This window comes from Marmota monax, unplaced genomic scaffold (genome assembly GCF_021218885.2).
Source record: "Marmota monax isolate L192 unplaced genomic scaffold, Marmota_monax_Labrador192_F-V1.1 WCK01_AAM20220418_F8-fsc00052, whole genome shotgun sequence".
Classification (NCBI taxonomy): domain Eukaryota; kingdom Metazoa; phylum Chordata; class Mammalia; order Rodentia; family Sciuridae; genus Marmota; species Marmota monax.
The window spans coordinates 10,386,418-10,458,506 of NW_026693473.1; the positions used below are offsets into that span (position 1 = coordinate 10,386,418).

The following is a 72,089-nucleotide window of genomic DNA, read 5'->3' on the forward strand; positions in this document are numbered from 1 at the left end:
GAATCTCCAAGATTGACATCTTGGTTCTTTGATTTTCCTGGAATAATTGAGAGGATGAGGTCATTTATTTCACCAACCCAAAGTGAGTTTGAAAAATTCTACCAGTTTCTACCAGAGTCAGAGCCACTGAGGATATAAGTGGCTTGGAAAGGATAAAGATTGGGCAGGTCTCTGTGTGTGGGTGAGCACATGCATGCACTGGGAGGAGAGAGGAGAGGGTGTGTTCATGGAATGTAATCTGAACTGCATCTAAACTTTGAGACCTAGTCAACACAGCACTTGCTGGTGGTTAGATGAACCCGGGGTCAAGTACATTTACAGCTCTGTGACCTTAGGCAAGTGATTTCACTGCTTCTCAGTCCCTGTAGGTATAAACCAGGAGCACTAATATTACCCACCTCACTGGGCTGCTGTGAGAATTGAAGGCAGTGTGCATAAGACCCTTTCTCCCCTGGGGTCTAGGCAGCTCCTCTGCCAGGTTCTTGGTGGAGCGCTTGCTCTGTGGGATTTAAAGTGAGTGAGGACTCCCGTTTTCAGTGTGGTCTCTACACAGTTGTAGATGCAGTAACAGTTCGATTGTGCTAATTTACACAGAAGCCCAAGGGAAGCTGAATATGGGAGTGCTCAAGCATCCCACAGGAGCAATCTCCTCGCCCAAATCACAGGGACCATTTGTGTGTGTGTGTGTGTGTGTGTGTGTGTAGCTTTCCAGTTATGTGCTTTCGTATCTGTCACATTGTCGCCAGAATCAGCTGCGGTCAAGATTTCTACATCCCATCAACTCACAGAGGTTTGTGGAACGGGGATGGGACAGAGGTTGGCCACTTTCAGAAGTGAGTGCTTCCTTTGGGCGATGGGAAGGAGGCAATGACGAGTGCCACCCACCCACTTCACATCTCTTTGGCAGTTCGGTCTTAATCTAGAAGCAATAGTGGCGCCACCTCTCTCAAGTCGCTTCTCTCTGTGTCAAGTTTTCGGTGTTGTATTGGAGGGAGTGCCAGCACCACCACCTCCCCCCCCCCCCCCGCTCCCTGCACCCCGTTTCCCACACACTGTTCGGTGTTCTCTCAAGAAAGCACTGAGAACGGGAGTCCGGAGCTTGCAAATGGCAAGAACCTGCACAGGTCAATTGTCGCGTAGGTACGTAGTGTGTGCTTTTCGGGCTTCCTTTGGCGTGCATGCACTTTCCCCCTCGTTCATTTAGTATTAATGCATTTATCTGTTGGTTCATCCATTTATTAAGCACTCAGGCGAGCCACGCAGGCGTTGGAGACCTGCTCCGCCGCGGGTCTGGATCGCGAGGGTTAAAGCAGGCTACGCTCGGCGTCCCTCCTCCGCCCCCGCCGGGCGTGGAAGGCGGGAAGCGGCCGCGGCTGCGGCCAAAGTGGAACCTGCTCGGCGGCCGCTGCCGGCGCTGCCTTGACTCGCGGCCAGGCCTGGCGCGGCCGCCGGCTGTGGAATGTGTGAGCGCCATGTGTCACCGCCCCAGACTGTGGGAAAACGCTGCTCCGCTCACCTCCCAGCAGCTGCCTCGCGCCCGCCCGGGCGGGAGCCGGGAAACAGGAGCCGCCTGCTGCGGAGGACGCCCGGGGGCACTTCCGAGCGCTCGCCGCCGCCCGCCGCACGGCTCCCGCCCACACGCCCGGGCGGGCCGGACCCCGCGACCCGGGGGGGCTGGCCGCGGTCGGCGCCACCCGCGGAGACAGGGCCGGGAAGGGGCAGCCCAGCACGCCCTGTTTTTGCCCTCGTATCCTTCGTTGCTTTGGAAGGATGCAAGTGATCCAGAAAGGCCCTGTGCTGAGCGCTTCTGAGCGCTGACCTTAAGAGAAGAGCCAGGGATGAAGGGCTGGGCGCAGCGACTGTGGGTGGACAGACAAGGCCCTTCCCACTGGGGCTGTCTGATTACAGCACCTGCATCAGGCCCACGGATCAGTCAGCCCCGGGCGGGAGGCTCCCCACTGCCTGCTACTCCCAGATCAGAAACAGCTTCCCTAGGGCAGCAGCAAGAGACCAGCCGCCCCAGTGCAGGGTCACGCCTCCACTGCAGCCCAGAGACTGGGGTGCTGGGAATCACATGTGATATAAAGTCACCTGAGGCCAAGGGCTTCTAAGTCCAGCCACTCAGAGAGATGTACTCAAGGTCATCTTGCTGGGTGGCAACTGAGCCCTGTTGGACTCCAAGCTCAGAGTGCCTTCTGTCTGACCCCAACTCAACTCTCCTCTCCTGTCCTCCCCTCCCCTCCCTTCCCCTCCTCTTCCCTCCCCTCCTCTCCCCTCCCTTCCTAGGAGGTGCCTTCTCCACAGTCTAGTGCCCCAGATGAGTCCCCTGCCTAATGGAGTAGATGGGGATGAGGGCAAACCATGTGTCTTGGAACTCCAAGAGCTTCACCAAAAGTCATGCTGCCCAAGGCCCTAACCCTGTTACGTCAGCCTGTAGGAACTTTGAATCCTGGTTAGTGAAATCTCCAGTGCACTCCAGCCCCCTACCAACACTCTTCCATTTCCACATCTTGCTCCTGTTCTTCACTGGGTCACCTCCTCTTCTAGAGCCTTCCCAGTTGGGCTCAATCTGCATGTAGCTTCAGCCTCTCCTGGAGTCTGAAGTACTTGATTCCATCTCCTGTTTAGGTATTCATAGTTACCTATACTTCACCATCTCTATCTGTGCCCCCTTCCTTCTGCAATTTTGATAGGCAGAGACTGTTACTCTCTGTTCGAACTTTCACCAACAATATATGGGGGCTCTGTTTACATATGCTGCTCTATTTGTTGGCTGAAGGTACCAACAAATGAATATTGTCACTGTGATTTATCATGGACTGGGGATCTTATTACCAGATGTGTGGCCTTGGGCAAGTAATTTAATCTCTCAAACCCTCATTTTTCTGAGATAAACAGAGATAAATATTGGATCTAAAGTGATTTGTATCATGGTTGTCACATAGCAGGATTTTGCATGTTTGTCCATGTGTGTGTCTATATATGTATGTACACATATGTGTATCTATGTATATACATGTGTGTATACATACATATACATGCAGTCATGAGCAGTGTGATATTTTATATGATATTTTAGCAAATATATGTGTATGTGTGCGTGTGTACACACACACACACACACATATATATATTTACTAAAATATTATATACTGGTGGCTTAAACAGACTTTCATTGCCTCATAGTTCTGGAGGTCAGGAAGCCCAAGATCCTGCAACCCACTGGCCATAGTCCAGCCCATGGAGGCAATGGAAGGGGTGGTCATTGTGGAACCAGATGAGTGCCATATCTGATTCTGGTGGCCCAATAACCTACTGTGTGACTTGGCCCCAGCCTCCGTATCCTCATCTGGAAACCAAAATCAGGCAACTTGTTCCGTGGTGAGTACTTTTTCTCCTAGGTGGCCACTTTCTCTTTGCTCTCTTTCTCTAGCTCTCTCATGTCTCCTCTTATAAGGACACCAGCCCCACCTTTATGGCCTCCTTTAACCTTAATTATTTCTGCAAAGGCTCCATCTCCAGATACAGCCAACTTGGCGGTTAGCGGGTGAATCTTGGGGGACACAGTTCACTCCATGGCAGTGGGGAAAGAGTATGACTCAGTCTAGGAAGTCTCTGAGGATTGAGTGCTTAGGTTGGAGTGTGGTGGGCCTGCCTTGAGAGGAGAGCAGGATGGGCACAGATGCAGAGGCAGAGCAAGCCAGCAATGAGGAGCCAGGCATGGGCTCTTCACTCAAGAGCATGTGCTGCGTGGGAAGTAAGTTTGAGAAGCTTGGGGTGCACCAGATTACAGAGAACTTTTAATGCTGTGCTTGCGATTGATGTGTCTGAAAATAGCTGAAGAAGACTGGGGAGTGGAGAAGAACATGTTTTTAAATGGCAATGATAAGCCTTTGAAAAATGCTTCCCATGGCACCAGATGTAGGAAACCTGATTCTGGTTTCCAGTTGAGGATACTGAGGCTGGGCCAAGTCACACAGTAGGTTAGTGGGCCACCAGAATCAGATATGGCACTCCTCTGGCTGCACAATGACCACCCCTTCCATTGCCCCATGGGCTGGACTGTGGCCAGTGAGTTGCAGGAAATGAGAGCTGAAGCCAAAGTCACCTGGAGCCTCCAGAAGTGATCCAGATGAGACCCCTGACCTGGCTGAGCACATGAAGCTGACAGGGAGCAGTGGGGAGTGGGTTGGAATTGGGTCTCAAGGAATGGAGAGGATTCTAAGTATATGGGCAGGAAGAAAGAGGGACATTTCTTATCTTTTTGGGTATTTTGGCTGCTGTTCTGAAGGCAGTTGAAGATGAAACCCCAAACTATGCTGTTAGGTTCATGCTTTCCATAGTGATGCTTCAGATTTGACTGAAATGCTGGGGGCACTCCAAACAAAGGAACACTATAGACAGACTGTGAGTAGTTTTTCTGATGTGTCAGAATCTATGGGGCCAAATTGTAGGAAAACTAGCCATTTTCCTGATGCAGAAACCAAGGGTCAGAAAGAATAAAAACTGTGTGGCACTGTCACACAGATAGTAAGTGGCAGAACTGGTTGACTCAAAATCCATTTGGCTTCAAAATGGGTGCTCTTACCACCCCAGGATTCTGACACTAGCCCACCTTGACATTTGACGTTGGGTACCCACGTGGTAACTATATTTTCCAAACCTCAAATAGGGACACATGGTCTCACAAGTGTAAAGGCACTTAAGAGGACAGGAGACTAGAATGTTTTAAATTGGGACCATCCCAGCAAATCCAGGACATCTGGTCATCATAACTATCTGGGGGCTTCCCACACCCCTGGCACAAGGCAGGCTTTGCCATTTAATAGGCCTTCCCATATCCTGAATGCCCAGGGTCTATTTTTTGGTTGAAGCACATGCTACAGACAAGTGAGAGACACTTAAAAAGATCAAGCAGCTGGAGAGAGATTGCAGTGGGCATTCTTTTTAGAGAGGCCTTGGCAGGCGAGAAGGCAGGGCAGTGGTGAAAGGTCAGAAGAATTATCCATGAATTCTGGGGCCCAGGAGGTGTCAGAGCTGTGAGCTAGGGGACTTTCCACCAGCATCAGGCATGTAGCTCCCCCCTGGTCCTCTCCCCGCCTCTTCCCCCAGCTCTTCTCTCATTGGAAGCTCTCCCTCCTGCCTCCACTGGGAGCAGAAGGCTCTGCAGCTGGCTCATGGCACCTCATGGAGGGGCAGCTGGCTTCTGGGGAGGGAGACAATTTGCTGCCTCATTGTGTGGCTGCATTGAACCTGCTGGTGTAGAATGGGCCCAGCGATCATAGGTTGTGGTAGAATTATGGGAGCCTGGATATAAAACTTCCGTACACTGTAAAGAATTGGACACGTGGGTGCTGAGTTTCGCATTCAGAGTTAATTTCACATTGAAATTGTTAGAATAAAATGCCAGTCTGAGGAGAGGCCTAACAGCAGCAATTTGAAGTTTATGTGTTTGTCTCACAATGGTACAGTTGCCTGCTGATTCACAAATATAGGGAGAAGAAAGGAGAAGTAAGGTGTAAGGTAGTGTGAGTATGTGTGCATGTGCGTGTGTGTGTGTGTGGTTACATGTGTATGTTTCTCTGTGAGTGTACGTATTAAGAAATAGGAACGTATGGTCTGATATTTGTTAGAAAATTCATAATGAGAATTAAGGCTGAGCCTTATAGGATATGTGATCCATTCTTTTCACTTTACAGGTGGAAGCACTAAAGCCCAGACAGAAGTTAAGTTTCCAAGGCCAATAGATGGACAGTGGCCATATTGAGCATAGTTGCCAGGTCTTCCTGTCTGAGCCTAAGGCATCTGCTGCCAGACCATACTCAGTCGGATTGTACAAACTACCCCATGCAAGGAGCAACAGGGGACTCAGAGGGAGAGGAGATATAATGTCTAGGGTCAGCATCTCCAGGCTAACTGGGACAGCCATGCCTGCAACAGTGACCCAGCCAGAGAGGAGACCCAGACAGTACTGGCTGGGTGGTGAGATCCAGGGAGATAGCCCAGGGGACTGTGAGAAGTGGGACATGGGAACAGTCCTGCAGATGAGGGTGGCTGGGGAAGACTTGACAGAATAGCTGAAGGAGTGAACATGGTGAACATGGACCCTGGAATGATAAAAAGCAAGCGATAAAGTAGCACAGGCTTCAGGGATGCTCAGTGGTCCAGCTACTGCCTAGTGGTTAGTCAGGCTTTTAACAGCATCTCTACTTTGGATTTTTTTTTTTTTTTTTGATACTGGAGATTAAACCCAGGGTTGCTTAACTACTGAGCCACATCCCCAGTCCCTTGACCTTTATTTTAATATTTTATTTTGAGACAGAGTCTTGCTAAGTTGCTTGGGGCCTTGCTAAATTGCTGAGGATGGATTTGAACTCATGATCCTTTGGTGTCAGCCTTCAGAGTCTCTGGGATTACAGATGTGTGCCACCATGCCTAGAGGATTTTTTTTTTTTTAAGATGGGGGTTTCACTATGTTACTAATGGTGGTGTCAGATGGTCTTTCCACCTTAGTCTCTTGAGAAGTTGGGACCACAAACATGAGCCACAGTGCTCTATCTCATCTCTATCTTGAGTTCAAATGAACCAGTACTTTGCTTTTCCTGAAAAGTCTAAGTTAAAACCGATACTTCTAAAACCTCTCTGCAATGGGTTAAATGTCTGTGTCAATGACAGAGAGCATCATCAGTTAATATCTACTTCTGAATGAGCCCCAGGTGTGAGGGAGGCCACTCACTACGTGGTTGACAAAGCTATTTGTCAATCTGTGTTTGGGCCTACTGCATATTATTCTTCCGAAGCATTTCAAAAATTTCTTTCTGTAGTTTCTCTTGGAAAAACCTATTAACAAGCAGTTTTCACTTGTGCTATGCAATAAGGACCCTTAAAGTTACTCATATCATTTTCTTTTTATCTGGAACCCTCTGGAGATCCAGGGACACTGTTTGATTGATTTCGACCCCTGCCATAGCACCTCCTTTGAGTTCTTTGCCCAGAGTATGTTCTGAGGGATCTCATGTAGATTTGAACTGATGATCATATCAGGTTGATTCCTAACATCAGCCAGAAGAACTTCACATAATTCAAAGATGTGGCATGTCCAAGTTATCTCCAACTCTCTGGCCCCTCCATTTAAGCCTCTAGCTGTGAGCCATTGGATCTATCAGCACAAAACTGTGGTTGTATGAAACCTCAGCTAGACTCCTGTAAGCAATGCCACCTGAGGGGGGTTTCCCGAGAAAGGTGACTGAGTCTTACTTAGCTTGTACCTTTATGCTTATTCAGTGCCTGCTTGGTACATAGTAAGTGCTCAATAAATGCTTATTGGATTAGACTGAAATGAAACACAGTTTCATTAGGTTATTTCTGGCCTAACTTGAAGATAAGAAAAAGAGAAAAAAATATATAATTTCCTGCTCTGGAAACTGTACTATTAACTTTTTTTCTTCCAAGGTCAGTGTTTCTGATTCCTATTTCTGATCTCTGTATGTCACACAGGAGTGACAACTTCCCTGTTACTTCAAAGTCTGTTTCTCTTATCTAGACTGATTTATTTTAATTTTTAAAAGCACAGATTCATCTTTGATCTATGTACGGTAACGTATTTGGATCGATAAGATGTTTGCTCTCAGTTTCTTCATTTAAACAAGCTTTAATTGGTGTGTTCCCAACTTGTTCATTTCATTCACCCAGAAAAAAAATGTTTGACCCAGAGTTTATCATGGAAACTTGCATTAGAGACAATGTCTACATCCTGCTGGGTATTTCATCTTTACTTTATTAGGGTCAGTTCCTCCCCCATTATTTGGATGATAATTTATCTAAGAATATGATCTTGGGCTGCATTTTCATTCATATGAATATTAACTAATCCAGATGAACCACACTGGAATGTAAATACTGTGGCTGGAAGGCAGGATCAAAACCATTCCCTGAACAGAAATGTTAATCCTTTTATTGCCAAGGGGAAAGAACAGTTTAGCATGTAGGGCAACTGCAAGCATTTTTACATTAAGCAGAATCTTGTATCTGTTTTGTGTGATTGAGACTGTCTACAAGTAACAGGTAAAGGCCAAAGGTCTATAGAATTTCTAGAGATCCCTGTTTAAATATCAGTCCTATCAAAGAGGTTTGCAGAAATCACTGTTCTGATGATGGTCACAACTAAAATCAAATGTAGTGTTTCATCCACATTAACTATGTCAGGGGTTAAGTACTTGTTTCTCTATTTGTCTCTCTCTATATATATGCAGATTGTATAGGTTAGTGTCTCATTACTGCAATGAAATACCTGAGGCAAACTAACTTTATTATAAAAAAAAAAAAGAGGCTTATTTCGCTCACCATGTTGAAGTGTAAGGGCACGGTGCTGGGTCAGTTCAGTTCTGGTGATGACTGTCTTGTTGCCAGAGTTTCCAGTTTGATGATGGCACCACATAGCAAGAGACAGGGTGTCTGGGTATCTGGTCTTTCTCCCTCTTCTTATAAGACCACCAGGATTAATCATGGGCTTCACCCTAGTGAGCTTATCTAAACCTAATTGCTTTCCAAATGCCCTAACTCTAAACACAATAGTCCAAGTTTCGACCCTCTTAATACTATGAACACATGGCTTCTGGAGTTAAATCCTTGCACAAGATGAGGGCCGGGGGAAAGCCATATTCATGCCATAACACATCTGTAAGACTTCAGGGATGTGTGTATGGTGGGGAGTGCTGCTCGTGCCTGTGTGTACAATGTGGTGGTGGGTGATGGGTCTTGAGGGGTTGCACAAAATAGCAAGAGAGAAACTTAGTTTAACTAATAGTCTAAAAATATTATAAAGGTTTACCTGGGTCCAAACTCTAGATTTCTTCTAAATATCAAGAAATTGGCCTTTCCTCCCTTAAAGAAAAAGTCCATCTTTTTGATTTGTAAGAGTGTTTGGACTTTCCCAGGATACTTATGCCATTGGATATCATTTAGATGGGCTGCCTTGGAAAGCTTGCCTCCTTCCTACAGATGCCAAAATGAGGGACTACAGGACATAAAACAGCCTGGGGCCCTTGGGGATTTAAAGGGCTCTGGGCTGACCTCTTAGCTACCTTTTTACCTCCTCCAGCTTAGGCCAGTCTGGTAGGCCTGGTCTAACACAGGCTACTTCCGAAGTACAGGGTTCCTTGGGTTAAATCAATATTTTGAGTGATTTTTTTTCCATCTGACTAATCAGTTATTGGATTAGATTGATCTAGAACCTTCTGGCTATTATAGTACTTATCTGTCTCTGCCCCTGAGGAAAGAATCATCTTCATCATCATCTTCATCATCATCATCATCATCAACACACACACACACTCTCTCTTTCTCACAGCATCTTGAAGTTTTAGTGAGACACCTTAACTTATTTTAGCAAAACATGCAATTAAATAAAATTAAAGCTTCCAACTGTTTTGAGATGAATTCTGGTAGCATTAATGGTACTGGATTTTATAAAAAGAAATTTCAGTTATGGCAACCACATGTACAAAAGCACAACTGGGGTGGATGAAATTGGAGTCTTTGCTGGGTTAGATCAATATTCCACCCTAGCTACACATTCACCAAGGAACTTTAGAAAAGTACTGATGACTGGGTCACACTGGAGACCAAGTAAATAGACTCTCAGGGGATAAGACCCGAGTATTTGTAGTTTTCAAGGTTCTTTCAGGAGATTCTGATGTGATGAGCCAGTGATGAGAACCAGAGAGTCGGATAAATGGAACTAGGGAATCAGGAAAGTGAGGACATGCCTCGCAATAACAGGCTGACGCGTCTAAGTTTATAATTTAGGAGATATCTTTAGGTGTCAGCTAGATTGGACCTTGATTATGTCTCCTTTTATAGAAGGGAAACTGAGACTCAGAGCCCATTTAGGGGCTATAGGGCAAGAGAAAGGAAGCACGTGTTCTAGAAATTAGTATCTTTTGCTTGTGCCTCTCTGCAAAGCTACCTTGAAAATTAAGAGAAAAGACCATAGCATATGTGAATACCTGGGTTCAGTCTCCATCACGCCTGTGCATGCGCGTGCGCACACACACACACAGAAAAGTGGGGGATAGGCATGCTGTGTTTCTAACTATCCAATTATTTAGATCACTGGGAATGGTTAGAACGCTGGAAATGGCTCCTGGTGGTGAAAGAGCACAGCTCTGCAGCTCTCGGACCTGAGGAACACAAACAAAAAAGGTGCCACTTATTAATCTCTGCTGCTTCTCTCTGAGCCTGTCTTCCCATCTGTAAAATAGGAATTAATAATAAATTTGTCCTGATATTATTGCAGATAAGAGGGTAATAGGAAAAACATGTCACAGGTGCCATTGTGTATGCACAGAAAATTAAATGGTAATTATGGGGATTAACTGCATTTAGGAAAAACAATATTGAGTTTTACGTAAAAATAGCTGCAGAAGGGATTAAAAAGATGTCTTGGAGCCTAAAGGCACGAAGTATGGTAATCTTGCAAAAATTGTTTTTGGTTTCCACTGATCGGAAACGCAAATAAACCCCAACTGGAGCGCATCTTACTCAGGAATGAATAGATTTCCAATCTGTGTTTTCTTGCTTACCATGGAAAATATGCAACCCAAGGAAAGCACAGGTGGTTAAACTGTTCAGTGCCTCTATTTTTATCACGTGCAGAGGACGGTACGCATTCAAACCCAAATATTTTACTTAATAGAAAACGAAGACTAATTTCTCAAGGTTAAGAGGCTCCCGGTTTCCTGTGGCAAATTTAGGTTTTCGTCCATTGGAAAAGCTGTCCGGATCCAGGACAGACTGAATTCCAAAGCAAAAATAAAAAGCTCTCAACTAGCATTTTAAAAGAAGCATTTCTTTAAATTTAGGATTTCTCTATTTTATTTATTTTTTTCTTTCTCAGCTATCTCTTCTTTTCCCCCAAATCAGGTCACAGCAGGGAGGAACGTCACCTCCCCAGTTGAAGGTTGGATGTTTGTGAAATGAAGCCGAGACCCCGTGTGTCCCTAGGGAAGGTGACGCCCCCGCTCTCCCGGGCTTGTGCGGACGTGTCTCGGGCGTGACCTCTGAGCAGCTGCGCCACCCGCTCAGCCTCGAGGTGGAGAAACCCGAGCTCCAGGCAAAACCCCCATCTTTGGCAAGTCCTCCGCTGTTTCAAGACGCTGCCCGCGGCGGGGAAACGGGCCGCGTGCCCGGGGCTGGGCGGGGGGGGGGCTCTTGCCTGGCCTGACATTCCTAAAGGGCTGAGCGTCAGCTCACCTCGCAACCGACTTGTTACTGGGGCTGGGGATTGGGGTTGGGGTTGGACCAGAACAGAGGGATGTTCAGGGAAGCAAAGCAGAGAGCTTGGCTCACCTTCTGCCCTCGGGGGATCTCCAATTTTGAGATTTCTTTTTTCTTTATCCCCCCTCCCCACCCCACCCCACCCCACCTCCTACTTTTTTTCTTGCAGATTTTATGAGATTATTTATTTAGACCCTGACAAAACAAAATCTTCCTGTTATTCTACCCCTGGCCCCAACACTGATAAAAGTTTTTCCAGACTGTGCAGCCTCTACCAACCTGAAGCACTGGGCTACAAAGCTGAACTTGACTCTGAATAGTGGATTCCTGTGGAGGTGGTTAGTTCAGAGAGATCACATACTAGTCAATAATATTTATTTGAGGGCTTCTTCTGTGCTAGGCACAGTTCTCAGCACTTTCATGTAATAACTCATTTACTCTTCACAACAATCCTATGAAATAAGAAATTTTATTCTCCCCACTTTACAGGCACCAAAACTGGCATAGAGAGGGTTAGCAACCACATGGGGTGGCAGAGCTATAACTGGTAGGTTGGGCTGGGGTTTAGATTTCTGCAATTTAACTCCAGAGCCTGTGCCCATTCAATGAATGTTGTCCTGAAGACTTCCTCTCATCTCCACCAGGCAGAGGAAGGAGCCCTGGGAAGTTTGAATGTCATACATGGTAAGTCAGGTGCTCTGCTTTGGTTAGAAAGAGCTGGAAATTGTCTCTGTTTGGGACAGATCAGCAGTTTGTTAATTCTCCTCTTGCTGTTCTCAGAAAGGGCCATGGAGGAACTTGACCTACTGAAGGTGACAGGAGATAAAGACTCTAGTTAGCCACCCACTGGGAACTTATCTGAAAAGAGGAGAGAGGGGTGGGAGAGGGAGCTGCCACCTGACTGCCCAGCCATGCTTCACCTGCCAGTTCAGTCAGGGGCTGTGTCTAACTTTTGTGGCCCTGGGAAAATGTTGGGAACCTGGAGGGCCCCATGCTGACACTCTGAAGTCTGGCAGTGCACTTACTGATGGACAAAGTTGATCGAGATGACCAGGAGTTAGGAGTTGTGTTCCCTCAGTGGTATGGAGGTGTGCGGCATGGACTGAGTCAGTAGAGGGTGCTTTTGGGGAGAAGACAGTGGAGACCACGTTTCTGGGATGGTTTGTAGGCTAGATGGGCCTCCTTTCCCATATACACACCAAGGCAAGTTCCATCCCTCTGTCTGAATGTCTCTCTTGGTTAATTCTTACTTTTGGATTCTACTACCTACCTCTCTGCTTCACAGTTCCCAAGACACCATTCATTGCAGCTTTTATACCCAGCACACCTATATCAAGTCAGGCAGTAAGAGACTCTCCCCATCCCTCTTGCACACAGTGCACAGCTGAATGTGGAAAGTGAATCCCACTCTCCTTCAGAGAGCGGGGTCAGAGTACAGGGCAGTCCTGGGGCTATACCTGGGTCATCCTGACTGTTCCTGGGTGTACCCAGGTGAACCCTCAGAATACAGTATTTCTTCAGAATTTCTTCAGGTGGGTAAACTGATGTGATAGGACCCTTTGCAGGTTAATAAGTGTAAAATGTCTGGCTCCCGGTAAGTGCTCAATGTATATTGGCTTCTGCTTTTACTGCCATTATGATGCTACCCCTCTAGGCAGGTAACTCTGCCTTCCTGAATCTCATTGTCCTCATGTGCAAGGTTGAGGCAATACTATCTGTTTTATAGGATTGTTGTGAGGACTAAATAGTGTTAATTACTACTGTCAAGTTTGCAATAAATCACAGTGCTTCATGGGTTGCTTTAGCCTAGTTTATCTCCCAGGGGATGACTTTATTTCCAAACAGAAGACAGCTTCTTAGAAGAGCTTCAAAATATTGACCCTGGCTGGTGAGGGCATTTGGACACTTAACTCATCCAGCATCCCTTTCCCAGCTGTGAACTTGTATGATAATAACCACCTCTAGGAATCTCCAAGATGTTATGAGGAGAAAATATGTGATAATATACACAGCACTTTGAGCCCCTCTGAACAGAGACGCCCGTAAATAGAAGGTGGTATTATAAGGTGGAGTAATGGCTGGTGACTCCCCCTCCCTTTTTTATTTAATTAGGAGAAAACTAGTAATTAGGAAGCATGGCCTTGTGAAAGCTGTGGCCTGGGAAATAGTTCTCTTGGCACCTAATCAGAACTGTGACATGGCACAAGTTTCTGCCAAATGTGGCAGCAGGAGACCTCGCCCCGGGCTCAGAAACAGGTCTGGAGATCATGAGGAATTCACTGTCTGGAGTGCAAGGCCCCGAGGTGGCTGACGCAGAGCCAGCTGGGGAGCCTCCTTGGTCTCCTGCTCCAGAGGAGATCCCCACCCACAGGCCTCAGTGGCCTTCATCCCTGGGGACTCAGAGTCCATCTTATCTGCAGGTTACAGCTTGCTGCAACCCCAGAAACAAGCTGTCCCACCATGGGGCTCGTAAAAGATGTCTGATCTGGTTTGGTCTCTGATTCCCTTGCTGGGACAAAGAGTTCTCTTTAAGAAGGGCCAGTGTGGAGGAGGCCTTTGAGCCCTAGCTAGCCCGTGTGCCTCTACTCTGCAGCAGCCTCAGCTGGAGCGACTTTCCCTCCTCCCTGCAAATCCCCTAGGTGCTGCTGCAAGGTGGCCTTGGCCGGGAGGCCTCCCAGTCTTTCCAGTTCCATTGCACTCAGGCCTTCTCAGCTCTGTTTGGTACAGTGTGGACTTTTGCTTTTTGTCCTTCAACTCTCCCACCTCTGCCTCCATGATGCTGGATGGGGTGGTGATGGAAAGTAAGTTGGGGAAGCAAAGTGTTCCCAGCCCAAGCTCCAGCACAGTGATGTCACAGGGAACATCAGCAGCAGGATTGCTGGTGGGCTCTGACTTCCCCTCACCACAATGACGATACAGGCTAGAGGCTTTCTCATAAACCCCGAAGATAGCAGTTCCTTTTTTTCAGTTATGAATTATATTTTAAAGGTGCAGAAAATATAAGACACATATCACTCTGATTACCAGTTGTTGACATTTCTCATCTTTGCTGTGGATGTCTTCCTATGTATTTTTAAAAGTTTTCAATACAGCTAAGTTTTCCACCTCTCCAGACCCTCCCTGTGGGTCCCCACTGGCCTGTCATTTACCTGCACCTGTGGATGGTACTCAGGGGACTGGAAGGCTGTTGATTTTGTGCACATCTTCCTCACCCACACAAGTCCTCTCAGGAATGCCTCTCCACTCAGTCTCTTGTGGTGTCTGTGGCCGCCATTAACTTGCACTTGGACCATTTGCTCCTATGGACATTTTAAAGTCTTGGTCAGATCATATGGCCCTTTGCTCCAAGCCTACACATGGCTTCTGTTTCAACTCAGAGTAAAATTCAAGCCCTGAGGACCAATAGGACCCTATGTGATAGTAGCCTACTCTTTGCCTCTCTGACCCCATCTCCCAGGATATAGCCTTCTTCCCCCCCTCCCTCAGGGGCAGCCACACTGCTCTTCTCATTTTTCCTGGGACTTACTGTGGGCAAGGCTTCAGGCTGTTCCCCTGACTGTCACCCTCTTTCCCCAGATACCTACAGGGCAAAACTCCATATTCTTCCATTCATTGCTCACATTTCACTTCTCCCTGAACTCTAGGCATAAGGCACTTATAAATATATCCCTCATTCCCACCATTCTCTCCCTTGTCTGGTCTAATATTTATTTTTCCATAGCAGGTATTTTCTAGCAAATTGTATACTTTACTTATTTATTATTTGTTGCCTATTTCTGCCTACTACAATGTAAGTTCCCCTAGAGTAGGAATTTCTGTTGTTGAGGCACTAGTACTTCCTTCATTTCTACAGTAGTGCCAGGCACACGGGGGCTCTACAAAGATTTACTGACTGATTCAATAAGCCTATGGATAAATGCATCTGAGAATTTCTTTCTGGAGACGTTCCAGAATTCGTACAGATTTTCCAGGGTGTCTATGACACAAAAAAGGGTAGGAACCACTGACATGATCACCCATCAAAGTTTGCTGACCTCCTCTGCTTCTCGGGAGTCTGCCTGATGAAGATTATGAGCTTTTTATCTTTCTCCAGTTTGTGTCTCCCTGGAGAGCTAATCCTGGCAGCTACTGAGCCCTTCTCTCTGAGGACTGGTGGTAAGTCTCCCTGGATCTAGCCCTGGCTGGACTGGGTAGGGAGCTGGGAGGCTTTGGTAGAGAGTGTGGGCAGGAGCTCTGGCAGTGGGCCTGCCTCAGAGAAGCTGTAATTTTCCTATTCCTTCTGTGGAGACGTCTGGGAGCAGAGGCTGAATGTGGCCACGGCCTCTTGGGCATCCTTGGGGGAGGTAGGCAAGATGCCCAGAGCAACAGGAGCTGCTTCCTGCTTTGCAGGCTCCACACTAGGCAAGGAGCAAGACCAGGAAATCTTGCAGGAGCCCCAGCCCAGGAAGAACAGACGCTAGCTTGTGATGGGAGAGAGCGAACACAGATGAGTGGGGGGAACCTGGAAAGCAAAGAGACACAAAAGGCCATCTGGAGGTGATAGTGGGAGTGAATTGGAGGTGAGTCAGCCAGCTCACAGGGCAGTTAAAAGACAAGTGGGTAATTGTGGGTGCAGTCGGCGGGTCACACAGAAAATGAGGAACAAGTGGTTAATTGGGCCCACAAGCCCAGGATCCCGCCTATAATTAGCAAATTGCAGGGCTTTGATATTTGCTTTGGTAACAACTTGTGTAGTAAATTGCAGGGAGGAAAACTGCACCCCCAGCCTGGGAGGTGACCCTGTGTCTATGTTCCCTGAACCATTCTCTTACAAACACTGGCAAGCAGCACACACATGAATGTACCCCAGTGATGGGGCTAGGGCTTGCACTTTTCTGCAGGTTGACATCATCTTCTGATGCTTTCTGTGTTCCTCTGTACCCCATGCAGAAGTTTTGCCAATCAGGGCTAAAGCTGAAACCTAGTTTGCTGGGGATATGCTCTCACTATTCCTCTGCTTCCTTAAGCCATAGTCCCTGGGGTAAGAGACTTTCTGGACAGAGACATGCCATTGGAGTGGCCATGGGTAATTCCCATGTGAGTGCCATGTGAGGAGGAGAGACAGCATTGTTGAGTTGTATTCATGAGGTTGGTTAATGCCAATCCCTGATCAGGCACTGGCCTTCATGGGTTTCAGCTCTGCAGGTAGCTCTGCAGATATTCCAACTAAAGTGCAGACTAGAAGCATACAAAATTTACACTGGGATTATCCATGGCAAAACCCTACACATGGTTGAAATGCAGAGATGAATGAGCACAGATGATGCGAAAATGCCAGGAGCCCTGGGTTTGAAATTGGACTCATTCTTGATGGATCTTGTGCAGTTAAATATTTATACATCATCTTTGTCATTTATGGGTCTGTTTCTATTGACTGCTTTTTCTTTTAGTTATAGTTATTTATGTGTCTAGTAACTTTTTATTAGATGGTAGACATTGTGCTGTTATATTAAGTATTTGTACTGTGCTATCTTCTTTTAAAGAGCATTAGGCTTTGTTTTGGCAGGAAGTTAAGTCATACAGGGATGAGTTTGATCTCTTTGAATCCTATCTTTAAGTTCTGCTATGAAAGGCCTCGGTGAGTTTCCCTGCAGGAATAGTTCAGCTACTTTATTCACATGTGACGACTCTGGGTTCTCCATGGAGTGCCCAAGGGATCAACAAGGACTCTTCACCTTTTCTGGTTGTTGCATAATCATTTCCTCACCTTGTGAAAGCTCTGGATTATTCCGTTTACAACTCTTGTCATTGTTAATAGATTATTATTTTGTCCTGGTCTTGTAGAGTTTCACTGGGCCTCCAACTTCCCAAAGATTCAAAGGGATATTTTAGCAGATTTATGGCTTCCTTTTCTGTGTATCTCCTTCCATTCTGGAATTGTGAGCCTCCCCTCCTAGCCACTTTATCTTTCTCACTCTCTGTTCTCTGTCTCCTCAACTTAGTGAAGCTACAAAACTGTGCCCATAGCCTATAAATTGTCTCCAATCCTAAAGCCAGGATTGTTTGGGGCCTGGTCTTGTTGATGTCTTACCAATCAAAAGTTAGCATTGCCCATTTCCCAATGTCTGAAAACAGTAGTAATTCTGTCAAGACTGGAGGTTTAAATCTTATCAGGTTAAAATTCAGTCACCCCAAATATAGAAAGAGAATATACTACTAATTTTTACTTAAAATTCACTTATGATAAATAATGTACATAATGAATCTGAAAGCACCTACAAACATTTAAAAATTGTTTTTGGAACAGTGTGGTAAGTCTCTTCATCACCATCAGCATTTCCTTACCTGACTGGATCAACACTGGATTCGGCGGGAACACTCCTTGTGGACCAAGTGTGATGGTGTCAGTCATGAATGAGACTGGATGTGTATCCCTCCCTGGCTACACCCAGAATGGGTCTCTATACTGTCTTTATCATCATGGGAATAATTTCATTGACTGTCACATGTGGTTTGCTGGTGGCTTCTCACTGGTGAAGAGAAGTTACAAAATATGCCTAATGGATAGCACTCACTGGAAGTAGGTAGCCTGTGCTTACTAAGCTGTCTAGAAAGCTCTCTCTCTCAAAATAAATAGTATTATTAGTATTAATGAAGAATCAGTAATAAGGTCTCTTATAATCATCAGAGAGCAACACTTCTCCACAATGCCATCAGTTCTTCAAAACTCTTAACAAGTCCAGACATCTCCAACTGTAACTGCTTTGTATGAAATGCAAGTTTGATGAATCTTATTTTTGCATACATTGTGACATAAGTATTCTGGTTTGTGACTCAGAGTATTGTCTATCAAATCTAGAATAAAAATGCTCATTTTCCTTTGATACCAATAATAGCAATGGATTTAGCATTTTCATGAAATACAATTTAAAACTGTAAGGGATTTGTCTTAAAAAAAAAGATAAAGTTGGATTGGCTCAAATGCCTAATGTTACAGATAAGCAGACTGAGCCTTGGTGAGAAGAAGTGAATTTCCCAGTCCTTGATGACCTCTTAGTAAAAGAATGAGACCGAAACTCAGGCGACCAATTCCTAGTCTATAGGCATCCGTTCGTTCAGCTCATAATTATTGAGCATCTACTAAGTTCAGAGTACTGAGTTACTTGATATATGGACAATATATAACATGCTCATTCACAGAAACATTTAAAAATTGATTTTGGAACACTGTGGTAAGTTCCATAAATCAGCATATAATTTTGAGCTTTCTTGATTCTGACAAGCTTAATCAGAGTAGCCTCCATTGTCCAATGCAGAAATGCAAAAGGCTTTCAGCATTCAGGTCCTGTGGGATATTTTGAGACATATGAACATGTCAGGTAATTACTGTGGTTTTATGGCACTGTCAGACATGGTTATAGGAAAGCTAAGGATTTACTCTATATGCAGCCATTTCAGGGACCCAACGCAAAATGGATAATAAAACTTTAAGGAAATCGTTCATTGAGTTGCAAGATGTGAAGAGAGTGCTATATAAAATGGACAGAGTCCTGGGCTCCAGACCTGATTTCTCTGTGTCTAAGCATTTCTGTGAGGTGAGTACAACAGAGTAGATGACCTACAATGCCCGTTCCAGGTTGGAGAATCTGCATACCTGGTGCTCTATAGCAAGCCATCTTAGTGACATGCACAAAGAAGGCTGGGGATGGTGGATAGGACCTGAGTACCAAGAATGTGGGATGACATTCTAGGGTTTATTTATTTATTTTTGAGATAGGGTCTTGCTATGTTGCTAAGGTTGACCTCAAACTCAAGGTCTTCCTCCTAAGAAGCTGGAACTGGGGGCATGTGCCATCATACCTGGCTCAGAAGAACATTCTTAATCAGAGGGGAAACATTAGTAAAGGTGATGAAGCAGGGATATGGCTAAAATGGAATTTGTGACCTGACCCACATGGAAGGACTAGCCTCGCTCAGTTGGATGTCTAGAAGAATTTGAGGATGCATGAGCCAGAAGCCTTTCTTGCACCCAGTTTGAGAAGTTCTGCATTAAAAGTTAAAAACTGTGATTTGAACTGTTAATTTAACATCAGAGATTATAAATGCAAAGTATAAATAAGACAGATTAAAATAGGAAGGATTGAACAGAAGGTGGATGGTTTTTATAGATCTATATATTGGTATTTTTTTCTTTTAATTACCACTGAAACAAAGACAGAAAATTTCAAGATTATTCAATGGAACTGTTCTCCTCCCCCAAAACAACGCTCAGAGCTTTGCAGACTTCACTTTGCAAAATGGCGTTGAAAGGGGCTGATGGAAGATGCCAGGGGAGGTGGTGATTAGGAGGTCGTGGGAAGCCTGGGATACCAGGCTTGAGGATGGGTGGCAGTGAGCATTTCTGTGTTCTCAGTCACAGTATGGCGGCTGAACTGGAGATTGGAAAGCAGAACTGGCCCAGAGTCCAGGTGACAAGGATGAAGCATGGAAGGCTGAGGAGCCCGACATAGGGTGAGTGATGGTTCTAAGAAGCCCCAGATGCACGGATCCTGTTTGCTGATTGACATGGGGCTGAGGGAGGAGCTGTGTTGCTCCCTAGGCATCCCGCAATCACTTGGGGAGTGGTGATTGTAGACTCCCTGAGGCTGAGCAGCATTAGGCAAAGGGCTGGCGAGGTGGGCAAACTTGGGCCTTCATAAGCCCATTCTGTTTCTTCCATGGTAAAAAAATAAAATAAAATAGGTGACTGCACCTATCTCTTGAGTTTAATAACGACTGATGAATTAGTGTGTATGAAAGTTCTGAGGACATGTTGGTCACTTTGTAAGTTCTCAGTAAATATTTATTTCATTCATCTATTTACAAATTCAGTGCAACTTGGGAGGGAAGTAATTAGTTCATTTAGGACCATATCAAACCGATTCTGAATAAAGAGATTGTATCTGAGGGGCTTTTTGTAGGATGGGACCACTCCTAGTCACTAGGCAGTGCCATACTTAAGGCTACAAAGTTCCAGAAGTCCCTTTCTTGACCTTCCTTTCATTACCAACCCCTTACACTGTGGTGCGTTTCTAGGTCTGTAACGTAGTAAATGACAACAGCAAACAGAAACGAAGGACAGGAGCAACATGAGGAAGGCATGTGATTGAATTGATACATTTACTCCGTGAACCATTCCGAGGACATCTGCGGGATGTGGCCATCCTCCTCTTCTCTGTGGCTGGACAGGGCCGTCTGCCCTGAGGCCACAGAGTTGCCTGGTCTTGGGAGATGCTCTCTCAGCTGCGAGTCTCCTGTGCCAGGAGCACTACCAGGCACCGTTTCTCAGGTCTCCTGATCTCTGCTTGGTTTGCATGTTGCTCAAATCGGATCCACCCTTCCAGGCTGGCCTCTTGCCTTTTTCTTAGGTCCAAGGGACCAATGTCTGCATACAGGTGAGGCACTTCGCTGAGTTGCTTTCATCATGACTGCCAGTGCTGTGTGCAGGGCTGCGAGCAAGCCACCACGCCACGCCATGCAGCAGCACTGGCAAGAGAGTTGCAAGCACTATAGCAAGAGCTAGGGTGGTGACTGTGAGCTCCGTGGAAAAGGTATCTTCAGTTGGACCTGGTGTGGACTTGGTTTGGTTTCCAATGGCTCTAGTAATCCCTGAGCCTAGTCTTCCAGCCATATCAAGCAGTGCACCCGACATGTGAGCCAGGGCATCTCAGACCCTGTGGACCAGCCACATTCCAGCTGAGTACCTCTGACTAACCTCAGTTGGTACCAGAATCTCTCAGCAAGCCCAGTCTGAACCCTGACCCAGAGAACCATGAGCCCTAACAAAATGGTAGTGGTTTTAAACCACAAAACATGGGGGTAGTTTGTTATGCAGCAATAGATAACTAAAACACTAGACATAAACGGAAGAAACTTTGCTGTCGGCTTTTGATAAATTTAGGACGATTGTGTGTGATTTACCCCAACCATCTGTTTCTGTCCATGATAATTTCATTCTGCTCAAAATTTGGATCAAGTTACCTTTTAACGGAGCTAAACCTTCACTTGGGTTCACTGACAGCTTCCTGAGCCTCAGCAAAGCTTTCAGGCTTCCCAGCTGTGGCCAAGCTGGCAGTAGAGTCCCGCCTCCAGCTGCAGGCACACTCAAGCTTGCCCCAGCACCACAGCTGCATGCAGCTACCTTCCACTGTGATTTTGCAAAAATTGCCACAAGTTGCAACTGTGGCTGCAGAAGTTATTTTGCATGGGCCTGGATAAACAATGTACAGATGACATTTTCTCAGGAGCCCCACATACCACAAAGGGCATCTTCGTATTTGTTGTCTTGCCTTCCTCAGAGGCAGAGTGCATTATTTCTACATGGCTGTGTCCACCATCTACAGGGAGATCTGGAACTAAGTCATTTTAAAATGAATAGGAAGTCAATGAGAATTGAATAAGACCAAGCCATTGTACTGTTTTGTTTTAGCTCTGGCTTAGGCGAAGTCCCCAGTTCCTGAATAGTATAGGAAGGAGAGTAGGAGTGGGTAGTGCCCTCAGGATCAAGTAAGTACCAGAAACGTGAGTGTCATTCTTTCAGTATGCCAACATGACTGGCATGGCTTCATAGTCAGAGGGATGTGGGTTCAGACCTGAGCTTACTATGTACATATAAGATATGTATTCTGAGCTTTAGTTTCTCATTAGTCAAATGGGTAAACCTTCCCTCAGTCAACCTCACAGGCAATATGAGGATGTCTTATTTGGGGCTTGATAGAAGCAGACGCTGAGACAAGGCTAAGTGCAGGTGGTTTATCAGGAAGAGGAGGGATCAAAGGTGGCAGAGTGGGCACTGACAAGGAAAGGATGACAACCAGCAAGAAGTTCATTATCAAGCCAGTTACCACGGTGGAAATTGCAGCTTCATCCCAAGGAAGAATCTCCGCAAAGGTGTAGACTTGATGATTACTATTCCCATTTTACAGATGAGGAAATGGAAGTACAGTGAGATATTAGACATCTTTTTCCAAGGTCGCAGTGCTATCAAGTGGCAGAATCAGAATTTAATCCAGGTTGCTGCCATAATAATGAAAACACACACACATGTATTTCTCTAAATTCACTGTAGAGCATGGTGTCCATGTCATAAATTATTTTTTTCCCTTTCTGTACCAGCATTCAACAAAGCAAATATTTGTATATGGCCATTTGGAAATTGGTATTGATAAATATACTATTATCAGCTTTAAAAACTTTAATTATATAATCCATTTATATCAAATTTTTAGCACATCCAAGAGATTGATAGTATACTGGTAGCTCTGGAGGGTAATTGGGGAATGGGTTTCACTGCTAAGGGCTACAGAGCTTCCTTTTTGCAGTGAGAAAAAATATTCTAAAATATGGATGGTGATGTTGCAGGACTTTGAAAATACAAAAAAAATGTTGAATTATACATTTGAAAAGTATGTGATGCTTTTTTTGATATGTGAATTTTATCTCAATAAATCTGTTTTTAGGAAGAGAAAATTATAAGTATTAAACTTTGTTCTAAGCATTTCTTAATATAGTTCTTTCTAAAGGCAAAATTCTGAATGGAAAAAAATAAAATAAAACCAGTATCCACCCTTCCAGGAATGTAAGATACTGCTTCATTCCAAATGCCTGTGTTAGTCAGTTCTCTGTCAGTATTAAAAAACAAAACAAAACTAAACTAAGATAATCAACTTATGAAGAGAAAAAGCTTATTTTGGCTCATAATTTTGGAGGGTTGAGGTCACCAGAGATTTACCCCATCACTTCTGGGCCGGTAATGAGGGAGTACACCATGGGAAGAGCACATGGCAGAGAAAAAACAGCTATATCAAGGCCAGAAAGCAAAAGAGAGAAAGAAGAAGGGGAAGGGCCCTCTGAGGACACACCTCCAATGACCTAAAGACCTCCCATTAGGCCCGTCCTCTAAAAAGTTCCACCACCTCCCAATAGCACCACGGGGGTGGGGGGGACTCAGCCTTTAACACCTGGGCATTTGGGGACAGTCAACATCCAAACCATAACACAGTCTAATTTTAAGGGGGAATAGTGACAGAGTGGAGTGTTTCCAGGGGAAGTAAAGAAGATGGCAACAGAACTCATCATCCCATGAAGAACAATTAAAAGACAAAGTTGTGGTTTGAAGAACAAATGCTTAGTAAGGACACAGGAATGCTCCTTAAGTATCTGAAAATGACTGACCCACTATTGATTCCCAACATTCAGAATTTGGAACAATGGATTGAAACTACCTTTGTGCAACATGAGGAGCAGCCTGCCTTGAGAAGTACCGAAGCTCTTGTCACTCACCAGGTGACAACTGATCATTGGTCAGGGATGTTGTCAAAGTAAGCTGTCCGTGGAAAGACCATAGAATGAATCGGACATGACTTTTCTGTGTTCATATATGAATACACGACCAGTGAAACTCCACATCATGTGCAAACACAAGAATGGAAGTTATACCCTATGTATGTGTGATATGTCAAAATGCCCTCTATTGCCATGTATGTATGAAAGAGCAAATTCGAAAAATAAGCTCTCCTTGTTGAGGACATTAACTAAGATGGCCTAAAAGACTGTTTCCAATTCCGGAATTTGGTGCTTCCAAGTTCAATTCCTAATATTTATTTTCATTATAAATTACATGGCATCATTGGGAAAAAATGACTGGTCTTTAGAATGGTGGCTTTCTGTAAACGTCCTCCCCCATGGCTAGTATATCCACTGTGACCAGAAGGGATAAGCTTAGCTGGGTGGAGACTGACTTCCCAGTGAAACAGTGTCTCTGAAGGGTCTGAATTCCTCAGAAGGTAGAGGAGGGAGGTGAGCAAGTCAGAGTCTGGATGGGCAGTCAGGAGGTGTGGATTCCTCTGCAGCTGGAGACTCACAGCCTAACTGACCACAGAGTAAGCTGACTTGGGACACAGGGTTTCTGGTAAGCAGGACTTTTAATGCAAAAACCTGGGGAAATGCAGGCTTGTCACTATAATGCTTATCTCAAAATATTAAATGAGAACTCTGTTTTTAACTAGAAAACAAGAAGCTGTACAGATTTCCTAATGCCTAAAAAACAAAAAAACAAAACAAACAAAAAACCTTCTGAGATGTATCTCAGAAGCCAAGGTGTTGAGACTTAAGCAGGTTGCAATGGAAGAAACTTTGAACCAGCAGATCTGGGGTTCCATTCATCCACTTTATACCTGTGTGACTTAGGAAATGTTCCCAACCTCTCTGAGCCTCAGTTTGCTCACCTGAGAAAGGAAGATGATGGCCGATTGTTGGTCAGGGTCTTACTCATATCCTTTATTTCAACCACCATCAATCTACATGATGAAATTAGAAAGTTTACTCCTTTGCAGATGCTCGCCATGTTCCTAGAGGATGACTAAGGGCCATGCTGAACAATCACCATGGAAGGTGACAAGGTTCAGGTGACTTGCTGACTAGGGGAGGTCAGCCGACTGGAGAAGAACAACATCTCTACAACATAATACCACGGGAAGTCCTGGGGTCCTGTCAGCTGACCCCGGGTCTGTTGACACCTGAGAAGTGTCAGTCCCTTCAGATGGCTCTAGGATTTGAAAAATGTTCCCACAAACTCAGAGGAAACTATATATTGATTAAGAGAAATATCCAAGTCACTGGGGGAACACTTCTGTTCCCAGAATCTGTAATGACCTGTTCCTGGGCCCCTTCTGCTTCTCTCTGATGTTGCTCCTGTGAGCAGCCTGGAACTCTGGACTCCGATGTCACCTGAAGTCCACCTCCCTCCCTCAGGACCCAGACTCCCTATGTTTTACTCTAATATCCTGCACCAGCTGTGCTTCTTTGTGCTGACTCCTGCTGTGGTCTAGACTCAGGTGTAAAGGGGCTGGACAGCCATCTGCTCTTTCTGGAATCAGAGCAATGACGTGGGCTTTGGAGGCTGGGATCTCAGGACTTGAGCTCCAATAAATTTCTGTGAACTGGAGTCTCTTCTTTCTGGTATGGGGCCGGGGGAAAGGGTTTCAGGGGGAGGGTGGATTCCAAAATTGGCTGATAATGGACATCCAGAGAACAGGTTTCTGGGACACTTCTATAGCACATTGTGAGCCTTCCAGATTGGTGATTCTCAAACTGCAGAAGCGTCCTCTAAAGAGCTTGTTAAAATGCAATTTCCTGGGCCCAATCTCCCTGCCTTTCTAATTCAGTACATCCCAAGAATCTGGATTTTTAAAATAAGCTCTGGGTTGCTTCTGCTCTGTGTACATGTTCTGTGAGTTTTATCTCTTAGAACCATTGTTGAGAATTGAATTGCTTTAAAGAGCTCTTCAGGCCAAGTTAGAAATATGTATCAATAACTTTTAGGGAATGAGAATTTAATTTAGTCTTTGGTGCTTTGCCTCAGGGTGTTACATCGGCCACGGTAGGCACTGTTTAGAGCTGAAACAAGCTTTGGGGTATATTTCATTTTCTGAATGTTTGGGTGTTGTTGAAATGGAAAATTGACCCAGGATCTTAGATAGCTTTGCAGATACCGCCTCTGCTGTCTTCCCGACACTCAGGAGAGTGCAGCACAGAGGTTGTTGTACCAATTTTATGGATGGGGAACTTGAACAGGCTTCTGGGCTAAAGGAAGACCAACAATTGTGCTATTTCCCTGTGTGAAAGCATTTGCTCATGTAGTCCCTTAGCTGGCCCTCCCTGGAGTCTGTGGTGCAGGTAGCTCCATTGACTCTGTTCCAAGGTGAGGACATCCAGGTGCCACAGAAGTCCCGGGATCTGCTTAAGTTCACAGAGTGAGTCAGTGTGGACTGACTGAGTCAGATGGGACTGACAGCTCTGGAGCATGATGGCATACTGTCCTCAACACACATGACCACCGGTCTAGACATGATGGCCCACTGAGGCTGGAACCAGGAGACATTGACCTTTGGCCTGAGGCCACCCTGCTCCCAAAATTTCAGATCCATTGTAGAGGGTGCTGGATGTGCCCATCACATCAGTGGCCTATCTCTTTGTCCTGTAAAGGAGGGAAAAAAATGAAACGGGATCAGCTCCCAGGGCTTCCTTTACAACTTCCCAGGTACCACAAGGACAGGTGGTAGATTAATTTAAAAGAAATGGGGGAAAAGTGGGAATAAAAAAAGTGACAAATAGGCTGGAGTGTGCTCCTAAAATTGTGACCTCCTGGCTGGGTACCTGCATTCTGTTGCAGACTCTTCTGTGTCAGCCTCTGTCTCACACCTCCTGGGGCACACAGGAACCAGTGCCTCTCCTCTTTCCACCCCCCTGGTAGGCAGGGGAAGATGATGGATCTCCTCCTGGGTAAACATTTCCACAGGAAGCATTTATCAGATGTCAGCAGGGGCAGCGGAGCAGACTGGGGAGGGATGGGGCTCAGAGAAGCATCTCTCCTCCCAGACCAAGGTGCACATTCACGCCCTCTCTGTCTTGGGTCCCTTCTCCTTTCAGCCATCTGTCCTAAAACACTCCACATCCAGGCCACCCTTTGGTTCTGAATAACAGGCTTCTGACCAGCTGGGCATCTGTAATGTAGATTGTCCAAATCCTTCTAGAAAAAAAAAAAACAAACTCTGAAGAAAATGTCTGGAAGACCCCAGCAAATAAAACTCCATCATCAATGCCTCTGTGCTGCACTCTACCAGGCTTGGATACTGTAGCCATCCCCTACTCTGAGGGGGCTGGGACTCATACCCGACTTTCTGGCAGGGAAGGCTGACAATGCAGAATCATGGAGTGGGGTGGGGGTTCTGTTGTGGCCTTCACCCTCACTGCGTCTGCCACTCCCTCAGACCTCCTGCAGCCTGATAAACTTTCTCTGCCGAGAACCAGTATAGTTCAACTCCAGGGGGATTTGAATCTCCACTCTGCCCACTATTGATGGTGTGACCTTGGGCAAGTCACTTAACCTTCCTGTACTCAGTTTCCTCTCTATATTCTTTTTCAAGACTTACTGAGGATTATCTCCGTCCTATGCACTGTGCTAGGTGCTGGATAAAAATGTTACCTCCTGAAAAAAATTTATTGTGAGGCTTAATTGAGACAATTCAGTAAAACACTTCGCAAAATTGTTGTTCAACAGGACTCCATAACTGTTCGTGAATTCAGTTATTCTTCCTACTATTATTTCTATGTTTGTCTTTGGGAAAGAGTAGAATCTGGAAGGTTGTTAGAAGTCTTTCATGCCTCTGACCCTCCTAGGCAGTCACTAGATCTCCTCTTGTCCTCTGTCCTGGTGGAGAGGTACTGTCGGCCCAGGCATCTCTGTGGAACCACGGTCTGTTCACTCACTCGCTCTTTTAATCTTTTGATAAAAATGCATTGAGAGTGTCCTTTGTGCTGGCACATAGGTTAAGCACTCCGGAAGATGCAAACAGAATTAAGAAGGGCACCAGTCTTTGGCAACACCCAGAGCGGGTGGAGGTTGCAACTCAAGTTAAAAACAAAGCTAGAGAGCAGACCGAAAGTAGGTCTCCTTCTTCAGCTGGGGGTCTAGAATATCTGCCTGGCATTTGGACTGTGCTTTGAGGAAGAGGAAAGCTTTGGTGAATCCTGTAGAGGCGGGAAGAAGGGACATGCAGAGCTGTGAGGTGCTTGCCAAGGCAATGGCACTTGAGCCCAAGGAAGCAAAGCCCCTGGTGTCCAAGCTATCTCACTAGCTAACTGTGTAAATATTTTGAAGGTTACAACGTGTCATCAATAATCCTTGTGGGCCATTTTCCACATGCATTATATTATTTGAATTTCATAAAAATGGAGTCAAGCAGAGAAAGATTTATTATGTCTCTTGTCTAGATGAGGAAACTGTGAATTAGAGATGAAAGGATTTAGTTCACCAAGGTGGTCAGTGGGGATGTGGTCACCAAGCTCAGGACTGCTGGTTCCAAATCCAGGGTGCTGTTGATGGCATCGAGCTGACCTTTCCACCCTACCCCCAGGCTGGAAAGCTAGTCACTGGGGCCAGAGGAACTTCAGGCTGGTCCCTTCACCTTAGTGATACCCCAGGACTCTGCAGTAACATCTTTAGAAGTCCCCTGATTCCATCTGATGGCTGCCAATTGCCCTTTGATAATCACATCTGTACAGAGTCACCCTTCTAAATCCTGGATCTAATCACACCATGCTTTTTACTTAAAAAAGAGCTCTGCCTCTTCTGGGTCACTTATTACCTGAACAACTTGACCTGTTCTTCTAGGCCCTTTGGGATCCATCCTGCCCCTTTGACCTCCACAGCCTCCTTCCTTGAGGGCCTCCTTTGTGCTTCCTGTGTGTGAGATGCTGAATTTCTTGGAATTTCCAAAAAGCCCCAGGCTGTCCTCCCATAGCTTTATACCCATATGGGCTCTGGAGTCATACTACCTGGGTTGAGAACTCAATCATCACTTAAATAGTTCTGAGATTGAGAACAGCTCCTTGGCCTCACTGTGCCTCAGTTGCCTTATCTGCAAAATGGGACTGATGGTAGGATCCATTGTATGGGGCTATTGTGCAGACTCAATGATTTCATGTATTTCAGGATTAGACCAAGACCTGACAGAACTGGTGTTTGATAAATGTTGTGGCTATTTTCTCTGCAGGAACCCCTGTGCCATGAATGAATGCCTCATGAATGTAGGCAGGTCTCCTGGGCTCCTTACTATCCCTGCTGCATCAGGGACAGCTGCCCTAACAGTCGGGTCAAGTGCCTGCCTCCTTCTGTCCTGCCTTCTCAGGTGCCACACACGCCTCTTACCTGCCCAAGTGTCATCTTGCTAGAGTTGGTGGTCCTTGGAGGGCACAGATCTTGTCATTATCAGGCTAGGCAACATCTGAGTCACCATAGAGATTGCCACACTTATTCTCTTCCTGACACCCACAGTGGGCCCTGATGTAAACTGTGGGTGTAGGAATGGTGCAGAGCTGGCACTGAGGACCTTGCTTGAGCATGGCACTGACATGTTGGATGACCGACCACGGACACACACCCCTCCACTCTTTAGTTTCCCAGGAAAAAAAATGGATGTCTGTCTCCCCTTGTCTGACAGGGAGTCCCAAGGAAAGCAGTACCTGCTGGACCACACAAGGCACAAGGGGAAATGAGACAAGATTTAGAAATGAGATACTGAAGAAATAAATGTCTTATTATAAACTGCTAGTAGGTTGCCAGAGCAGGGTCAAGTCAGGGCCCCCCACTTGCCTGAGCTCCTTCAAGGCCCTGTACCTCACATTGTATGTGCTATTCTGCACTATTTTCCTAGAATCTGACTCTCCAAATTGTGGAAGCCTAGCTCCCCATCTCAAGATCTCCCTGGAGCCAGCTCTCCCCCATGGTGAGCTCCCTCTGCTTCTCTGTTTCACCTCTGGGCCTCCTGAGCACAGTCGGAAGACTAGGAAATGAGGCCCATTGCGCTCTGCCCTCTCCGGGCTTCTCCACTTAGAGGATGCCCTGAGAGCCACTCTGGGGAGTTGCCTGCTTGTCCAGCATTCATGCAGACACCTCCCACCACCACACCCCTGTGCCTCCCACAGGGTTTCTGGGGTCTTTAAAACTTCCCTCTTGGTTTTGGCTCAGAGCTGTGCCTCATCTCTCCCCACCCCCCACCCACCCCCTCTTCTCCCTTTCTGTCCAGCCTCCTGGAATGCAGTCCTGCCTGGACTTTGGGCACTCAAGCCTCCTGCGCCCGCCCTGCAGGTCCTGGCATCCAGGACCACACCCGACAGCTGGGGAAACAGCCCCTGCCCCGCTGCACAACAGGCCACGGGGTCAGAAAGGCCAGGCCTGTCCCTTGACCCTATCACTGTGTGGGAGGACGGGTGGGGTGGTGTGAAACACATTCAAACTACTTTCTTGGGGAGGAAATGTCATTTTCATAGTGTGCTATTTGAGGGCTAGGTATACACACCCTCAGCAAATCAGCCTGGGGTTGTACTTTGGAATCCCTTGGGGACCTTAGAAGCCTGGGTCCTACCCAGAGGTTCTGTTCTAATTGGCATGATGTAGCTTGGGACAAGCTCTTTTATTTTATTCATTAAATTTTATTGTATTAGTAGGGCTGGGATGGAACCCAGGGTCTCCCTGATGCTGATGAAGCACTCTACAATGCAGCTACATCCCCAGCCTGACAAGGCTCTGTGAAAGCTCCCCAGATGATTCCAGTGTGCAGCCAGGATCCAGAGCCCCTGCTTCAGGGAACGCTCTGGAAATGTGAAGGCACTGAAAGGCAAGGCTTCAGAGCAAGACGGTGACATGCCTTTGTCCCCCTGAGTGGATCAGAAGACCAGAGCTCTCTGTCCTACCCCTGCTCTGTCAAATGACTGGGACGTAGGCCCAAAGCACTGTATGTGGTAAAGATCCACGGGTAAAGCCTTATCCCCTCTGCAGTCCCCATCCCCACCAGGGAGTCTTAGGTCACACACAGTGACTTTTGGGGAGCAGGGCCAAGTATTCATTCTGGAATACTCTAGGCCTGATTCAGAGGTCAGGAATATGAGGTGAGGGCTATGGGGTTCTTTTCTAGTAGAAGCCCCTTACCTTAGCTTCCAGGCTGCTCCCCATGTCCCCACATCCACCTTCTCCTGTCACATCAAATCAGTGTTCCTCTCTTGCTAAAGCCTCTTTCATTGTTTAACATGGTTTCCAAGTAATCCAGGATTGGACTTTCTGGAATTTCCCTCTGCCTAACCCCACCCAGGGTTCGTAAAGTGTCTTCTGGAGACCAGAAGCATCATTGTCACTTGGGAACTTATTAGAATACAACTTTCTGAGTCCCATCCTAAATCCACTGAAAGGGGAGACCCTGAGCATGCCCAGTAGTCTGTTTGAACAAGCCTTGAGGGCAAGTGTGAGGGGCACAAGAGCTTGATAGTTCACGCCACCCTCCCTCCCGCTGTGGCATTGAAGCTTGTAAGGCTGCCCACTCTGCAGTCCCAATTTACCAGTTTTCTCCAGTTCCCAACAGTGACTTCCTGTTTTCCATACCTCTTCGTAGGCCCCTCTCCAGAAAAGCATTTTTGCAATGTCAGAGTATTGAAATCCTACTTTTCCTTCAAGATCCAGCTCAAGCACGACTTATTTTCACAGATCTCAAGATTCCACCTACAGAAGAAATTTTCCTTCCTTTGATCTCCCCAGTATTATTTTTCTCTGCTCTTCTTTTCTGTCTTTCTCTGAAGGGGCTTCTTTTCAATCATGGCTACACATCAGAATGACTCAAGAAAATTTTTAAAAATGCATAAGCCCAAGCTGTATTCTAGAACAATGAAAGCAGAATTTTAGGTCGAGGCCTGCCATATTTTGAAAGTTCTCTGGATCATTCTGATGGTGCATTGAAATTAAGACCCTCTCTCCAGAAAGAAAATCATAATGGGAAGAGAAATGAATTTTGGGGATGGGGGGCACTACTAGGGATTGAACTCAGGGGCACTCAACCACTGAGCCACAGCCCTGTTTTGTATTTTATTTAGAGACAGGGTCTCACTGAGTTGCTTAGTGCCTCGCTTCTGCTGAGGCTGGCTTTGAACTCTCCATCCTCTTGCCTCAGCCTTGGGAGAATTTTAAGTTAGGAGATTCGGGTTATTCTGGGAGCTCTGTCCCAAATGTCAAATTAACTCTGGACAAATCACTTCCTGTCTTGTGCTCAATTTCCGAAACTGCAAAATGGAGCTTGAAATTACTGTATGTCTGGAGAACTCTCCTGGAGTTCCCATTGAATCCACCTGCAGCGGCCCAGATTCTGATTCACAGGCCGGAGTGAAGCAGTGCCTTAGATCTCATCCCAGAGCTAAGAGCTGTGTCCAGCAGGAGCAAGGATGCCTGCCTCTTTAAACACTTGACTTCTCTGCCCACATGGCACCTATTGTCTTTCCTCCCCATAAGGGTGAGGCTTCACACCTGGTACTGTGAGGATGGGCACATGAAGTTTTCTTATCTGAGACTGTGAACCTATTTTGGGCAGCTGTGTGTGGGGGTTTGGCCAGGGTGGGAGGAGGCGGGTGGAGCAGCCCATGAAAATCCTTCGCAGAGGCTTGACAGAAGGTGACTGGAAGGACTCATTCTCCTGCAGCCTCAGGGCTCACCTTGAGCTTCTGAGCTCCCCCCAAACTTTGTTACACCAGCACAGGCTGCAGGACATAAGATTTTCCACTGCGGTTGGGTCAAGGTCTCAGGGACAGAACATAAAGGGCAGGTATAGGAAGAGTGCTCCTAAGCAGCAGATGGACGCAGGGGGAAATTGGGTTCTGAAACTAGGTAAGTGAGTTGGCAACCCCAGGTAGGCAAAGCAGGGTAGCGGGTGGCCAGGGGTGGGGCAGAGGAAACAGCCTTTTCTCTGAGGGTGGGAGAGGGAAGGGGGATGCTTAAGGCAGCACCTCTGAAGGTGTTACTGAACCAGAGACACCCAAGTGTTATCCACAATGGGCCTCTGTTTATCTGCTCTGCTACAAAAGGAAGCTCAGCTCACAGACCCTTGTCCTCCGGGCCAGGAGAGTAGAAAAGACATCCCCTAAGTCTTCACCTTCCCCCACCCCACCCCTAAAACATCACTGACTCTTTCCTTACTCTCTGTAAGGACTTCATCCTGCAAGATGGGCTAATTAGAAGTCCAACTGTCACCAGATGAGGGAGCGGGCTGTGTTCTTCAGTGACAGATCCCAGTTATTTTACAGATGGGAAAACAGTCCTGGGAGTGTGGTGTCTGGCTCAGGCCAGACTGGGGCGCCAGGACAGAGGTCAGGCTGTCTGTCTGGAGCATGGGGCACTAGACCATGCTTCCTGATGACTTACAGTCTAAGCCACCAAGGAAGAAAAAGTACACGGAAAAGGAGCTTTGTTTTGACTCTGGGACACTGGCAGGACTGGTTGGCTCTCCTGCTGGGATGCTGAGAATGTCACAGGGCGGGGTGTGAGCTGTTTTCACCCCATGCCCTCTCTCTGGGAGGTGTCTGTTGGAGGCTAAGAGGAGGTGGTTCCCGGAGGTTAAGACTCCCAGGTGTTCGGGTAAACTTTCCAGTTTTTAAGCTTGAACATTGACCAAATCAACTTTCTGGCCCCAAGGAGGGAGAAAAGTCTTAAAAACCACCCAGCTGGAGGCTCCGCATGGTGTTGGAGGCAACAGATTCCCTTGCAAGGGCATTTCGTTGTCTGAGTTCAGTGAAACAGCACACTCTGAATCCACCCTCTGCCACACAGGCTGGGCAGGGGCACAGGCTGGGCAGGGGCACAGGCTGCCACAGGGGCGTGTGAGGAGGAGTAGGTTGGAGGGGAAGGAAAACCTGATGGTTGGGTTTGTTGTGTCCCCAGGACTCCATGCCAAAGAGAAAGGATGTAGGGGGCATTTTCAAAGTCCTACATTGTAAAGTGGTTGGAGAATCTCAAAGTTGGAAAGGGTCTTTGATCCATTTAGTATCTATTCTGTTTCAGATAGCCCAACCTTCTAGATTTACAGATGAAGAGACTGAGGCCCTGGGATGTGTGGTGATGTGTTCATGGTCCCCCTGGGAGCCACCGCAGAGTGAGGCCCAGACACTTTTCCTTGGCTCCCTGGATGAGCTCAGCCTCACGACTCAATCTGGCTTGCTCTTAATATTCCTGCACTCTGGGAGGGCCATCCAGATTTGTGATGTTTGTCAAATTTCTTCTGGGAAGACAGGCTGAATGCAAGGCTCCTAGGAAAGCAGCAGAGGCACCCACGGGCCCTTCTCTGCCAAGTTCCCCACAGCTTGGATAGAACTGGCTGGGGAGGGTTTGAAATGGCCTAGCAGCAGCCCGATACAGGCTTGACCTGTGCACCAAACCCTCGAACCAGGAAGAACGGAAAGAAGAAACATCTTAAATGATGATTCTATGCAAGGAGGACATCCTTGGAACTTTGACTCACTAATCCATAGGATTTGTTTTCTGAAAAAAAAAAAAAAGAATAAACGACAGGAAAAAAGGGGTTGAAAGGGAGACAGAGACTGTCCCTGAAGAGAACAGACCCCAAACAACCATTTCCAACTTTATTTGAGTAAGGTTGCCTGCAGAAAGCCACTGAAGGACTCAGAGTTTTAAAATGTTATTATTTTTTTCCAGAAAAGCTTAAAACTGGAATATCCTAAGGACTGCTCTCCCTTCCCCTGCATTAAAAGGGGAAAATGCAGGCTTGGAGAGGGAAGGACATGGTCTGAAGTCAAGCAGCCGGAGGTAGCGGCAGGGTCAAGAGCAACTCCAGGTCTTTCCTGCCCGTGGAGGACTCAGCTGCATCCTGTGACTGTTTGCACAGGTGAAGGTCAAGCCTGCATTTCTGTATTGCTCAAGCAGCCAGACACCAGTCTGCCAGGTGAAAACAATGGCCAGAGCCCACACCAGTTATTAGGCCAAAAAGTGACGTCTGTGTTGGATGGGTCACCCTCCATTCTCAGCTCTAGTTGGGAGGGGAGGAAGAACCACAGATCTTGAGATGTGGGCATAATTGCAAGTCACTTCAAAAGCCACCCAAAGTGAAGTGACCAAGGGGGAGGGAGCCTTTGTATTGCTAGTTCTGTCACCTGAGTTTCCCTTTAGCATCCCAGAGACATCCTCCTTTTGGTGATGGAGCTCAGGCAGGCTCAGGCACAGAACCTGAGATAGAAGAGGTTCCAGCTGCAGAGGAGGAAATCTATGGTGCAAGAAGTGGGCAAGCAGGGAGTCCTCTGCCCCGCCCACCATGACCAAGGGTGTCAGGGCCACAAAGCTTAGGGGGTTACGAATACCAGCTTTGCAGACAAAAAGGCCCTTACTCAACCTCTTCCTATCTCTGTGGACTTGGGCAAGTTGCTTAACTCCTCTGAGCCTTAGGGCTCATGAGGATTAGAACACCAATCCTGAAGGTCACTGGGAGACTTCACTGTAACAACATACGTCCAACTTGGTATAAAAATTTTGCTTTTTTCTTTCAGGGATTATTTCTAGATTTCAGGAAGAAATCATTTCATTTTCTGGCTTATGGAATTGGAGTCTTTCTTTTGGCACCCAGGAGAGATACAAGAAGAGAAGGTGTTTTAGTCAGCTTTTCACTGCGATGACTAAAAGATCTGACATGAACAATTTTAGAGGAGGAAAAGTGTACTCGGGAATCATGGTTTCAGAGGCCTAAGTCCATAGATAGCTGACTCCATTCCTGCTGGTTTGAAGTGAAGCAGAACATCATGAAGGAAGAGTGTGGCAGAGAGAAGTGGACAGAGACTCCATTCACCAGATACAAAATATATTCCCCCAAAGCACACCCCCAATGACCCACCTCCTCCAGCCATGCTCTACCCACCTATGGTTACCACACAGTTAATCCCATCAGGGGATCAATCCACTGATTGGGTTAAGACTCTGATAACCCAATCATTTCTCCTCTAGACCTTCTTGCATTGTGGCACACATGAGCTTTTGGGGAACACCTAATATCTAAACCGTATCAGGAGGCAGAACCAGCTGTCTGTGGGACATTACCTGTCTGGATCCCCTTTTACCTCAGACACAGTATGTGGGGGCAATGAGGCAAGGAAGCCACATGGGCCACCTGCAGCTATATCAACACTTATTAATGCTTCCAAAGAAAAACGTCCTTCTTCTTAGGATGTAGGCCAAAGATGAGGCCTCTTCCCTGGGCTCATTCAGGCAATCGTCACCCCAAATCCCCTCTTGTGCTTCAGGTATCTTTCAGTCATCCTCACAGTGTGGGAAGGGAAGGGACTCAAATGGCTGAAGTTAGACCTGGCACAAGGCCTCACCTGGCCAGGTGTGACCTCCCCCTTGCCTTTGAGCTACTGAGGTCCCAGAACTCTCTGGCTGGAGGCGGGTGTCTCTCTCTGAGGGATTAAGCTTGCTGGGTGGTGTGGTTCCTCTAGGAGATTCCTGATCCCAGAGGTGCCTCTTCCCTCAACCTTCTGGTGGCATTGCACCCAAAAATCCTGAATCACAGGAAGATTAGGGATGTGCCACAGTCTGAGGCAGCCCTAAAAAAGGACTGGGGATCTTCATAAGATCTGGGGGCATCTCAGGAACCAGAGTGAGCATTTAGGCAGGACTTCCACAGGTCAAGCTATAGCTGTCTACCCCCCTTACGGTCAACAGATTTCAGTTTTACCTCAAAACAAACTTTTAACAAATATTTAAAGAAGAATTGAAGGGGAGGGAGCAAATTATTAATCTCCATGGGGCAGTCATAGGGCTTGGTATGAACTTGACTTCATCTGAGTCCTTAACACAAGCATAACATGGAAGAGATTCTAGCAGTCAATGCCGTCTTATTCTCTTCCTGAACACACAGTCAGACTACGTCTCCCATACTCCTTTTCGGCTGGGCATGGCCATGTGGCCAATGAAAGGTGAGCAGGAGTGATGGGCCAGGAAGCAAAAGATCTGCTCCTTCAAGAGCAGATCTTATGTTAGTCAGCTCTTTGTTGCTATGACAAAATATCTGAGAAGAACAATTTAGAAGAGGAAAAGTTGATTTTGGTTCATGGTTCTAAAGGTCCATCCCAGGCCAGGCTGACTCCATTGCTCTGGGCCCAAAGTGAGGCAGAACATCATGGTGGAGGGCATGGCGGAGTACCTCTGCTCCACTCATGGTGTCCAGAAAGCAGAGAAAGTGGGGAAGGGGCCTCAGGGAAGATGAACCCTTATGGATGAGAAGATTAACTTGTGTGACAGTGAATTCATGGCAGAAAACAGAAGGGAGGTGGCCCAGGCAGAAGGGACAAAACACAAAGGGCAGCCTCACCTGTAATAACCAACTCTCATGGTAGCTTGCCTAGTCTCTTGGGAGTAATTTCTCACTCCCAAGAGGTGGGTGTTAATTCCTTCATGGGGGCAGATCTTTTATTACCCAAATCCCTTTTAAAGGCTCAGGTACCTCTCAGCATGGTTACATTGGGGATCAAACCTCAGTGTGAGTTTTTTTGGGGGATGAACCATATTCAAATCATAGCCTGATCCACCTCTGTGTCTCCCAGGATCCTACTTCCTTCAGTTCAGTAAGCATTATATTAGGTGCTTTTCTCTCTCCCTTGTTGGATTGTATGCTCTATGAGGACAGAAAATTTATTTATTATTACAGCCCATTCAAAGTGCCTTAAATAATGAGGGTGTGTTTTTATTCTTGGAAATAAACATTTTGAAGGGTAACCTTTACATTGCTTTAATTCAATGGCTCAGGGATGTAACCAAGGACCCAGTTTCTTTTGCTCTCTCTGCTTGGCCTAGAGTAGGCTCCTGTTCTGGCTATTCTGTATCTGCTCAGAAGCCTCAGAGTATTTGCTTTTCTTTTTATGGGCAGAAAGAGAAAGGAAACAGTGGCTCCTCCAACTATCAAATATCTGATTGGATGATCTGAAGTCATACGAATTGTAGAAAGAGGAACAGGATCACCCTGATTGATTGAGGTCTTGTTGCTTGGGTGGCATCTACATAGGCAACTGGCATGGCTATTGTAAAATAGGGGAAGGAAGAATGGAATGAGTGTTAGACAGGCTAAACATAGTATCCAGTGGAGTAAGAGTGGCAGGAGGAAGGTCTGGTGACAGGAAAATCCCTGAGGAAGTAAGTTCTAGATGACATGGGGACCTTGACACGTTATTAGAGAAGGGCCTTAGACTCACATGGACCTTCTGACGGAGGTAGGAAGGCTTGTACCGAGACAGGCACTGCTTCTAGAATGAGGGCTGACCAGAATCAGACTTGGAACACAGTGATCAAGAGGCAGATAGCAGTGAGCTAAGAGGGCACAGCAGGGAGCAGCCAGATCATGCAGAGCTTTGCAGGCCATTTTAAGACTTCAAAGATATTCATATGAACCAGCTTCTCCAGAGAGGGAGATGAGGAAAGAGACCCAGACAAAAGGCCACAGAAGCCGCTTCAACTTTTGGACTGAGTAGTAGGAATGTCACTCCTCTGTCACAAATCTTTCTTGATGACAAGTGAAAATAAAAGCAGGGCAGCCACCCAAATGTTTCCACAGACTGATTGCCAGATCTTGGCTCCTTCAAGAGAAGAATTACTTAAAACCATTCCCCTCAAACTGGGGTAATGGTCTTTTTTTTTTTTAAGGATAGTGTGTTAGTTAGCTTTTCATGACTGTAATGAATACCTGAGATAATCAGATTATAAAGACAAAGGTTTATTTTAGTTCACGTTTTTAGAGGTTTTAGTTCATGACCCACGGGCTCCATTGCTCTGGGCCTGTGTGGCCCATACGGTGGCAGAGCAAACTGCTCTCCTCAGGTCACGGGAAGTGAGAGACAGTAGGGATACAGGGTCCCTTTCTCCTCTTCAAGGGCATGTCCCCAGTGACCTAAAGACCTGTCATAGGGCCCGGTCTTTAAGGTTCCACTACCTCCCATTCTGGGAGCAAACCATTGATGTATGACTCTGCAGGGAGGCCTCTGGGGTGATGGTTTCACTTTCCCCTGCTGTCCAGGCTACCATAGGAGGAAATGAGAAGCTATCGCTTCACAGGGCAGCATCACCCATGACTGTGTTTCAGGACGAGACCACTCTCTTTTTTCTTTGCAATGCTGGGGATCAACCCTGACCTTGTGTATGCTAAGCACATACTCTGCCACTGAGCTACACCTCCAGTCCCAAAACCCACAACTCCAGATCAGAAGGCCAGGTCGCTTCTCCCTCTGTCACATTATAACAACATCCTTGGGGACTTTTTAAAGGTAGCATCTCTTGGATCTCTCCAAGACAGAAGAATTTGCACCAGAGTGACACCTGTGCCTGAATTGGATACCTCACCAGGAGGCAGGTGTGAGAGGCTACACCTCAAATGCAATGCCATTTGGACCTCTGGCTATGATATAAGGAAAGAGCAGGAATAGGGTGGGGACTGGACACCTCATGAACTTTCCTCCTGTCCTTGGCCTCAGTACAGTAGAGGTCATTTGTTTGAGATTGTTGCCTTTTTTCTTTTTCTCCTTCCTTTCTCTCTCTCTCTCTCTCTCTCTTTCTTTCTTTCTTTCATAAATCTCCATTCTTGACGCCCCTTCCTCAGTATACTTACTGCTGCCGGCATTTCTTCCGGACAATGAGTGCTAAGCTTTTAATCTTTGTGATTTTTCTCTGAGAGCACCCCTCAGATCAGGAAGGACAGAGTCTGTTTCGTTATTCAATGAGTTTTTGTCCCTGAGGACTACAAGGAGGTGAAAGGATTTGGGATTCTTTTTCTTTTCTGGGGAATTTTCTCTGTTCTTCCTTAGGTAGTTCTTGGCTGAATGAGTCCTGGGGGCAGTGAACCTCTTGGTCCCTGGGAGAGTTGGAGACTTCCTGCATGTGCCTCAGCAGCAGCCTTCTCTGGAATGTGTTCTTGAAATTCTGCAGGGTGGCCCCTCTCCCACAAAGTGGGACCTGTTCTACATGTGCCCAAGAGAGGAAGGAAATGTCAGACAGGTGGAGTTATGAGAATTATACCGAGGAAACAGTCAAAATGTCACTCTATAACTAATTTGAGTGTAATAGAAATTTAATAATGTACACCCGGCCATTTTGCATTTACATACCATGTTTCATCTGACCATGGAAAATATTAATCTTTTCAGTCCCATGGTCTGGTTTACGCTAAGAGTCCTGTCTGGGTTTTGTGGTTTTTTTTTTCCCCCTTCTCCCCAAGGCAAAGAAAGAGTAACTGACTTATTCAAGTTGGTACAGTAGCTCCTCAGATTTGAGAGAAATTGGTGTTGGTGTTATTTTCAGGCCCCAGGGACAAGAGAAGGGATTGGAAACAGAGATTGCTTTTCCCTGGCCAAATGGTCACCCACGAAAATACCTTACTCGATGGGCCAGCACTTTCAGGTGAGCACATTGACTCAGTTAAAAAATATGAAAATGAAACAAAGACCAGTGTGACCTGTGCTTTGCACAGGGTCCTGGAGAGGCCAGGGTGTGGCATGGCCTTTTGCCCCTGGGATCCCTGACGGTTGGCTAAAGAGTTTGTCTGTTTTAATTTGTGAATGCTGCTGAGCACTTGGCAGGAAATTTTTCAGGGGTCTGAGGTGGGTCTTTCATGGTGATGGTGTCAGAGTTTAGGGATTTTGAGTGTTGACAGCATCCAGGAAGCTGGGGTGGGGCCTGTTTTATTTGGTGAACTGTGGTTCTTCCTGATCCCAATTAAACTGTGCCCATGGAATAAAATGCTTCTGGAAGCTAAATTTAGATCATTTATGGATTTCACTTGAGGAGACTTGTGGTGATCATGTGATTTCTCTCTTTATGTATAATTTATATCTCATCTATTTCCATCAGAGTTACTAGAGGTCATATAACGAATGTTTGAAATAGAACCCAAGGATCAACACCACAGTCACTAAAATAGAATAGTAGCTTTAACTCTACATCAAAAATCACAAAAACGTAGAAAGAAAACAGCAAGTTATATACCATGTTTTGTCTGGTAGAAACACTTAAATGAAAGTATTGAGGTGAGAAAACTGTTATCCAGTGCTGCTTTGATTTCTGAAATAAATTAATATTAAAGATTTGCATACAAAGCACATAGTAAGGCATGATTGTATTTTCAGTAGCACTTTCGCATTGCCTGCAGCCACATGTGTACTTGTGGTGGCAAGTGTGACAGTTAATTTGACACTCCTAGGCATTCTCGTATCCTGGTTCTCCTTTTGAGGACAGAGGGTGGGTTAGGTACAGGCAAGTGTCTCTATTACAGGCACTAAAACCTGCTTCCAGCCAACTCCAGTAGAGATGGAGTGGTGGGACCAGCCTTGGTTAACTCCTAGTGCCCAGGCAGCAGGTCCAGCTGGACGGTCCCTTTCCTAGGGCAGTTTGATGGGTGGCATGCCGCTCTTCCTTCTGGCATCCCTGTGTTCAGGAGGACAAAACCCCAGGAGAGAGTCTAAGTGGCAAAACTGGGGTCAGGTGGCAGTTTCTTGGTAAAGAGATATCAAGGAAATTTACAATGCCATCAGAACTTCATTCAATTGGAAGAGAGGGGTCCCTAAAGGAAGTCAGATGCTATTATCAAAGAAGACTTAGATCGGGCACCATGGCACACACTTATAATTCCAGCGCCTCAGGAGGATCTCGAGTTCAAAGCCAGGCTCAGTAAAAGTGACTTGCTAAGCAACTCTGTGAGACTCTGTCTCTAAATAAAATTCAAAATTGGGCCGGGGATGGGGCTCAGTGGTTGAGTGCCCCTGAGTTCAATCCCTAGTACCAAAAAAAAAAAAAAAAAAGACAACTTAGGACTCTTGCCAGGCTGGTTTTGCTTAAGGAAACACCCAAATCAACAGCAAAGCTGCTTTTTACAATTTTTCCTTGTTTGTGTTATCCTAGGGATGTTTTCATGCTCAACTGACCTGAGCATGATCAGCTGAGATCCTGCAGAGTCTGGATTTTCTGTCATCAATAAAGGGGCCCTTGGGGCAGTGTGTTAGTTTCCTAGGGCACCCAGAGCACATGAGGTGGCCTAAAGCAATCCGAATTTATTCTCTTATGGTTTTTGGGACTGGAAGTTGGAAATAGGTGGTCCACAGGGCCCCGTTCTTTCTAGTTCTAGGGATGAGACTTTCCTTTCCTCTTCCTGGCTTCTGGTGGTGGCCAGCAATCCTCAGCTTCTCCGAATCAGCCCCATCTCTGCCTCCCTCGTGAACACGGCTCTTTCTTGTGTGTCTGTGGCTTCACTTGTGTTTTTCCTCTTCTTTAAGGACATTTGGATTTAGGGCATTTGGATATGGGGCCCACTCTAATCCAATAAGTTCACATTTTAACTTATGTTTTGATTACATCTACAAATACCTTATTTGCTAATCGTCACACTCAAAGATTTTAGATTTAATAATTGGTGTGTGTGTGTGTGTGTGTGTGTGTAAGGGGAAGGTTTTAAAGTTCTTGGACTAAATTACAAATATGTCAAGACTTTATCTGCAGTCAGTTTAAGTTGCTCTATCATGCAGGAAAAAAAACAACATTTTTTCTTTTGATGTGTCCATAGGTTTGGAGCAGGGGTGTCCTTAGACCTTGAAAGTCCCCATTTTTTCTCAGTCAGTGTATTGTAGCCTACTGATGAGGCTTGGAGTAGCCTGAAGTCTACTTTTGTATCTGTTCTGCTCAATTTCCTTTCCCCAAATATAGAACAATCCCTTGAGATACTTGGAGGGAGAACAAGGGGTCTGGTCTCTAAGGGAGATTCAGAAGGAGAACAGGAACTCAGGAACATGGCATGTTTTGTTGGTCTCTGTGTTCAAGCTCCCTCTGGGCTGTCACAGAAATGTGGTTCCCATGGTGACCCCCAGACACGGCCAGAGACTTCTCTCGGCATCAGCTCAGCTATTTCTTTCTAATCTTGTATAACACAGCCGTGATATGGAGAAATGCAAGTGCGCTTGACTTTAATGTGGTTTTATATCTTTTTCTGATGCAGGTCTGGGCCCTGCAGGATTAGGGAGCAGGTTTTTTCTTTCTTTCTTTCTTTCTTTTTAATACTGTCTAACTTATTTATAATTATTTTTAGTTGCAGATGGACACAATGCCTTTATTTGTTTACATGGGGCTGAGAATCAAACCCAGTGCCTCACAAGTGCTAGGCAAGCACTCTACCACTGAGCCAGCCACATCCCCAGCCTAAGGGAGCAGGATTTTAAGCAGTGAGGCTGGAATGGTGGATGAACACCAGATGACCGAAGGCTATGTCCAAAGTGAACTTTTGTCCAGGAGGCCCGTCTTTCAAGAACTGTAGTGTCAGACCACCTACATCAGAATCCCTTGTGGGTTCATGTTAAAAATGAAGATTCCTGAGCTCCACCCAGGCGTTCTCAATCAGAATCCAGGGAGTGGCTGTCAATTTGCATTTTTTTGCAAGCACCCCAGGAATCTTGTGCAAACTAACATTTGGGAGCCACTGTGGAGTCTGGCAGTTTGTGTTTTAGCCAAAGTATTTGGATATTGGAGGAGAAGAACAAAGCTAAGAGACTGTTTAGTAATCCAGTATTTTATGAAATACCTAAATAGCATGCTTCACTTTGTGGCATGCACTCTTTTAGCTGCTTTAGAAATGTTACCTCATGCGTGATGCAGTGGTGCATGCCTGTAATCCCAGTGGCTCAAGAGGCTGAGGCAACAGGATTGTGAGTTCAAAGCTAGACTCATCCACTTAGCAAGGCCCTAAGCAACTTAGGGAGACTTGCCTCAAAATTTAAAAATAGATAAATAAATAAAAATGGCTGGGGATGTGGCTCAGTGCTTAAGCAATGCTGGGTTCAATCTCTGGTGCTAAGGGTGGTGGAGAGAAAAGAAATGATAACTCATGTAATCCTTACAACAACCATAATCTCTGGAATAAATTCTGTTACTAGCTCCACTCTCTGGCTGAAGAAACAAAGGAAACAAAGCAGAGAAACTTTCTAAGTTGAAGGGTGTGGTGACCTATTGAAGGAGCAATTTGAGGAAAGGGACACCAAGAATAACCAAAAGGATGATGGAATGTAATGGTGGATGACATCCTGTCATTTGTACACCTGTGACCGGTGCCCCCATTAGTGGAAAGGAGGCGTAAATCACTCAGAGCACCCCAAATGTAGTATATATCAGATTGCACTTGTACCAAGCCCAGAACCAGGGGTCAAGGTCCCAGATCAGCTCTGTCCTTACCTTGCAGTATGGTGAGGTAGCAAACATCAGTAAAATGAGGGTGTTGGATGGGTGATGTTTCTTCCGTTATATTGGGCAGGTTTACAGAGTGGCATAACTGGGTGGGGAAAGGCGTTCCCCAGGCTCTCCCAAAGGTAATGTGAAAATATGCCTGGTATTGCACAAGATGGGGTTACCGAAGAAAGGATGGGTGACAGGAGTACCTGCTGGAGGATTGAAGGCGTTAATCCAGCTTAAGTGTTTAGATCATGCCTGGAGAATGCAACTGTTGCCCATTGTTATTATTTTCTCTAAATTTCTTTCAGTTTGAACATTCACAGTCTGAGATCTTTTGAATGATTTAGTCCCCAAGAATCTGGAAAGAGGATTAGAACTTGAAGGGTAAAAATGGCCTTTAGGTAGACAACTTTCTGACTAGTTTTCTTCTAACTAGTTACTTCCATTGAATTCCTGTGGCCTTCTTTCTGGTGTCTTCTTCCCTGGAAATCCCCACTCCTGCTAAGTGATGAGAGCACACAGCCTTTGGCAGAGGCTGTCCTGACCAGCACCCTCCCTGCTTGGCTGGCTCTGCCTCTGTAGATGGCCCAAGTCGGATGCATTCAGTAGGTTTTCCCAGTGCAGGCTGCTTGCCTAGTGCTAAACCCTGCTGCGGGGGTGTCTGTGCCTTGTTGCAAGAAGCTCAGAGAGACAGAGATGGGTGTTCTCAAACCTGGTATATGTAAGGATTTTATAAAAAAATTCCAGACTAATGGAAATTCTTTCTGCTGTTCCTAAATAATATTAATCAGGCAAAGACACTTTGGTCCATTTCCTTAGGATTTATGACCTCATACTTAAATTTGGAAATACTGTCCTCTGAGGAATTGCAAGGAAATTCAGTTTCATGTTTTTCATTCAGTCATTCAAACAACTTTTATTAAGTGCCCATTTACTGTATTCGGACACATTAACATGTTGATGCGCCTATGTACTCTTTCTGTAGACTAGAGGTCAGAAGATCTGTATTCAAATCCTTCAGAACCCACCAATTTGGCCAACTCTGTGAGCCTCCATCTGCTACCTCACAAGATATTATTGGAGACGAATGAATTAAATTGATTATAGATACCACATGTACATGGGAGATGTCAATACCTGGAATGCTCTGTTAGGGAAAGCCTTAACTTGGCAGATAGCCCTAGAATTCTTTCCGAATAACAACATACACAGGTGACTTGAGACAGGCAGCAGGAGACAACTCATGTTGCTATAGTGGAGAGTGGGTGCCTTTGGCCATGTGCTTTACCTCTAGAGATGGACGAAACCTTTGAAACCGTTTCAGAAGCTGGACATGATGGTGCCCTGTCATCCCTGTGCCTGGGAGGCTGAGGCAGGAGCACTGCAAGTTCAAACCAGCCTCAGCAACTTAGCAAGGCCCTGTCTAAGAAAGAAGAAGAAGGCGGAGGAGGAGGAGGAGGAGGAGGAGGAGGAGGAGGAGGAGGAGGAGGAGGAATGTGGCTCAGTGGTTAAAGCACCTCTGGGTTCAATTCCCTGGTATAAAACATTTTCAGAGTTGGGGACATCCCACTTCCAATTTTCCAAAGTCATAATTTTCCAAGACTACTGACTTTCAAATTTTTTTTTAACCATCTGTGATCAAGGAATATTTCTTTATGTCACACCATCGTAATACAACTCCAGTCTGCTGGGGAGAAACGACCCTTCTTCCCACTCCTTCAGTGATGAACTCTAGAAGAGTTGGCCTGAAATGAAAGAGTGGGAGCAGAGTAGAACAGGCTCAGTAGGCCTATTTGATTCCCGTTGGACATAGGACTCAACATTTTTTTTATTCCACATCTTTTATTGTTACATTATAGTTGTACATACTGATGGGATTCATCATTACATATTCATACATGCACATGATACACAATATAAAAACATAATTTGACTTATATCACTCCCCATCACTCCCCAACACTCCCTGTTTCCTACCCCTTGATCCCTTTCCTCTTCTGATCTCCTTTTGAATTTCATGAGATCCCTGTCCCTGCCAACTTTCTTCTCCTTTTTCCTCTCTAGCTTCTGCATATGAGAGAAAACATAGGACCCTTAATCTGAGTTTGACTTATTTCACTTAATATAATTGTCTCTAGTTCCATCCATTGTTCTTTTTTTTAAACATTTTGATTTGTTATATATGACAGCAGAATTCATTACAATTCATATTACACATATAGAGCACAATTTTTCATATCTCTGGTTGTACACAAAGTAGAGTCATATCCTTCGTGTCTTCATACGTGTACTTAGGGTAATGATGACCATCACATTCCACCGTCTTTCCTACCCCTATACCCCCTCACCTCCCTTCCCCTTTCCCCTTTGCCCTATCTAGAGTTCATTTAATCCTCTCACCCTCACCCCCCCACAGCATATTATAAATCAGCATCCTTAAATTAGAGAAATCATTTGACATTTGTTTTTTTGGAATTGGCTGACTTCACTTAGCATTATAGTCTCCAGCTCCATCCATTTACCTGCAAATGCCATGATTTTATTCTCTTTCAATGGTGAATAATATTCCATTATGTATATATACCACATTTTCTTTATTCATTCATCTACTGAAGGGCATCTAGGTTGGTTGCACAGTTTAGCTATTGTGAATTGTGCTGCTATAAACATTGATGTGGCTATGTCTCTGTAGTATGTGGTTTTTAAGTCCTCTGGGTATAGACAGAGGAATAGGATAGCTGTGTCAAATGGTGGTTCCATTCCCAGTTTTCCAAGGATTCTCCATACTGCTTTCCATATTGACTGCACCAATTTGCAGTAGTACTCAACATTTTGACCAGTCATTTGTAGAATGGAGGACTTAAGAATTATTTCCTGGTCCTATTGACCAAGTCAGAGCTTAGTGGTGGGAGGAAGGTTGATGTCTCTCTTGGATGGTTCTGCTCCTGAGTCATGTCCCTCATTAGTTCATAAGGTCTTGAGTTTGGAAAGGCACCAATCTAATGGGCCCCATTCAGTTCTAGAAGTTTGACAAAGATCCCAGAAGATACTGACTACTCTTGAGGACCTTATGCAAATTTCCTTAACTTCAGCCCGAGTCTGCTCAGTAATTAAATTCTTGGACTTCAGTTTGGAGCATAATTTGGGCCTGCTGGGCCACTGGAGACCCGCTACTCCCTAGAATTAATTGACTGTGGGATACGATGTCCATTAACCACATGTGGCTATTAAAAATGTGGCACATATGAAGACACGAAGGATATGACTCTACTTTGTGTACAACCAGAGATATGAAAAATTGTGCTCTATATGTGTATTATGAATTGTAATTGGGATGTAAGCACAAAATACTCACCAGAACCTGAAGACACAGTACTGTAAGAGGAATGTAAAATATCTTCCTAATAATTTTGTAATGTTGATTACACATAGACACAATATTTTGAATATATTGAGTTAGATTAAGTATACTTAATAATTAATTACACCTATTTAAAATTATTCTTTTAATGTGGCTACTAGAAAATCTAAAATTACCCAAGTGGCTCAGACTGTATTTCCCTAAGCATGTGCTGGTTCCCATTCCCTGGCTCCCATCTAAAGAGTTTTAGACCCTGATCCAGAGGTCCTGCCAGAAGAGACAGCCTTAGGCTCTCTTCCACAGGGCTGTCTCATGCTTGCTATGAGCTTAGGACCTGGGACAATACTATGAACTCCGTCGTACTTTTTAATCTGACTTGCTTTACAAACTTGAAAGTCCTGATAATTGTTTGGGTCTTAGTACCCTATTTTGGAAAAAACTCTCTCCTGCTATTATGCACTGAATTGTGTCTTCCCCACAGTTGCACATTGAAGCCCTAACTCAGAGTCCTGAAGAATATCAGTGTATTAAGTTCAACAAAGCCAGGGACCCTACTACAAACGGACTGGTGTCCTTGCTTATAAGAAGAGGAAAATTGGACACAAAAGGAGATACCAGGAATGTGACACAGGAGAAAGATAATGTGAAGACACCGCAAGGAGGCAGGGTCATCCACAAGCCAAGGAGGGTGGCCTGAGAAGAAATGAGACCCACTGAGCCTTGACCTCCACCTCCAGCCCCCAGAACTGCGAGACAACCCACCTCTGTTGCTTAGGCTGCCCTGTCTGTGGTGTGCAGCCCTAGAAAACTAACACACTAGCTTATTTCTTGGTGGAGTTGGGGAAAACCCGGTGACAAGAGAAATTATTTCTCCGTGGCTGGAAATCCAGCTTCCTTCATTTCTTGGTTGGAACCTGGAAGAGAGCTTTGGACATGTCTCATGTCATCGTTGTCTTAGGTCAGCGTCAGTTTCCAGATCTGTGTCCACGTTGTATGCTCCCGTCTCCACTGCTACTGATGTCCTCTTTGTTCTCTGTCAGATGATGAAGATTTAAGGAGCAGTAGTGTCAGAGAGCTGGCGCTGGGAAGGTTTGAAGAAAGGGCCAACTTGGAGATTTTGTATCTAGGTTTATGTAAATACTCAGAACCCTTTTATTCCTGCCAGAATTCTTTCATTAAACTCATTTGAATGAAAGATTGTACTAAAAATATTCATGAGACTTTGAACATGTTTATTAGTAGAAAGAGTTTAGTTTTCTAGAAAACTCATTTTGGTTCAGCAGAAATAAGCCAGAGAAGTGACCAGTGGTTCAGAGGGAAAGTACTAGGCCAAATGACCTCTAGAATTTTCTTCCAGCTCTAGGATCAACAAGTCCACAACTCCTTGTTTGGGGTTTCATCCACTCCCAATGGAAGCCATCTCAGGGATGGGGAGGAGGTTTAAACCAGGTATATCCGGAGGATGACGGACACTAGTTGCAGCTTCATCTCAATAAAAGTTTACCTTGTAGAAATAGGCTCAGGTTAACCCCTTTGCCAAGAAGCCAAAACACTGCCTTCTCAACTAGGTCAGCAAAGGGGGTACAAAAGGCCATAGGCAACACTGAAGGTCCTTAGAGACTTTTTGAACTTTCAAAACATATGTCTATACACTGGCCTGAAACCAGAATTCACTGAAGGAAGAAAAAAAAATGCAGAAGACTACAATAGATCCCAGGATTATCTTCTTGGCATTCCCTAGAACAGCTGTCTGGCAAATGTTACACCATGTCTGAGATTATTTTAGAAACTTTGTCTTGAAGAAGAACATATAGGGAGAATACCAGACAGATTCATCCTCATTTTTTTTTGTCACAGAATAAGAATTTCAAGGACGTTTTTACTTTCAGTGAGATCACCCTGGCAATCGTCTTATCAGCTTTTGAAACAAGTTGTGTCATATCTAATAAGTTTATAGTTACATGCAGTCACAGCAATGAGTTGATACCAATACCTATTTTTGTCTTCTTTGTCCTTTTTGTTTCCTTTCCTCATTATTACGATAAATAGAATATTTTAAAGATGTTTTAAATTTAAGAAAAAAAATTCTATCAAGTATCACTAGGAGACTGTCCTGAGTGAAATATATATTTGATGGTAAAGTGACAAATAATGTTTGCCTTCCTAATTTTCTTTTCAGTCCTCATTTTCTGTTCCAATATCATATTTTCTGGGTTTAGTGAAACAGATCGTGGGGGTGGGTGGAAAATTAAATTATAGCAAGAAATGATCAAAGCAGAAACACTGGGTGTGGGCCTGGGATCCAGGCCTGTGGGAGGTAGGGAGAGCTTGGCTTGACACCCCTCACCATGCTATTGCTTACAGCAGAGTCCAAGGGAAGAAGCGATTTGTCAACACATCCCCCTTCCTACGTCAACGTAGTCTCTAACTTGGTGTAATTGACTCATGGCCTTTAACTGAAATGCCACCTTCTTCTTTTTTTTTTTTTTTTAAACTCAGAGGCACTTGACCACTGAGCCAGCTCCCCAGCCCTATTTTGTATTTTTATTTAGAGACAGAGTCTCACTGAGTTGTTTAGCACCTCACTTTTGCTGAGTCTAGCTTTGAACTCGTGATCCTCCTGCCTCAGCCTCCCAAGCCGCTTAGCCCTCCTGATGATGAAGTTTGGGGTTTTGCATGTGAATGCGTGTGTGCATGTGTGTGAGCACTTGTGTGGCGATGCCTCTGCAGGATGAGATTTTCATTTCCAGTAGGCAGCTCCGGCCTGGGAAGCTGAGAAGGGCATACTTGCCAGGGAGGAAGCTGCCTGGGGAGCAGGCTTGATATGATGGAGTAAGATCTGTGGAGTAGGCAGGACCTGGTCCAGAGGCCTGAGTTCCAAATTGGATTCAATTTGCTTTTTCCTGGTGAAACAATGTAAAAGTGTTGGTTAGTTACATTTCCAGGCTAGCTCATAAAAACTCACTGATGCATGAAAGCAGGAAATACACTGTACCTTTTCTCTGCCATTGTTTTTTGCTATATGTATGTACTATGGGTGGGTGTGTTAGTTAACATTATACACTAATTATGGGGGGTTCTGTGGCTAATTGGGAAATCAAACTATAATTTGTGACATTATTTCCAAGTTCTAAATAATAATGGCAAGGAGCACTTTCAGAACATAGTGGGCTTGTGAATTGGGGACAGCCTGTTCCACTTAGAATGAAGGGTCATTGCAACATCCTGTGGAATGCTGTGGAAATAGTCCAAGCATCCCCAGGCATGGCATTTCTTTGAGAAAGAGGGGTTGAAATCGTTGGAGAGCCGAGTTAGGGCCAGCACACAGAGAGCACTTCATGAAGAGAGACTTTACTTGCCTTTCACAGAGAAAACGGGACAAGGCTAACTCCATATCTCTTGTGATTGACAGGCTTCATTTACTTTCTCTCCTGCCTTCCCCCAGGTTATATTAAGCTTAATTATAGGTTCATGAGGTGTTGTAGATTTCCTACAGTCTGTAAGAAAAATAGACATTCTGATCGACCCAGACAGTGCTGAGTACATTAGGACAGTGGGGGAGGGAGGGTGGCTAGCATGGGGAGACAAGAAGAGACAGACACTGTATAATATTTCATCATCTAGCAGGAAGGCAGTAGAGCGCACAGGAGAATACCGCACAGGAAGGTCTGCTGGCCTGTATGGTGGTGAGCTAGGGTTGGCTTTGTCCATCTCACACACTGAAAGATAGCACCTTCATTTCCGGTGCCCTTTTAAGAAAACCAGCATTCATAGTATGGGATCAGATTTTTTTTTTTTGAAGGAGCATTTATTAAAGTGTTCTTTTAGATGGAAGCTTTTTCATTATCCTTCCCCCCCCCAGAACATTTTCTCATTGAATGGGTCAGATTTTAAAAGGTAAAATGAAAGAGCTGCTGTTAACCAAAGGTTGACTATAAACAATGGTCAGACATCACCAGTTTACACTAGCGGGGACCTAGGACTGGTTTATAGACACTCATTGCACACAAGGTTCTCTAGAAGGGTACTGAGCTGACTCAACGGACAGGTTACCACCCTGCCTTTGACAGAGGCAGCCTATTTCCTGGAATAAATAACAAAATATGTTTAATTCTCTCTATTTTGATTTGTTTTTGTCTCGGGGTTTCTTTAAATTATTTATTCTTAAATAATTTCATACTTACACAAAAGTTGCAGAAATAGTACAAAAGACTTCCCGCCCCCCCTAGGCCTGATACCTGGATGTCTAATTCCTAGAAGCAAAGACATTCCCACTCATAATTGTAATGCAATCATCAAAGAAAGAAAATTAACATTGAAATCATTACCCATAATCCTCAGGTGTCACTCAAGTGTTGTATGGCACAGCAAAGGAGCCAACCCAGGATCACCTGTCACATTTGGTTGTCATGTCTCTCTAGTTTCCTTCACTCAGAACAGTCCCTCAAAATTTCCTTGACTTCCATAACTTTAACACTTTTAAATATTATTTATTTTTTAGCAATTCCTCAATTTGGATTAGTTTGATGTTCCTCTGGATTCCATGTAGGTCATATACCTTTGGCAGGAAAAGCACTAACATGATGCGGTGTTCCCTTTGGGTCTGATCAGGTGGCAGGTGATTTCAGTTTAATCTGCCATTGGTGATACTGCTTTGATCAATCAATTAAGATGGTGTTTTTCAATTCTTTTCATTGTAAGTTACTACTTTTCTGGTTTTAGTTACTAAGAATTTTCCAGGGGAGGGGAATGTAGCTCAGCAGTACAGCGCTTGCCTACCAGGCTGGAGGCTCTGGGCTCCATCTCAGTACTAAAAAGAAGTTTTGTTTTTTTGGATGGAAGTGCTCTGAAACTGCAAGTTTCACATTTCTTTTTAAAATTTTACCCACTATTTTTAATAACTACTGAGGTTTCTTGACTGAATTAATTATTACTATGATGGTTATTGAATGATTGTTCTTCTAATTTCACGTTTTCACTTATGAGCTGGCATTTTACCATAGAAAAAGCTTTTTCTTCTCTCCATTTATTTGTAGGTATCAGTGTGGAGTTACAGATTCCTACTTTATTCCATGGTTATAATTGATTGCTATCACTTTATTTTGATAAATAGATTGTCCCAGATTTGACCAGTGTGATGCAGCCACATCAATGTTTATTGCAGATCAATTGACAATACCTAAACTATGGAACCAACCTAGATGCCCTTCAACAGATGATTGGATAAAGAAAATGTACAGATATATGTAATATTACTCAGCCTTAAAGAAGAATAAATTATGGCATTTGCAGGTAAATGGATGGAGCCGAAGAATATCATGCTAAGTGAAATAAGCTAACCCCCCAAAACCAAAGGCCGAATGTTCTCTCTGATAAGTGGATGCTGATCCATGATGGGGGTGGGGTGTGGAAGAAAGAAGAAACTTTGGATAGCACAGAGGTGAGTGAGGGGAGGGAAGGGGGTGTGGAGATGGGAAGGACGATGGAATGAGACAGACATTAATTATTACCCTGTATACATGTATGATTACACTACCGGTTTGACTCTGCACCATGTTCAGCCAGAGGAAGGAGAATTTGTGCTTCATTTGTGTACAATATGTCAAAAATGCATTCTACTGTCATGTATAACTAATTAGAACAAATTAAAAATAAAAATAATAATACACAAATATACCAAATCCTTGAAGTTTCTTATACTTCTAAAAACTCTGCCTGAAGAAGTTGGACTCCATGCTGTCTTTCCATTCTCAAGAGTAAAATTCTGTGTGCTTTCCCTGGAGCTTTGATTCCAGGATCTATTTATTTTGAGCATTACTTCCTGCATGGTCCATAATCAAGGATTCAGCCTCTCTGGGGGCTGGTGTCCTCCTCTTGGGAGGAAGTAGACCAGTCAGGTTCTGTGAGCTGGCCTTCTCCCCATCTAAGCATAATTGAGGGCCTGCCCTGGGGACAGGAGAGAGAGAAAGGTCGGCTTTCTTCCTAGTCCATTAGCATACTGGTTTGCAGCTCCTGCCTTTAAGAATTCTATGGAATAGAGAAGCTCAGGAAAAGACATTTTGCTAAGGTGAACCATTAATTTGTTTCTATCATTGCGGAAACAAATTACTATCAACTGGGAGAAAACAATAGAAATTTATCCTCTCCCAGTTCTGGAGTCTGAAATCAAGTGGTCAGCAGGCTTTCCCAAGCTTCTTGAGGAGGATCCTCCTTGATTCTTGGAGCTTCTGGTGGCTCCAGGTGTTCTTTGGTTTGTGGTTCCATAATTCCAGGCTCTACTCTGTCTTTTCTTAATATTTTTGGTGGTGTTGGGGATTGAACCCAGGGCCTTGTGCAAATGAGGCAAGCACTTTACCAACTGAGCTATATCCCCAGCCCTCCTCTTAATCTTATAAGGACACTTGTCAATAGATTTAGGGTGCAACTTGGTAACCCAGAAAAGTTTCATCCAGACAATCTTAACTCAATTACATATAAAAACACCCTTTTCCAAATAAGGGCAGAACTTGGGCTATCTTTTGGAACTCACCATTCAACCCTCTTCGAGTGGCATACCGGGAGGAAGTATGGCATACTGGCTCCTCCCTGAGCTCCAAGGGACTCAGGTGATAGTGGATAGGAAGTGTGCTGTTGACAATATCTATGAGAAGGAGTGTGCACATGGACTTGCTGACTTTGGCTGGGCCTCTAATCAACAGCAGCTTAGTGAGGACTGCTCTGAGCATCTACCTTTCTTCTTTTCCAAAGGAGGATGGAGTATCAGTAAGTTATATTTGGCTCTGCTGCAGTAACAAGCAACTCCAGAATTGCAAGGGCTTAAAGCACTGAAAATATTTTCTTACACTCACCTGAGCCTTGACAGTTTGACCATGGAGGGCACTGTTCCAGGTCACTTTCCTGCTGGGGCCAGGCTGATGGAGCAATGGGTGGAAACTATCGCCAGCCTTGTGTCAGGGAAAAGAGCACACTGTGAACTCTGAGCGGACTCTTAGCTCGTGGGCCTGGAAGTGATGATGGGTGCCACTTCTGCTCACTTCACTGGGCAAACACCACAGCCAAGCTGATATCAATGAGATATCCTAGTCATCCTCTCCCAGGGAGGGGTGGTGAATATTAAAGGAGAACTGTAAGGTTAGCTTCAGGTGCCACAGGACAAGCACCTCTACTTGTCGGGAAGCCACCTTGCTCCCTTTGCGGCTTCCCACAGGAGGAGGATTGCTGCTCTCCCAGGCTTTCTTGAGCCCCCTGAGCACTGGCTTCCTGAAGGACTGAGCAGGTTCTGACCACACCCCAATCTTTATCCTGCACTATCCAGGCTTCCCATCCTTCCCATTCCCCGTCTTCCAGGGAAATATCATCCAGTTATAGTTTCGTGCCATAGCCCTGAAGAATTGCTTATTTGGACTGTGCTTTCCAAACACACCCTTGATTGGGTGTTTAAAGCATGGTGATTTTCACAGCATCTGGAGAAAGAACACTTTGCTCCTTCCTGTGCTTGCAGAGGCTCTGAGGACTGCCCAAGGCCACTCCTTAATTACTTGAAGTCAATTAAGGTAGAAGGGATGCTAGGGAGTGCATAGTTCAGCTTCTCTGAATCTGGTGGTCCAAAATGGGTTCTGTGACTTCCCAAAATTGTAATTAAAATGTTTGAGAGTTATGTGTATTTTCTGGGACCGGGAACTAGAGCTTATATCTTATTCTCGAAGGATTTGTGAACCCAGGAAGATTAAGAATGATGATATCTAATCGAATTCCTTCATCTTACTGATGACATAAAAATTAAGGTTTGGTTCCTTGCACCGAGCAGACAGACTGTATGTAATATATTAGCTGATAACTTCATTAAAAGCTTTTCCCCTAAACCTTGATTTTGTTTAAGTTAATTTCTCTAACATTGTAACCTACTCTGGGAGAAAAGACGATGCTTTGGAAAGTTACATTGACTTTCAAAGCCACAAGGGTATCATTTGGTGCATTCCTGCCCCTGCAATTATTACCCTTTGAGAGTCTGCAGAGCTACCTCCTGCCTTCCCTTTGGTCTCCGTGGGGACTCGTTATGTTTCTAACAGGCAAGTATGAAAACTTACAGTGCTGGCTTACCAGAAGGGGTTGTTTCGGGAATTTCACAGGCAGGGCTGCTTCTGTCTTGCAAAGAAATTTACATCCCATGAAGTAGAATACAGAATGACTATGGCAGATGATGGTAATAGAACCACATCAATATTACGTGTCTTCCAGGCAGAGAACCAATAGGTTTTGAGAGCCCATTTATTTATCCTGCTTTTTCTGCTGTGTTTTTATCCTGCTGGATGGGGGCCGTGGTATTTCCTCTCTACAGATTAGGAAACAGATGCTCAATGCTGCATTATCCTCCAGAGCAGGGATTCTTAATAAGGTCTTTGGGTGTGTCACTGGACAGGAATATAAGGAGGTCCCTCCAAGGGAGCAGTGGCACCTCAGCTCTACCAGGCAGGTTCTTGACATATGCCACTGAAAGAATTTCAAGATGACACAGATTTATTAAAGAACAGCAAAGCAAAGTCTATACACTCCTAAGGTAGGGTGTAGATGCTCCTTGCCTCTCGAAGAAGAGAAGACCAGTGATAGTCACACCTAAGACTGAGCTCTCTATCTATAGAGAAGATTTTCCTGGGAAGAAAAGGGCAGGTTCGCTAGCAAGCTTTTGTGAAGATGAAATCCCACGTCAATCATTTGATATTTGGGGATCAGAATGTTTCTTCCTGGGTAAGCAGTTTAGCCATAAATCAGTTGTGGGCACATTGTGTAGGTCTTTGAATCTGGTGACATTTAAATTGATTATGTTTTTGTTCTAGTTGATCTGGTACAAGCATGTGCTGGAGGTTTTTGTTCATCTAACTAAAGAGACAAGCATGGCAGCTTATGCTCATAGATATGGGTCTCCCTCCAGTAAGGGCCTCTTTCTCTCTCTCCCTGAGCCTACCATCTCCAATAGAGTTCCAGGAGTCTGTGAATCTCTGAAATGATCTGCAAAGATAGGTTGATATTTGTAGGTCCATGCAGGGGGAGGTTCATCAAGCTTTACAAGTTCTGTGACTCTACAAGTTTCAGAACCACTGCATTAACAGATCTTGTTCTTGTAAAATAATTAGCAAGTTAGCCTAATCAATGTTCAGCCTTACCTTTTTTTGATGTGGCCCCTCCCACACTCCCCTGCCTTAGTTGCTGACCCCTCTGGACAATACCAAACCAAATTGGAAGCAAGAACCATTTTGGAGAAGTCACATTTAGATGTTTCTTTTACCAGTCTCTGTTTGGACAAGTTTAAAATTTTATTCTCATGGTAAGGTGTTAGAGTCCCAGGATAAAAGAGTAGAAAGAAACCCCCAAAGTCATCAGGATCTGCAGACAGCATAACTGAGACTCAGAGAGTTGATCCTAAGCACATAATAATAGATCAGTGATTGAGATAGCATTTGTTCCTTTTTAAGGAATCAACGCCAATAGAAGTTGGGGACCTCTTGCCAATATTTCTTAACAAATGACAGTTCAATGTGACTCATTTTTTCTTGGCATTATGCAAATGAAGAAAACAAGACTGAGTGGCCTTCTGTCCAGAGAGCAGGAAATGAAGCCTGTCTGGGCCACATGTTCCCTGGGACATGTTGTAGTGTCAGAAATGATTTTGGAAGAACCAGGCCTTTGTTCATTTGTTTCGTGAGTGAGTTCCTTCTCTAGGCGATGGTAGGAGGGGTTAGCTCCCAACCCATATTGCCAGTGTCACACCAAGGAGAATCTGATCTGGAGGCCTCTGTTCTGTGGTCCTGCAGGAGCTCCTTTCCTGCTAGCCTGGCTTCTCACTGAAGCAAACATTTGACTGCTCTGGAAAAAGTGTTTTTAGCCTGTCCCAGGGGAGCTTATACTGGGGGCTGATCTTGTGAGAGTTTACTGGGTTTTTGTATCTTTTCCCCTCACAGGCTGACTTCATTCTGGCTGCAGCCCCCTGAACTTGTTCAGCTTCCATGAGACGCAAATATAGTGCTAATCTCACTGACAAGGGATCACTTATGCAAACTGTTCAAGCCAGGTTTCTCCCAAGCAGACATAACAGTGTTTCTTCAGAGGAGCCTGTGACAAGACTTCTCAGGAACAGACTGTTCATAAGAAGGATATTACTTCCCATCAAGTAAGAGAGCAGGAGGAGCTCTTTAGAGAACATTAGACAGATGGGGAAACTGAGGTCCAGGGAGAGGCGGTGGCTGCTTAGGGCCGCAGAGTCAGGTGATGGTAGCCAAGTTAAAGACCAGACCTTGAAAATGAGCTGGTGTACTCTGGGCTGCTCCACAGCCCCTGTCTTCATACCCAAAGTCATCCTTAAGCTTCAGTCTCCAAATTGTACCAAGGTTCTTCACCTAAACGTGCCCAAGTACACTTTTGTGGACCAGCTTCTCATCATGACATGCCACCAGAGACCTCAAGCCTTTCCTGATGCCCCTCCCTTCCCAGCTCCGATCCCTGTACGTTGTGCAAGAGCCATGGGACCTGTGATAAAGAAGCCACACGCCCAAGCCCAGCCCAGGCCCAACCCAGGCCCTAGGAACTTGACCCCAGGCAAGAGGATAAGAGGGAACTCTACACTCCTAACTCCCGGGCAAGGGACAGGGGGTGGGGGTGGGGGTGTGGTGGAGGCAGCCTCAAGGAAACTCCTGGGCTTTTTATTGAATGCATCAAAAGAAAAGGAGAGGTTCTGGGTAGGGGAGGCATGCGGTTCTTATTTATGGCGTTGGTCTGGCGAGGGGGAGAACCGGGGATCTCTCTTCAGCTTGGCGCATGATTCATTTCCCCCGAGAGCTGCAGCGCCCGGGCAGGGCGTGCGCGCCGGCCGCCCCCGACAGCCGCACGCTCTGCCCACTCGGGGCTGCTCGTTTATTTATGGTGTTTTATCAGGGGCTGTGCATGGCGATAAAGTTTATGAAAAGAGGCGGCGTCTCCGGCGGCGGGCTGGGCCGGGCGCTGCTTTCCCACACTGATTAGGATCAGCCAGGCCCTTGGAAGCTGCAGTTAAGGATCTGGGTGCCGGCAGCCGGCTCCCCTTCCTGCCCCGCCCGCCGCTGGCCTCCGCTGGCCCGCGTGGGAGGAGGTCAGGGCTGCGGCCGGTGGCCCCGGGGAGGCGGCCAGGCGCGGGCGGCGGGGAGCGGAGCGCAGGGCTGGGCAGCGGGACAGCCAGAGAAAAGCAGCCCCGGGCTTGTGGCACATCTCAGCCCCCGCGATCACGTGCCACATCCCCTCTGCCTGGTCTGCTTTTGTGTTTCCTTTGGACCGGACTGTTTTCCCACTTTTGGGTGGCAATATTTGGTCCATCCCTTCAGAAGACAGTAATGACATCCCTCCATTGGGGATACCTCTAAGTCCTGCAGGGGAAGATGCAGAGATCAAGAGCCCTGGCCCTGGCCCTGGCCCTGGGGTCCTCAAAGTCACAGAAAGAGTGGAGATCAGCTGTGGCCCAGTGTTCTAAGTAACAAGGGTAGTGCTCTAAGTAAGACCCGGGCAGGTGCTTGCTGGAGGGTCATTATCTTCTTTAGTCCTCACAGTGACCTTGGGGAGGTGCCATTATTAGGCCATTTTACAGATTGTAAAACTGAGGCCCAGGAGGGTAAGTGACTTACTTATGATGACTCAGAAAGGCAGTGGCCCTGCCAGGATTTGAACTTAGGCGCTGGTGGCAAAGCCTTCTCATTTAACCTCTAAATTTCCCTGTCTGGAATAGATGATGATGAGAACGCAGTGGAAGGAATAACTAACCCTGCCTGGGACAGTCCCTGGACTTCTCAGGGAGGTGTCACTGTAGGGGGGTCTTGAAGAGGAGGTATTCACTGGGCACTGTGGTGAAAAGGCAGCAGTTTTAAGCAGGAAAAAAAACACCCCAAAATGTGGGGTCCTGTATTCTCAGACCATCTCCTCTCACCTTCCAGCTCTCCAAGGAACATGAGGGCACCAGGGCAGTGCCTTTGTGTTTTGTGAAAATGGAGTTGCCTCAGAGACTACTTCCTTGATCTATCTGGACCACATGCCTGCCTCTGCTGAAACCCCTGAACCTCACTAGTCTTAGTGACAGAGAGAGCCCTGCTCAAGGCTCTCCCAGACTCCTCCGCCTCTCACGGGCAGGGAGGGGAGCAGCCCTTCCTTCCCTCCTGCTGCACTCCTGCCTGTGTGCATGGAAGCCCTTGGGGTCCCGCCTGCCAGTCTTCATTACTGGACGGTGGGCTCCAGGACACTGGTGTTGTCTTCCCCCTCTTACCTGATTTTGCCCCAGACCTGATTTGATATCCTGCACACAGGAGGTTCTTGGTAACTGCATTTGGTAGATACATGGGTAGGTGTCTTATTTACCCCTTGACCAGTGTCATAGTCAAGCAGGCTAAAAATGGAGATCTGTGTTCCCACCAGAAGTCTAGACCACTGTCTGCCAAGAGAACGCAAGACTAGAACAGGCCCAGCAACCGGGATAGCTGAGACCGAGCAACCCAAGCTGCTCACCCTTAAAATCCCTCAGGACAGAAAGGAGGATTAGTCCTGGGGCCGGGGCCTAGCGACCAGTCAACAAATGGAAGTCATGTTGCCCCTGTTATGGGGAAGAGGGTTGTGAGGGTGGAGATCCAGGCAGGGTGTTGCATAATCTATCTTGACGTCAGTGAAGCATTCCTTGGGGCCAATGGCACAGGGGATGTCTGACGCCATGGGGTAGAACATCAACTACATCCAACTGCCAGGACCAACGCTCAGGAGGTCAGGGCTGTGTCTTGTTATTTGTTGGCTTTTTTTTTCTTGTTTACAACTAGACATTTAAAAAATAATTGTAAAAATAATAAATGCATGTAATTAGACATTAGAATGATTCTAAAGGTTATGCAAGAAAAATCCTGCCTCCAACCCCAGACTCCTTAACTCCTCATCTGCCTTTGCAGGTCAGCCATCATATAGAATTTCTTTTCTTAGGACTGCTTGACATAGACACTACTTTGTATTTTTTATCATAAACTGATGAGGTTGTCTTGAACTTCGCAGGCAATAGTGATGGTGATGTTCTGATTGTTGGTGCTCTGAGAATGGGAGAATTAGACTTGTATATTCTGAATAATGTTCAGCAATGAAAAGTGTGTAGATCTCAGCAAAACGGCCACCACCAGACCCATGTCAGCTGATGCCACCATCCTGGACTTACTGGCCAGAAGTGAGGTCATCAAGTTCACCAGCAATAAAATCCAACCTCAAGGCACAGAGAGAGCCCCCACGAGGAGCACGCCACAGCCACCACGAGGGCCATGTAGAACCCGGGAGCCCAGCGGGGAGGGGTGATCCAGGCTTTTCTCAAAGGCAGCCTCAGCCCCCCTTTTCTCAAAACTGCTTCCTGGATTTGTAAATGTGAAAGTAAAATGATATTTAAAATATGTACCAAACCTGATCCTTGCTGCAGTTCCGGGGGAAGGGGCACCAGGGCTGCGTGTGACCCTGAGGCTTGGCGACCAGGACGGGTGTGCGCAGCCTGCTGGGGCCGGGATCGTGGATGGGAAGCGAGGCTTGGCCCTTCACCCTCGACGGACACACCAAGGATGTAACCTTGAGTTATTTTTCTATGAGGTTTTTGCTGTGTCTTGTTAAAATCCTTTCAGACTCAATGAGCTGATTGATGACCCCTTTCCTGTCTGAAGAGTAACCATGTGAATCATGTATGTGAATTTAAGGCCTTAAAGTTAGTCCTAATTAAAATAGCCTTTTCTCTCAGGAAAAAAAAAAGTGTATAGAAATAAAATCTGAACATCTCAAATACTACCTAGACAAGGCCACTCTGGCCCAAGGGTGAAGAAGGTGTGGTTGACCACAACTTAGGTCATGTCAGGCCATTTGATCAAGTACCAACAATCTGTTGGGATGGATCATAAAAGCATAAGTGATAGAGATCAGCCAATTTTTGTTGGGTAGATTCTCATTAAAGTATTTATAAATGTTCTATCATTATTCTGTTCTACCTTGGTAGGAGTAGGAGTCACAGAGATGAGTAAGGTAACTTCTAGTTGAATCAGGAGAACCAAAAATGCACTCATATATTGATAAAAATAAAGGGTGTTGTCATTAGAACAGTTGATGAAACTGGCCTCATTCAATCCAGACAAGAAAAGGATAAGAAGTGACCTAATTATGGCAGTACGTGCTAAAGTAATTTGAGTTCCTTGACCTTCTTTGTGGTCCTCCACATGCCACAGCCTGCCTATACCAACAGCTTTCCAGCTCTTTCTGATTTGGAGTTGTCCCAGAAGCCCTTGGGTTGTGCTTCTGCTGGGTGCTTAGGCTGTTGCTCAGCATCACAGTTCAGCATCACTGTAGCCAGAGCACTGTGGAATATGGAAAAGAAATGTCTTCACCCTTTTCCCTGCTGTATAATGTTCCAATAGCAGATCCCCAAGTTCAACTGTCTATGCTCAGGTTTCCCACAAATGGTCTTTCCAGTTTTTTCTTATACCCTCCTCACTCCTAACAGGACTCAGATATGAGTCTGAGCATGTTTGACCCATAGGATACTGAGAATTAGTTGCTCTTCTCCTATGAACAGTACAGTCTTCCTGAGTCAGCTTGGGACGCTCAAATCTTTTCCCACAGAGCAGGTTACCTCCCAGAAGGCTCCGCACCTCACACATTGTCAGGCATGCTCAGACACATCCAAGATCAGCTCAGGTTCAACCCAGGACCTAGCTTCCCTCTAATAATAACCAGCAAGTGTCAGATGTTTTGAGAAAAGATTCTAACCAGTTGTTTTATAAGGAAGACCAAACAGGATGCTTTGTGTATAAACTATAGCAGGAAGGGTTTTTAGTGAAAAGGAAGGATTTCTTATCTCAGGATGATAGCAAGACAAATTATGGCAGTCTAAGGAAAAGTCTACTGCTTTTCTTGTAATGGGAGTGCTTTCCAAGCTCAACCCTTGGTATTCCTGTCTTGGACTGAGGTGGCCCAGCTTTAAAAATCCAATCATAAGCCAGATGGTGCCTGTCTGTAATCCCAGAAGTTTAGGAGGCTGAAGCAGGAGTATCTCGAGTTCAAAGCCAGCCTCAGCAAAATTGAGGGCTAAGCAATTCAGTGAGACCCTGTTTCCAAATAAAATACAAAAATAGGGCTTGGGATGTGGTTCATTGGTCTGGTGCCCTGAGTTCAATCCCTGATCTCCCCCAAAAGAAAAAAAATTCAATCATAGTGATCTTTCCCTTAGTTCAGATCATGTAATTTTTCCATGTAAATTTTTTCCATACATTTTTTTCTTAATTCTTAAACCTTTACACCTGCAGGCAACAAAACTAATGAACAAGCCGTAAGCAGATATGAATGGGAAATCTTGGAAACCGGGATCCTGCTGCGTTTGCGGCTTTTTGCAAAGAACACGTGTGCCTGTGGTTTTCCACTGCTTGCCCATAATGCAGCCATATTTTCTGCTATTAAAATCGTTCTTAGTTCATGGGGTGGAATGAAACAGGCCATTATTCCCGGGTGTTCCCGGAAGAGCCTCATGTTTCAGGAAGCACATTGTGACTTTTAGTTCTCTGCCACCTGAGCACGCTTGAGCGCCGCTGTCGCTGTCTGGGTCTGGAGTATTAGTTTCCTCTCCTTCCCCGCCTCCCCCTGCGGTTCGCACCATGGCCTGGACTGACTCCCCACCTCTGCCAGGCTAAAGATAACTTCTCCACCTGGGATGTCACCCACAGGCTAAATTTATTCTCCGGGGTGAGTTGGGGCTACCCTGACCAATGACTCTAGGCAAGCATTTGAACACCCCCCCACCCCCACCCTACCACCGCCACCCCGTCTCTTAAGTCCTCCCAAGAGGCGAAGGGAGCTTGGAAAAGGAAAGGGATTCGATGGGAGGAGGGGAAGGAATAGGAGTGAAAGTTGCAGAGAGACTGAAGGGAAGCTGTTAATGAACCTGGAGAAAGGTGGACACACCCAGGATGCACTGCGCCTCCAGCTCAAACTGAGCCAGTCCAGAAGGATCCGACGGCTCCTAGTAAAGATGCCTTTTCTGCCAGTTCTAATGTTACTGTAATACAACCCCCAGCGGGAATCGCCCAGCGCTAATCAGGGCTCAAGGAGTCAGCGGACTGGATGTACAGAATGGGGTGTTTAATTTTATGATATGGCTATGGGTTACATGAGAGACTAATAAAAGAACTCCATAAAATGTGGCTTGCAGCAATGGGGTTGCCGTCTCTGCCAGAGGGTCAGCGCTGCTCAGAAGTGGTTTCAGAGCTGGGTTGGTATCCAGTTGGTATGCACACTGGGGTGGCTACTCTGGTTCTTAAACCACTGCAAGCCTTTTGTGCCCATTGTTAAATAGCTGCTGCTTCCTGGCTGGCTGGTCACACTTTGGGACTTACCTAGGATCAACCAAGCAAATGCAGAGACCCCCCCGCCCCTGCTCTGCTCACACCAAATCTCTAACGTCAATCACCCCTGAGCTGCGGATGCTCCTGCAGTATCTGTTGCCAGTTCTTGGAAGATCCTCATCCTGCAGCTTGTCTTCCTGAGCATGGATCTTGCAGATAGATTCGGTGGAAGGGATACCAAGTCTATAAGACTCCGCTTCACCAGTCCCAGGGTGCCTACTGGAGGCTTTCTTGAGGGGTGCTACAAGGACACACCCGATATTTCCCTTGAATCATACTTGGCAGCCTCAAAGGAGAACTTTAATAGGCACAGGAATGACTTCAGGGTAGAATTCTTTTGGAAGAAAGAAACAAATTTGCATAAGATTGCTCAAGCAGGAATTGCATTCGCCATAGAGTTTGAATTAGAAGGATTCTGGGGGTGCATCTGCTCTCTCCTCATGGCCAGCACAGACATTTCCATTTGGGGTCCCACAGGAGTTAGGCAGTTCCTTCTTGGTCACGTCCACAGACAGGGAATCTAGTTTTTTTGTTTGTTTTAATTTCAAGCATTTTATACTTTCTCCAGGTAAGAAGGCTACAAAGTTAGAAATGGGCGCAGCCTTTTAACTCTGGATAGCTCTCAAGTGAATTACACAAAAGCCTGTGGAACTGGGAACCTAGCTCTTGGAAGGAAGCCTCCTATGTGAACCAGTAGGGTCTGAGTTCTCCCTAAACAAATCACTATGTGAACCCCTTTTTCTTTAGCTGAAATTAACCTAAGCAACTTAAATTTTGGCCCCTCAATTAGATAGAAGTGCAAGTCCAAAGTTGGCTACAAAATAAGCAAGGCCATCTACTAATATGTCCTATATTATCAAGTGAGCAGAAAAGTCATGCATTCATTCATTCAACCAGTGTTTAACTGAGTAGCTACCAAGTGCCAGGCAATGTGCCTGGTGCGGGACATTCAGTATAAACTGGAAATGGTTCTGCTCTGAGAGACCATCCAGTTTATTTGGGTTAGTACTGGATAGTTGGGGATAACTGGGGACTCAAGGGTCGCTAATCTTTGCCTCTGAACTTCATTCTGGGTCTAGGTCCACCCTGGTGTCTTGGGTGGCTCAGGGCAAGAAGCTTCTGTCTGTGGTCTTCCTTTGTCCCCACAGGTTACTAACACCTGCTCAGTCCACTGAGAATACACTCCTCACAAGGGGCTCTCGTTTTCCAGATACTAAGAGGGACGGGCCAAGGGACGCACACCTTCTCTTCTTCATGCCCTTTGAACATACCTGTGACAACCAAACAACATTTTATAATGCATTTTGATGAATGAACAACTGAACAGAAGAATTCTTTTATCCTTCCCATACAAGAAATATTAGGCAATTTAGATATGAGAACAGAAGACAATAATGTTATTTGTGTGACCAACAGATAAAAATTTGGTTTTATACTCGTAAACTTTTTTTTCTGGGTGTGTTTAATATATCTATGGATGTAGAAGACACACACACACACACGCACACACACACACACACACACACACTCCTACCTTTTTCAACCAGATATATTCCCGATGAACATAGTTTTAAAGTAAATTCCATTATTCAAAGATATTTAATTAATGCACATTACTTTGAAGGACTTCCTCAAAGAAATCAGAGGAGAACAAAGAGTTCAATCGTCTCAGCAGTAAATGCTTCAGCCAGGGGCACAGATCAAGTGTGTCCTTTAGTTGTATTGAGAGACTGGAGGTGGGATAGATTTTCCTGAATGGTACCCTGGAGGCCCTGACTCCCATCTCCGGCCTGGTGCTTCTGATGGGGCAACCCCTGGGAGTGATGGAGGGAGGGCATGGGAGGGCAAGGGCCCGCTGGCCTCTGGGGGAAGCTGATGTAGGCAGCTGGGGTTTTCTGCCCTGGCAGCCTGTGGGTGGAAGCTTGGAAGTGAGGCTCCAACAGTGTTGGCCTTGGGCTTGGCCCTCTTAGATTCATGGACTTGAGGAAAAGGGTTGCCATGGAATTAGTGAGTGGGTCCCCTAGGCACCTTGCTGAGGAGTAAATAAATAAATAAAATAAAAAGTTAAAAAATAATAATAACTGAAGCAGATACCTCAAGATGGGTAATAAAGAAAGCAGTTGGTGGGCAGATGAGCCTCTCTCTCTCTCTCTCTTTCTCTCTCTCTCTCCCCCTCTCCCTCTCCCTCTCCCTCTCTCTTTCTCTCTCCCTCAGTGGCTTGAGATCTTTGGAGCAGGAGTTCTGCATGAAATGGGCTCCATGTTCTCACTCTGGGAATGGACTAGTTACTCCAGGATGTTGCCCCCAGGGAAGGGAGCAGGCTGGGGCTCTGACAGTCCCTTTAGTTGAAGGCAGTTCCTAGAGAGGGACTTGGACTTACGCTGTCAGTAGCCAATGCTCAGCAGGAGGGAGATGGGGTATTGTACCCATTTGTATGACCTGGTGCTATTTCTGTGAACATTTGTATGTGTGTGATGGAGGAAGAAAATGCTCAGGAACAGTTCTGGGATGAGGGAAGGGGAGAGAGCTCTGATTTGTGGCATTTGCTGACTTCCCAGTCCCAAACACACTCATCATGGATGATATCAAACCATCCATGAGAGGTTGTTGAAAAGTGTCGCAGGCCTCCCTTAGCAGCACTGCAGCACGTGGAAGCTGAGGGACCTGTGTGAGAGAGGAGCTGCCCGGGGAGCTAAAGTCCACGCCCAGGTGTCTTGTTCTGGAAGAATGCTCTGAATTTTTCTCCACTTAACTCCTTTTGGTCACTTTTCCAAACCTCATCCCTAGAGTTTCCTGTTCCTATTCCTTCTACCTGGGGAGTTGGGATTCTTGGAAGGTAATATTCCAGAAGAATCTCACACACTTGTTCACATGAAGCCCATGTGGCTATCAGAACAAGAAGCTGCTTCTGGCAGGTGGCTGCAAGATTCATGTGGTATGTGCTTCAGGTCCCTTAGTGAGGGACCAGCCAGGAAACGACTTTGAATTTTCAGGATGTGTGGTCTCTGTTGCAAGTACTAATCTCCCGCAGGACATAGTTTGCTGACTCCTGTTGTATGGGATTCCATTGTATCATAAACCTCTGCATGAGTGTTAATTATGCTTTTTTCAAAGTGCCCAAAGGAAGGAATCCTTGAAATCTAGACTTTCAGACCAACCGACTCAGAGGAGGCAGGAGGGCGTCAGGCCTTAGGGGAGGTGTTTGTGGTTCAGCCGGCTTTGTGAACGTGGCCTTATCCAGGAACAATTTTTAACTCCTTTTTATCCAGTGTTAAATAAAGGAGAGCCCCTGGATTATAAAAACAAAACCAAAATGCCCAAACCTCCCTCAAAGCCCCAAACTCAATTCTCCTGACAAACTGCTTGACATTTCAGGATCCTGTTCATTTGGAACATGAAAAAATATACCTGGGGGGAGGCAGGCCCTCCTCATCACATTGTCTCTGAAGAAAGGTAGAGAGAGGGAAGAGGAGAGAGCTCTGATTTGATGTAGGTATCAGAGTAAACCAGGTCAGGCAGGCAGAAACCTTGATACCGTAAGAAATTAAACCCTCCTTCCGCTTTCTGGAACAGGAAGTACTGTATTGCTAATAAGAAATCAACAGCATCCTGTCCATACAAATGGAAGTGTAGGATCTTTCTGGCAATGCTTGAGCTCCTGCAGCATGCAGGTACTCGCCAGTCAGGAGTCCTCTCATCTCTGTCACCCTTGACTGGGTAGCCAGCACCTTTACATACAGTCTCACTTCATCCCCACCAAGCTGGGGAGTATTCTTGGTTTCCAGTGAAACAATGGAGGAAGAAAATATTTAAACTCAGAACTAGCCAGTGATAAAACTAAAGATTCAACTTAGTTTAGTGCTTTGGGGCTATGTGACATTCCTGGAGAAATGCTCTCTTCAGAGTTGCCTAGCTTTTTGGATCAAAAGAAACAACAAACAAGCCCTTCCAATCCTGTCTGCATCTCTTCTGAGTTTTGCAGTCAGTAGGTACATTAGCATTTGGGGTACCAGAAAATAATGCAAATAGAATACTAAACATAGTAGCCAAAGATTTCTAAAAGGAGTCATCAGAATCCACTCCATACATATATGAATGCTTCCTAATGGATTCGCCATTCCTCCCTTCAAATGCCATTGGAATCTGTGAACCAGAAAAGATCATGTTACTGAAAGATAATTGCAACGTAACCAGGGTGGTCTTGTCTAGATTCTAAACTTGGAGTTTCCTGGTCTCTAGGGGAAAGTCAACAAGGTACTACTTTAATGGATGCTACAGAAAGAAATGTGATCCTTGGTGCTGATTAGTAGGGGTTTTCTTTATACGCTGAAAGGGGTTTTAAGCAAAGCATTATAGAATTTGATAAGGTAAGAACTTTCTCTTAGAAAATAACTCTTTCAACACCAATGTTAATATAAACACACACACACACACATACACACCCTAAGACAATGAGAAGCCAAAATAGAATCGGCTTTTATATAGTAAACATGGGCTGGAATGTAGCTCAGTGGTAGAGCACATACTTAGCATGGTTTAGCAAATGCACGGGTTCAATCCCCAGCACCAAAAAACAAAAACAAAAATACATGCAGTCAATCTTGTGCAATTACAAGATGAGTAGCAGTCATTTTTTTTCTTTTTTAGAAAAAAAGACTTAATTTCTTTTTAGTGAAATTTAGGAGTCTATACAAATAAAAATTCACAAGACTGCCCAGGAACTCTAAAGTACTCATCTACTCATGTAAAAAACGGAAACTTGATGAAAACCAGGAGAAAATACATTGGCCCCTAACTATTTGGAACCCGTATCTTTAGTACCTGCACCTCATGATGACCATCAGCAGTGCCAGAGGAAACCACAAACAAGGGATGGACACGCAGATGCCATCGTCCTTGCCTTAGGAAGTCTGGGCTGCTTGTGGCATGACCCAAGCGTCCAATGCCTCCATTTGTTTTATGCAGCCTCAGAAAGGAAGATAAGTATTTATGGAGGTTCCAGTATGGCTTGAAATGAGCACTTAGAATCGACCAGGCCAATGAGGCCAAAGGACGCATCTCTGGGATGCCTGTGAGAAATGCCTGGCTCTACTGGCGCTCTTCCCCTCCACCCTCCATCACTGCACACAGGCAGTCTCTCTGTTGAGCTCCAGGTCAAGTACCAGTCTCTCCATGGAAGCTTCCTTGCCGTGGGATTCTTGTCCATCTGATTCCAGGAACATTTACTGCTTATTCTGTTCCCCTGTTACTAGAGTTTATTTGATACCCACTATGCACAAGGCTTTGGGCTTAACTAATGCTATATTGCCTTTATTCATTTTCCCCCAGACTGTTCATCTCTGGGTGAGTCTGAAATCATGGTGGTACATGCATCTTCATACAGGCAGTTGACAGCTAAGCGTGTGGGCGTGACTCATCCCTCACTGACAGAATCCCAGCACAACATGACGGTGAGTAGAAGACAATGAGAAAAGTGCCCAATTTAAAAGTCGGGAAATACATGCAAGTATAACTTTATGCATGATTCCACCACTGTCAATATTGTGACCCATGTTTTTTTTTTTTGTGTGTGTGTGTGTGTGTGGTACTAGGGGATCAAACCCAGGACCTTGCAAAATCTCTACTGCTGAGCTATAACCCTGACCCAATATTTTAGTGTATTTTTAAAAAAACTTAAAAAAATCTATATTTCTAATTATATTCTATTTTCACCAAATTTGGATCATTTTATATGAAAGGTTTTGTGGATTTTTTTTCGTTTTGGGGTTCTGGGGGTTGAACACAGGGGCACTTAAACACTCACCAGCCCCTTTTTGTTTATAAACAGAACCTCAATAAGTTGCTGAGACTGGCCTCTACCTTGTGATCCTCCTTTCTCAGCTTCCTGAGTCACTAGGATTACAGGTGTGTACCACTCTGCCCAGCAGGGTTTTATGTTTTTAACAAATTCTTATTTGAAGATAATTGTAGATTTATTTGAAATTGTAAGAAGCAGTACAAAGAGACCTTGCAAACACTTCTTCTAGTTTTCCCCAGTGGTAATGTCTTGCGTAACTATAGTACAATATCACAACCAGGAAATCAGTATTGACAGAATCCAGGAACCTTATTCAGATTTCATCGTTTTTGCATATACTCGTGTGTGCGTGTATGTGTGTGTGTGTGTGTGTGTGTGTGTGTGTTTAGTTCTGTGGGATGTTTTTGTATAAGAAGACTCATGTAACCACCTCCACATAGATCATCCAGATATTGAACAGTGACAGCTCACAGATTTCTCCAGGAAAGGAGACCATCAACTTCTGTAACCATGATCACTGTCTTCCCCCCATCCCACCTTCCTACTTTCTGAGAATCACTAATATTCTCCAGAATGGTTTGGAACCCCACATTTTCCCATGCCAATTTTCAAAACATAACTTAAATGTCTTTCTAACTTTCCACCATATTGATCAACCCTCATTTCTTTACCAACTTCCTTATTGGATATTTAGGTTGCTATTCATTGTGATGAGATTTTCTTTAAAAAAAAAAAACAACACTATGTCTACATGTTACCATGCCCACATATCTGATCATTTCCCTTTGGTATATTCTTGGAATTTACATTACTATTGAGAGAGCGTGGAACTTCTAAAATTATTGGTTTATGTTATCAAATTGCTTTCAGAAAGTTTTATTGTTTCTAGACCCACCAGCATAGAAGAATGTCTGACTTATCATTCCTATGCTAACATTAATTATCTTCATCTTTTTGTAATCAATATTTACAAATTTGATTAGAGCATGTGGATTTTTGGTTTTGCTTTTATGTACTTCTTACGTACTTGGTAAACTTAAACATTTTAACATATTAACAACTTTTATTACTTTTTCTCTACCTTATCTACTTACATGTTTTTACCATTTAAAAAGTGAATATTAATTTTTTTTTATTGATGTGCTACCAATAACCCCCTGAAGGGCTTAAATACCATTTAAAAACCACTGTGGTGCTGGACGTGGTGGCACATGCCTGTAATCCCAGCAGCTTGGGAGGCTGAGGCAGGAGGATTGTGAGTTCAAAGCCAGCCTCAGCGACTTAGCAAGGCACTTAGCAACTAAGTGAGGCCCTGTCTTCAAATAAAATATAAAAAAGGGCTGGGGATATGGCTCAGTGGTTGAGCACCCCTGGGTTCAATCCTCAAAGTCCTGAAAAAATAAACAAAAACCACTGTATTTCTTTGATGCCACACCATCCATGTCCATGTGAGAAGGAAGACCTGTCCCAGGCAGAGAGTGAACTTCTGTTCAAACACAATCTTGGTGAAGGTGGGCTCTGGAGCAGTTTCTCTGGGTAAGGAATGTACGAGAGAGAGAGAATGAGTGCAGTGTCTTCTGCAGCAGTCCTGAAATAGATTTGCAGTCCTGTCAAACTAGGCGACACTGCTGGCAAGAAGAGGCACATGGGGTGATGTTCACACAAGAATGAGAAGATCTCCGTGGGCCAGTTGCAGGATGCCGACCCTAAGGGCTGTTTCCTTCCTTCTCTCCCCCACTCCCTTCCTTCCTACTTTCTTGTCATTCTAAGTTGTCAGAAATTATTTGATTTAGTAAACTTTACATATTTTTTAGAATGTTAGTTTTGTACAGTTTTCCTAGATAATATAGATTTCAGAAAGCATTACAAGAATAAAGCCTTTTTTTTTTAAAAAAAAAAGTCCATTCATAAGCTGCATATGAAAGACTCATTGCAGAAACTTTAATCAATCTTTTTAAAAAAATAGACTCCAACTACTCCCTTGAGATAGGTAGTAGCACTATTTTTGATTTCACAGGTGAAGCTGGCTTTACTTCTGTTAAACAATGTGCTCAAGATCAACTGGGCCCAGTTCTGCTGATGCCCAGGGACATGCTCCAGTCTATGCCACTCAGTGGAACTAGTTGTAGTCCTTAATTAAGTGCCATCAGGAAGCTGTAGTTATAGTCTTTATGTGTGAGCAGAAAGCCCATAGCTGATCCATGAGACAGGCATGCAGGGGACAGGGCCCAGTGATGGGATATTTGCCAGTGCATTGGACCATGAGGCTGAGAAAGTCAGCAAATTGGTGAATGAAAGAGAGTCCTTTATGGAAGCCAGTGTGACTGTCTTTTGGGCAAAATGGCAAAGAGGAAATCAGACCATTGGTACAGAAAGACAAAGAAGATGGGTAGTCAAAGGTATTAAGGTGATTTCTTCCCTACTTCAGAGACTTTAGGAACTCCATGGGTGGTTGTCTGTTTCAGAGTAATTGCAAAAGGCTGTGTGGAGTTACTCAGGCTACAGAGGAGGAAGAGTGGGCCCCAGGGGTTGGAAGGGAATCATGTGAGGCCCCACCAAGGTGTAGAAATGAGGACCCAGGAGTGAGGGGGACAAGCCTCAGGCATGGTGTGACTTTAGCTGGAGGAACACATGCAGGGGTATGGACACAAGCTTGATTTC

At 45.3% G+C, this 72,089-nt stretch overlaps 1 long non-coding RNA gene across 5 annotated transcripts; it reads left to right on the plus strand.

Moving 5' to 3' along the window:
* The first annotated feature begins 204 nt into the window (after window positions 1–204).
* On the plus strand, window positions 205–25,199 carry LOC124101880 (uncharacterized). Of its 5 annotated transcripts, none has more exons than XR_006854723.2 (9): window positions 220–1,140; window positions 3,187–3,381; window positions 10,924–11,135; window positions 11,926–11,961; window positions 15,131–15,432; window positions 15,667–15,836; window positions 18,706–18,851; window positions 19,670–19,767; window positions 20,332–25,197. It is a non-coding gene; the product is annotated as an uncharacterized LOC124101880 (long non-coding RNA). The 5 variants fall into 5 exon arrangements; XR_006854725.2 differs by having other exon boundaries at window positions 1,008–1,140; window positions 15,371–15,432; XR_006854722.2 differs by having other exon boundaries at window positions 205–1,140; window positions 11,926–15,432; window positions 20,332–25,199.
* Window positions 25,200–72,089: the final 46,890 nt, after the last annotated feature.